The 71250-nt window shown below is 48.4% G+C and overlaps 1 protein-coding gene across 2 annotated transcripts; it reads right to left on the reverse strand.

Moving 5' to 3' along the window:
* Positions 1-15297: 15297 nt before the first annotated feature.
* On the reverse strand, positions 15298-48411 carry LOC115641454 (galectin-4-like). 2 transcript variants are annotated; one of them, XM_030544645.1, is made up of 10 exons: positions 48317-48411; positions 46511-46599; positions 41910-42108; positions 39216-39335; positions 37775-37822; positions 27044-27088; positions 25041-25070; positions 24355-24443; positions 23636-23801; positions 15298-15756 (listed from the first exon to the last, which is right to left on the reverse strand). In XM_030544645.1, exons 1-10 carry the CDS (start codon positions 48344-48346, stop codon positions 15613-15615), a joined length of 960 nt encoding a protein of 319 aa, XP_030400505.1. In that variant the 5' UTR covers positions 48347-48411; the 3' UTR covers positions 15298-15612. The 2 variants fall into 2 exon arrangements, with proteins under 2 accessions (XP_030400505.1, XP_030400506.1); XM_030544646.1 differs by lacking the exon at positions 27044-27088.
* Between the last annotated feature and the right edge of the window lie 22839 nt (positions 48412-71250).

Here is a 71250-nt window from a genome sequence, read left to right on the forward strand (position 1 = left end):
CGAAGAAGTCAGCAGACATTTGTCGCGGCTCTAAAGTATGAAAAAGGGGCCAGAGCCCACGTTTGAGGGATTATACCCCATAACATTCCACTGCTCTTGTTCACAAGCAGAAAACTTGGTTAAGACAGAGCTAAGGTTGCCTGTGGCTCATTCATGCCCTTCCAGAACACTCAGTCCAGCTACACTCAAACTTCTGAAAACCAGGAAATACAAAGTAAAGATCCAGCCCTAATTTAGATACCTTTTTTTGGTGAGATTACAAGTCTGATTGATAGACATAGCAGTGTTGATGTGGTACACTTAGACTTCTGTAAGGCATTTGACTGGGTACAACTGTGACATCCTGTACCTTGGGGGAGCGTCCTGTAACCCCATATTCCTCATTTACATATGATTGTGATCTTACATATAAAGCAGGCCTTATAAGGTATCGGGAAGAGGTTATGATCTGCTGAAAGTCATTTTTCTATCCGTATATGTAGATCATTAATGTGTATGAAGTTCTGAGATTGTGTTGTAAGGTTGTCACTAAAGCAGGCTGTAAGTTGGGGAATCAGCCAGATATTAGCTCCCCAGAGGCAACAGCAAGGAAAGTAACCAATGCACAGGCAGGGTGTCAAATAACCGTCAACAGCTATTGTCCAGCAAGGGAGCTTCAATACAATGACTCACCTGCATGCAGGGCTGGCGCTTCCATTTAGGCGACATAGGCGGTCACCTAGGGCGCCAGGATTTGGGAGGGCGGCATTTTGCGGCCCTTGGCTGCAATTCGGCGGCGGGGGGTCCTTCCGCGCTCCTGGACCCACCGCTGAAGTGCCCCGAAGACCGGGAGCGCGGAAGGACACCCCCCCCCTGCCGCCGACCGGGAGCGCAGAAGGACCCCCGCCTAGGGCGCCAAAAAACCTGGTGCCGCTCCTGCCTGCATGAGGCCACACCAGGGGAATTGCCCAATCTTGCCAGGAGACTCAGCAATGCCCCCAGACATGCCTGGACTTGTGCTCTACAAGCACATGAACGCGGGGCCCAGGCTGGGCCCTTCTCCTGCCCTCACCTACGCTGCAAGCAACCAAGACACTGCGAAGAAAAGACTCCAACAGAGGAGATTGGGCCAGGTTTAAGGAACAAACCCATATATTAAGAACTGCAATATCCAACAGGGTGAGAAAAATGCCTTAATCTAGATGTTGCCCAGTCTAATAGAATTGAGAATTTAGAAAAATATGCACTGTAATTATTGACAATACTGCTTAGAAGGTATAGCATACATTCAGGTGTGCACACCCTCGGTCACAAAAATACTGGGCAGTAAAGAGGGAACCAGGTGTGGTTAATATTGTTTTCACTGTTGGTATTTTATGAATTGAGAATGTTTATGATTAAAAGGTATACATACCTTCGGTCGTAGCAGGGCTGAGAAACAGACTGCTGGGGGTAATAATTGGAGGTGGGTATACCCCTGATTGTAGTATGGTCAGGCAGTAGGAGGAGGACTTAGAGATCCTCGCTCCAAACTGAAAAATCCTAGGTGCGTACGCCCTCAGCCGTAGCAAGACTGAGCACAAGAGGAGAATTTAGTGTTTCTCGCTCTGATCCCTAGGAGGGTTTTTTATGTTTGGTGTATAAACCCCCGGTCATAGAGGTGCCAGGCCATAAGGGGGAGGATTAGAGTCCTCACTCCTACCCATGTGTTGGGGAAAAATTGCATAGGTAAATACACCCTTAGTCATAGCAGGATTGAACCCAAAAGGTAGGGGGCTTAGCATTTCCCCTTCCTGCTCTGTCAGGCAGAGTTCTTTTTAGCAAGTAGAGACTTTTGTGTTTTGTAAGTCCCAGCACAAGCATGGGTACAGAAAAGTTATAAAGGTAAAAGATTCATAAAATGTTCCAGGGCCACCTGGCAGGGGGGAGGGGCAGGTGGGGCAATTTGCCCTGGGCCCCGCAGGATCCCCCACGAGCGTTTTTCGGGGCCCCTAGAGCAGGGTCCTTGACTTGGTCCGGGGGCCCTGGAAAACTCTTGCAGGGCCAGGGCCCCCGTAGCTCCTTCTGCTCCGAGTCTTCAGCGGCAGTTCGGTGGCGGGGGGTCCTTCCACTCCGGAACCCACCACCGAAGTGCCCCGAAGACCCGCGGCGGGGGGTCCTTCCTCCTCGGGACCCGCCACCTATGTGCCGGGTCATTGGTGGCAATCCGGCGGCGGGGGCCCCCCGCTGCCAAAGACCCCAGGCCCCCTGAATCCTCTGGGCGGCCCTGAAATGTTCAGGCGGTATTTTCTATGTGAGACACAACTCTGAAGAATATAGGAGTGAGGGCAAATAGTAGTAACACCTGTGTAGGAAATGTTTGAAAGGAAGCAATCCAAAGATGCTACTTTGTTCAAGAGATTACTCCTTTTCAACAGATCTTGCTCTGTTAAACCAAACACTGAAAAATATAGGAGTTCAGGCACTGTGGTATTTTTTTGTTTGTTTGTGAGTGATATCATGGTAATTTCACAGTTTTAAAAAATATGTTTAAGGAAAGGGACCAGAAGAGGTGGGGGATAGTTAAGGAGCCCACCCTCCTTGCTAAATTGGTAGTGGAACAAAGCCTGTGTCCATAAAAAGGGACAGTTCAGCGAGGAAAACAGGATTGGGCCCAGAAAAGCAGGCAGGCAACAGATTTAAAAAAATTGAAAAACAGATTGGAAGCCCTAACGGCATAGGGGCATGAGTAAGAAAAAAAGGAATTTCAAATCCCTGGAACAATACTTGGAATGGTGAAATCTGAGTTGATGCAGATGTCATTTTAGAAGATAAGCTAGTTTTTTTTTTTAAAGTAAGTTAACACTGCAGAGGCTGAAGGAAATTAAGCAATTAAATGTTGTAAAAATGTTTTTTTTTAAAGTATTTTAGAAAGAAAATTCTTGGTTTCTTTGCACCCATTCTGAAGGGAAAATGGGCTCTTTACCAAAGGAATGTCTGTAAATAAGCCAGGCAAAGAAACAATCTGATTTAAATCATTTGACTATAAACAATTTAATCCAATTTGCTAAAAGAACATAAGGGGTTTCTATTGGAACTTAACTGCTCCCAACTGTATAAAGGGAATGTAATCTGTGTACAGCTGTGTAGAAATAACAGGAGTACTTGTGGCACCTTAGAGACTAACACATTTATTTGAGCATAAGCTTTCGTGGGCCCACGAAAGCTGATGCTCAAATAAATGTGTTAGTCTCTAAGGTGCCACAAGAACTCCTGTTCTTTTTGCGGATACAGACTAACACGGCTGCTACTCTGGAACCTGCCATTATGTAAAAATGGAGCAGTGCAGAAGGAATGTTAAAAAAAAATGTGTATGTATCTATGTGTCCGTGTAAATATGTAAGGTTCTAAGTACCGATTGGTTTTGGTTTTAAATAATGCATTCAAAGTTGCAAAACCAGGAAACACTTTTTGCCAGACACAGGTAACTAGTGTTGTTTGGCTTTGATATTTAGCATTTAACGCTTAAGGTACCTTAATGCTTTATAAGTTCAATATCTTTTTAAAAGACCAAAGTCATGGCTGCAGCAGGGCAGTCAAAACCAGGAGAATGAAAAAAGATTCTGGATTTGTTTGTTGGTTAAAAAAATAACAAATAAGAGTTGTAGTAAAAGATAAAAAAAAAAAACACAGTGCCCCACACTGAGCCTTAAGATGGCTCTGAGTAATTAAACTGTCACTCTGATAAGCGTACATAAAAACTCTGTGAGCAGAAAAAAAAAAGTTACATCTTATGTAAAAATTCATATAAGTAATGTTATAAAAGTTCAACTATAAAAGAAATGTGCATTTTCCCCAGAATATGTATAATGTATATTGTAAAAGAGAGAAAAAAAATGCAAAATAAAAAAAAATTGCAAACTTGGTCTACTGTATAAAAAAGGGGAAACTGAGGCACAAAAGCAAACACTAACGAAAAAGGTTTTGGCACTAATTCAGAAAACGCGGTTCAAAGTAGCCTTAGGTAAGGTTTAATTGGTGCAGCCCCAAGTTACATATTGGGGTGTAATTACTGAACAAGAAGAAAGGCAAATAGTGCAAAGTGAGAGCCCTAGTAAAAACGCCGGCTCCTACTGGCGCTCACTCCCTGAAAGTACTGTTGGGAGGGTTTAATTTTCTCAGATCACACCTTTACAAGTATGCTAAAATAACACACCCCTTGTGGCGATTATTAGAAAAGAAGACCAAGTGGAATTAGGAAAAGAAGCAGGATGCTGCTTTAAGGCTCTTAAAACTCTCACAGCTCCGGCGCTGCGCTTCCCTGATGAATCACAGCCTTTTGTTATTCACCTAGCTGCCAACGAGACAGCCTTGGCTGCTACCCTATTACAAAATAATAAAAAGAGAAAACTAATTCCAGTAGCTTATAAATCTAGGAAGTTACAAGGAGCTGAGATAAATTTTAATCCCTGTAAACGCGAATGCCTGGCAGCCGTCTGGGCAGTGCAATCTTTTAAGCCACTCACAGGAATAGCTCCAATCACTATTCAAAGCACCCACACTCCAGTAAAATACATTTTGTCAGGAAAGCTGATGGGAGAGAAAGTCTCTAATACCCGAATGGCACAATGAACTCTCATTTTAATTAATAGAGGGGTAACCACAGAAAGTGTCTAAACCAGACATGCTAAGACACGCTTTAATTAAAAAAGAAAACCGACACGACTGTCCAGAGATCACTCTGGAGCAATGAATTGCTTTAGTACAAGCACCTCCACTGGAGAAATGGAATATAGTAGGGCAGGAGAAGCATATTTGGTTCACTGATGAAAGTGCAATGGTAATAAATGGAAAAAAGTATGTAAAATATGCAGCTATCAATTTAAATAAAAACGTTATTCAGGGCCAGCTGGACCATGGGTCAGCCCAACAGGCGGAATTACATGCAATTGATCAGGTTCTGAAACAATATGAGCATTCCCCACAACCAGTGTGTATTTACGCTGATAGCAACTTTTGCATAAAGGGAATTCAGGTCTGAATGCAGGACTGAAAAAAAAATAAGTGGAGGGCGGTGGATGCAGGAGTGTAGCCAGGGGGGTGCAGGGGAAGCAGCCGCTTCCCCTCAGCACATTTTCCAAAAGTGGTGCCTTAGTTAGGGGTTACCATGGCGCCAGTGGGCAGGACCCATGCTCCTCTCTGAAGCTTGGCCTGCCAGGCTGGCGCTGAACTCCTGCAGGCAAGGGGGGTGGAGGGGCTGGTCCCTGTGGCGGGGCGGGGCGGCACCGGGCACAGGAAGGTGAAAGCAGCAGGGCTAGCAATTCCCGGGTCAGCTCTGACTCCGCGTGCTGCTGGGGGCGGTGCCTGCCTTTGCGTGGCCTAGCCCGTGCTCCCCAGTCGGCCGGCCCACCCGGCGGCGCTGCTGGCCATGGCCACCTCCAGCGCGTCGCCCCGCGCACAGGCTCTTCTGCAGCAGTGTTTGGTCTCCTGGCTGCAGGTGATGCCCCCCTAGCCGGGCTCCGAGGCTGAGTGAGTGCAGGTAACGTGGGCAGCGGGCCGGCCCGCTTTGGCACTGCGTTTGCAAAGCCATCTGCAGCCCCAGGGGGTAGAGGCCGTGCCACCCCTTCCCTTGCTTTTCCCTCCAGCAGCCCCCACACCGCGCTGCCAGGCCTGTTCAGCCCTTGGCCCCACCGGCTCCTGCCCTCATGCAACCCGCCCCTGCCATGCAGGTGCAGGGGGGCGGCCTGGCCCGGCCCGGAGGGACTGGGGGAGTCGCAGCAAAGCCCCGCCTGGAGCTGGTGCTGGAGACGAGCCTGGATCTCAGCCCAGGCTCCAGCATCAGCCTGCAGCAGGGAGCGAAGACACCCCCCACCAGCTCAGCTCAGCCCAGCCCCACTCTTAAAGGGACAGAGACCCTACCATGGCCCGGCCCAGCCCAGGGCCGTGGGGGTGTCAGGGTGTGTGCAGGGGCACCCGGGTGCCTGCAGGGCCCTGGCAATAGATGGGTCTGGGGGGGATCAGGTGAATGCTGAGGAGGTGGGTTACATGGGGTATCCAGGGGGGTTGGTATATGGGACTATCAGGGTGCATGCAGGGGGCTTTGGGGCACAAGTGCCCCCAACACTGCAATGCACTGGTGTAGGTGGGGCGCTGCAGGGCTCTATTTAACATGCCCTGTGCTGAGTTCCCGTCGCTAGCATTGCTGGTGCAGGTCTTGGGACGGGGGCCGGCCGCAGCCTCCCAGCATTCCAGAGCACCCCGGGCTGCCGTCCAGCATTCTAGAACCCCACCGGGCTCTGGAACATTCAGCCTCCTCCCCCTCACCCCCCGCCTGGGGGGCCAGTGAGGGGGGTGCTTGGCACCGTAGCAGCGCAGAGGGAAGGCCAGTGCGGAGTGGACCCCATGAGGGCGGGGGCAGGGGGGTGCGGTGCAGCTGGAGGAGCCAGCCAAAGGGCAGGGGATGCAGAGTGGCCAGAGGAGGAGCCAAGGTAGGGCATGGCCAGAGGAGGAGCTGGGGGGGGTGCTTTTTTATGTGTGCTTCCCCTTCTCTTAGAACCTGGCTACGCCACTGGGCGGATGGTAAAGATATTGCACATCTAAATAAATAAAAGTGGATTTATCAGTGGGTAACAGAAAATCCTAACCAACTGAAAATCAAACATTAAAGCCCATAACAAGGAAGCAAGCGAGGAAGCTGTCTGGAACAGTCGGGTGAATAATGTAGCCCGGCAACACAGTATAGCAATTGTAACTAGAAGCCAAGCTAAAGGCACCCCTACTGAGGCCCCTGAACCAACGGATGATACTGTAAATCACAGAACTCCAGGAAAGGCAGAGAGGCAAGAACTAATTAATGTAGCCCATCAGTTCACGCATGAAAAAAGTAAAGGAAACCTTAAATAGGGTAAAACAAGTTGCAAAATAAAAAACCATGGAGGATAATGCTAAAACATGGGTAAGGAATTGCATGCGGTGTGCACAGAATAAAGCACGACCCCCTCACTGGCAAGCCATGATGCACCAATGAAGGCACGGGCCCTGGCATAGAGGCCAGATTAATTTTATTGACAAGTTGCCTAAAAGTAAAAAAGAATTTCAATACCCATTGGTAATAATTGATTCTTTTCCAGGCTGGGTAAAGGCATTTCCTACTAAAACCAACGGCACCAAGGTGACAGCTAAGAAGTTTTTAATAAGGTGGTGTGTAAATATGGTACCCCTGAAATAATAGATTCCAATAATAGGAGGGTCTTTGTGGGAAAAAAATTCACATGGATGTTGCAAGCCTTAGGAATCAAACAAAAGTTTCATATATCATACCGACCCCAATCCTCGGGTCAGATAAAACACATGAACCTCACCATTAAGGAAGCACTGCGGAAGGTAGTAAACCACCTGCGGAAGGTAGTAAAGCAAAAAAGTGACTAGACAAGCTACCTCTAATTTTAGCAGCTCTCCACAGCAGCAACAAATTAAAAATCAAAATTCAGCCATTCCAAATTATATTTGGACACTTCATGCGTCTTGTGATTGATCCTGTCCACCCAACACAAGATTGGGGGAAAGACCCCTGACGTAACACAGCATAAACATTTGCAGTGGCTTAAGCAGCTGCAAGAAGATAAGATGACTCTTCAATACAGGGTCAATCAAGCTATTAAACAAAGAAATAAAAAAAATCCAAGTACAAGAGCATATCAAAGTGGCCCAATGGAAAACAAGGGATCAAGTTATGTACCTTAAATTAAAAAAAAGACACCACTCCCTGAAATCAATCCCATAGTGGACAGCCTCAGCCCATTGGTATACTGTATTAAAAATGGGTAATGTTTCACAAATGAAACCCTCTGCATGATTAACAATGTCTTTAACTTTTTACAAAAAAGGACCCCTGGGATTCAAAACATAAGACGCTGGTCGACCACTACTACTTCCAAATCCATGAACCCTCAGTTTAAGTGTTGGCAGTCCTTGTTCTTGGGGGCCTGTATGTCCCAGATATTTAAGAGTATCTTGGGAAAGCCCACTGCCACCTCTCCCCTGGCCAAGAATAATCCCCCCTAACTAATTAATCGTAAATCCCCATCAGGGAACCAAAAATCCTCTTAAAATGGTACAATAAAAATACAAATCAAATCCTGAGGCCACTAGGAAATACCCATATTTATGCCTGGAATGGGGAAGTGGTCCTGAAGGTTCACCTTATGAACATCACAAAAACAGCTGAAATTAAAAAAATAAAACAGCCTTAGCCATGGAATGCACTGAAATGCAAATTCTGAGTTTAGCATCACTTGAAAATAAATTGTTCTGGGTAATATCAGGCAGTGTTAAAGTGCTGAAGCACCTTTTAAAACAACAAAAAAGATCTCTGTTTGATATATATAAACATGAATGGATACAGTACGTCTCCAGTAGGGCTAAGCCTAAATTGTTACCAAAAAAAATTATTGTCAGAATTGCCTATCAACAATCTGTGAAGGCAGAGCTGTAAAAAGTCAGCCCACTACCAAAATTAACCATGAAATCTTTCTGGTTACCTCGCATTATGGGTCTGTGGACACAGTGTTATAAATGTACATGTCAGCTGTACTGAATTGCCTTACCTGTAGGGTGACCAGATGTCCTGATTTTATAGGGACAGTCCCAATTTTTGGGTCTTATATACGCTTCTATTACCCCCCACCCCCTCTCCCGATTTTTCACACTTGCTGTCTGGTCCTGCAGGGATTGATTCTTGGCCCTATGCTATTTATGTTTTTATCTATGACCTGGAAGAAAACATACAATCGTCCCTGGTGAAGCTTGTAGATGACACAAAGACTGGGAGAGTGGTAACTAGTGAAGAGGACAGGTCACTGATACCAATTCTTTAAATCAGCTATGCACTGAGAAATGGAATGTCATATGCAATATCATCTCTTGCAGCTGTACCTCCAGCCACTCAGACACTAAACCAGCGGTTCTCAACCTATTTACCATTGTGGGCTGCAGGTTGAGAACCACTGTGCCAGACACACATTGGCCTGCCCAGCCCTGTGCTGCCAGCCTGCCCCTTCCCCTCAGGGACAGGTCCATGCCAGGCGCCACACCAACCCCCTGCCCTGTGGTCTCCGACTCCCTATGCCCAGTGCTCCCCTACCCAGAGACACCCCCCAGTCTCCTATGCCCAGTGCCCCTGCTAAGACTCCCCACAGACCCATATGCCCAGCATCCCCCTGCCCACAGACCTCCCACTGCCCATCGTGCCATACAGCTCTGCCCCCACACCTGCCCAGCACCTCCCACAAACCCTGCACTGCGTATCATGGCCCCCAAAGTTCCATTAAACCTCTCCACCAGGCCATTGGTTTGATGGTGGTAAGGGGTGGCAACCAAGTGATTCACCCCATGAGCTTCCCACAGATTTTTCATGGTCCTTGCCAGGAAAATTAGTTCCCAAATCTGTAAGGATGTCGGAGGGCCAACCTACCCTGGCAAAAATGTGTTCAAAGACCTGGCACACAGTTTTAGCCCTGGTGTTGCTTAGAGCTACTGCTTCCTGCCATCGGGTAGCAAAGTCCATGAAAGTCAGTATATACTGCTTTCCTCTGGGGGTCTTTTTTGGGAAAGGACCCAGAATATCCACAGCTACTCACTGAAATGGGACCTCAGTTATGGGGAGTGGCTGGAGAGAGGCCTTGACCTGGTCTTGGGGCTTTCCCACTTGTTGGCACACCTCACAAGACCAGACATAATTAGCAACGTCCTTGCCCATTCCCTCCCAATGGAAGGACTTCCCCAACCGGTCTTTGGTTCTATTCACCCCAGCATGGCCACTGGGATGATCATGAGGTAAGCTCAAGAGCTTTACCCAGTACTTAGTTGGAACTACCAACTGTCTTTGAGGACACCAGTCTTCCTGGTGTCCACCAGAAAGAGTCTCCTTGTATAAAAGTCCTTGTTCTACAACAAACCGGGATCGGTTAGAAGAGCTGAGAGGCGGTTGAGTGCTCCGTGCCGCCACCCAAGCTTTCTGAAGGCTGTCATCTGCTTCCTGCTCAGCCTGGAACAGTTCCCTTGAGGCTGGAGACATCAGTTCCCCCATAGACTGTGGACTTGGGCTTGGTCCCTCTGGAAGCGATGTAGGTGATGGGGTTGTTTTCGTTGATTGTGAACCGCTTTCCGCTGGTGCACTATGTGATATATCAGGCTCTGGCTGAGCCTCTTGGGTAGGGTTGTCCACTGGTTCTGCCAGTTCAGGCCCGCTGGTGCCCTCTGGCGTTGGAGTTGTAGATGGCTTTGTAAGCATTGGAGTCAGTGCTGGCAACGGTTCTGGTGCTGTTTGCTTTTTCAGTTCCGGTTCTGGGACTGGATGCACTATGGCTGTTGCAGTCGTTGGCAGGGGATCCAGTTCCACCACCTCTGTCTGGGTCTCTGGTAACACAGGCGTGGCCCTTGTGGACGGCTCAGGAACAGGGATGGGTGTGGAAGCTTGCTTAGCCTGGCTGCGTGTGACCATTCCCACCCTCTTGGCCAGCTTCACATGGTTGGCCAAGTCTTCTCCCAGTAGCATGGTGATGGGATAATTGTCATAGACTGCAAAAGTCCACATTCCTGACCAGCCCTTGTACTGAACAGGCAACTCAGCTGTAGGCAAGTTTACAGATTTTGACATGAATGGGTGAATTGTCACTTGGGCCTCTGGGTTGATGAGCTTGGGGTCCGCTAAGGATTGGTGGATAGCTGACACTTGTGCCCCTGTGTCTCTCCATGCGATAACCTTCTTTCCGCCCACTCTCAAGTTTTCCCTTCACTCCGAGGGTATTTGAGAGGCATCTGTGCCTGGGGATCTTTGGTGTGATTGTGGTGTAATGAACTGTAATGGGTTGGGGTTCTTGGGGCAGTGGGCCTTTATATGTCCCAGTTCATTACATTTAAAACATTGCCCAGCTGACTGGTCACTGGGTCGAGGTGGGTTGCTGGAGACTGGTGAGGTGGGACAATAGGGTGTCTGGGGCTTTCCTTGGGTTGTAGGTGGAGTCTTGGGTTGCCCCTGGTGATAGGGTTTATTTTCGATTTGCCCCCTCTGATATTCGCTCCCCTTGCTAGTAGTTTTTTTCTTTTCTGCCACTTCCACCCATCTGGCTCCAATGTCCCCCGCCTCGGTTACAGTTTTGGGCTTCCCATCTAGGATGTACCTTTCTATTTCCTCAGGAACACCCTCTAAGAACTGTTCCATTTGCATTAGGAAGGACAGCTATTCCAGAGGGTTAGCACTTACTCCTGATATCCAGGCATCCCAATTCTTTCCAATGTGGTAGGCGTGTCAGGTAAATGACACACCTGGTTTCCACCTTAGGGCTCTGAACCGCTGATGGGCATGCTCAGGTGTTAGCCCCATTCTGATTCTGGCCTTGGTGTGAAAAAGTTTATAATCATTCATGTGTTCCTTAGGCATTTCAGCCGCCACCTCTGCTAAGGGTCCACTGATCTGTGGCCTCAGCTCTATCATGTACTGGTCGGTAGAGATGCTGTACCCATGGCAGGCCCTTTCAAAATTTTCTAAGAAGGCCTCAGTATCATCACCTGCCTTGTAGGTGGGGAATTTTCTGGGATGGAAAACAGTACCTGGAGAAGGGTTGTTAGGGTTGGCTGGTACATCCTGCTTAGCCCTTGCTAATTCGAGGGCCTGCTTGTGGGCCTCCCTCTGGATCTCCATAGCCCTCCGGTGGACAGCCTCTTTGGCTTTCTCTTCTCTTTCTCTCTCTTTTTCTTTCTCCTCCATCTCTTTTTGTTTCATCTGCATCTCTTTTTGTTTCATCTCCATAGCTCTCTTGTGGGCCGCTTCTTCCCTGGCTATTTCTGCATTAATTTCTAATTGTTTTAGTTCCATCCATCTCTTATGTTCGTTGTCTTTCTCTGTTGCTTCCAGCCTAGCTAGTTCTAATTTGTTAGTTGCTCCACTGGTACTCATTTTCCTGCTTTCTTGTGCTGGCCACACCCCTCTGCAGTTCACTCAAGCTGGGATGCACTCAACTCAGGGCTGCTTGGTTAACAGAGACTTTCTAACTAGCTATACCCGAGAGGTAGAAAGAAAGAAAATAATTCAGCTTGTAAATTCCTTTTGCCGGCTGCTTGCTCACAGCTTGAAGCCTCCTCTTAACAAAGACCCTTGTTAAAAAAACTTAACACCTCTGCCTTCAGGCTGCTTTCTAAGCAGCTAGAAAGGAGAAAAAAAATCCTACTGGCTTTTAGTTCCTAAAAAATCCCTCACCACTGCTCACCATGTCAAGGTTCCTCCCCTACTCTGAACTTTAGGGTACAGATGTGTAGACCTGCATGGACACTTCTAAGCTTAATTACTAGCTTAGATCTGGTAACACTGCCACTATCCAGAAATTTCAGTGTCTGGAACACTTCCTGTCCCCCCAAAACCTTCCCCTCCCTGGGCACCCTTGAGAGGCTTTTTCACCAAGTTCCTGGTGAATACCCTTTGGATCTTAACACAAGGATAATTTAACCATCCCCTCTCCTTTCCCCCACCACTTCCTGGTGAGTCCAGATCCAATCCCCTTGGATCTTAAAACAAGGAAAAATCAATCAGGTTCTTAAAAAGAAAACTTTTAATTAAAGAAAGAAAGGTAAAAATTATCTCTATAAAATCAGGATGGAAAATACTTTACAAGGTAATCAGATTCATATAGCCCAGAGGAACCCCCTCTGGCCTTAGGTTCAAAGTTACAGCAAACAGAGGTAAAATCCTCTCAGCAAAAAGGAACATTTACAAGTTGAGAAAACAAACATAAGACTAACACGCTTTGAAACATGAAAGACTGATTCAGAAAGATTTCGAGAGTCTGGATTGACGTCTGGTCCCTCTTAATCCCAAGAGCGAACAACCCCCAAAACAAAGAGCACAAACAAAAGACTTTCCCCCACCAAGATTTGAAAGTATCTTGTCCCCTTATTGGTCCTCTGGTCAGGTGTCAGCCAGGTTTACTGAGCTCCTTAACCCGTTACAGGTAAAAGAGGCATTAATCCTTAACTATCTGTTTACGATAACCCCATTAGAAGCACACCCACTCGATGATTCCCCTATGATGAGACTTATCAGTTAGCCAGTTTTTAATCCATGGAATGTGTGCCATGTTAATTTTATTAGAGAGACAAGATGGGCGAGGTAATATCTTTCATTGGACCAATTTCTGCTGGTGAGAGACATGTTTTCAACTGTACACAGAGCTCTTCTTCAGGTTTGGGAAAAGTACTTAGTGTCACTGTCATGGACACACAGGATTCGTGCTCGCTCTCGGCTCCATACATTCGCTGGGAGGAACCCCCTTCAGTGCGACAGCCCTTCTTGGGGGTCCACTCTCTCCTGGGGGTTAAGCCTCTTTTACCTGTAACGGGTTAAGGAGCTCAGTAAACCTGGCTGACACCTGACCAGAGGACCAATAAGGGGACAAGATACTTTCAAATCTTGGTGGGGGAAAGTCTTTTGTTTGTGCTCTTTGTTTTGAGGGTTGTTCGCTCTTGGGATTAAGAGGGACCAGACGTCAATCCAGACTCTCGAAATCTTTCTGAATCAGTCTTTCATGTTTCAAAGCGTGTTAGTCTTATGTTTGTTTTCTCAACTTGTAAATGTTCCTTTTTGCTGAGAGGATTTTACCTCTGTTTGCTGTAACTTTGAACCTAAGGCCAGAGGGGGTTCCTCTGGGCTATATGAATCTGACTACCTTGTAAAGTATTTTCCATCCTGATTTTATAGAGATAATTTTTACCTTTCTTTCTTTAATTAAAAGTTTTCTTCTGGAACCTCTCTGAGCCTTCAGCACACCTGTCTCTCGCTTTGGGCCTCTCAGGGAGTCCATTCGCTCTGGACCCCAGGGCCTCCATGCCCACAGGGAATAATGCCACCCCAATCTCTAGCCTGCAGTGGCTCTCAGCATAAAGCAGAAGAGTTTATTGAGCATCTAAACCCAGCACAGGAAACTCTCTGGGCCCTCGGGCCTAGCAACCCTCAGCACAGTACATCTAGGTCTCTCCTGCATCCAGGGGGGCTCTGGCTGCTCTCTCTTCACAATCCAGCTGTCCCCTCCTTCCAGCTGACCATCCTATATCATCTCCCACAACAGCTCCTCCACTGTCCTTTGTCTTGGTCCCAGGTAAACAGATCGCCTGGGCCTCCTCTCCGCCGTCCTTTTTTTCCCTCTTGCTGGAAGTCAGGTCAGCAGGGTCCTCTCTCCTCAGCCCTTTGTCCTTCCAGTGGCCAGAACCAGCTTACTGCCAAGCTGGGGAGGGTCACCAGGTCACTAGGGTTCCCCATCTCCAGGCAGTTTTCTGGGGTCCTGACTGCCAGGCGAGGTCACACCTAGTCCCCTCAACAACAAACTCTCTCTCTCACCACCTCATTACACACGCAGCACACAGGGAAACTCAGATTCCCATAGTATTCATGCAAAACTCAAAGAAAATCCCCCACTTTGTCACAGTCACAGCTAAATACAAGATGGAACAGATTGTTCAGCATTAGTAGATAACACATATTTCAAAGGTGAAGTAGCCTGTTAGCACCTCCCCAGTCATTGGAGGGGAGTGGGGCTTGGTGGGGAGGAGGGTTGGGGTTTACGGATTGTTGTAATAAGTCAGAAATCCAGTGTCTCTATTAAGCCCATGATTTTTAGTGTCTAGCAAAGTTATGAATTTAAGGTTCCAGGCTCATCTTTTGAAAGTATTGTGCAGGTTTCCTTTGAGGCTGAGGACTGAGAGGTCAGCTACAGAGTGATCGCTTGGTGAACAGTGTTCACCCATGAGTGATATGGTGTTTTTGTCAGGCTTTCAAACAACCCCCCAGTCTCTCCAAACTCATCATCAGATAGGTTTGAATCAGGCCCTGGAACTCTAATCCAGTGGTTCTCAGCCAGGGGTGCACATACCCCTCGGGGTACGCAAAGGCTTTCCAGGGGGTACTCAGATCATCTAGATCAGTGTTTCTCAACCTGGAGGTCACGACATCCAGGAGAGGTTACTGGATGGTTTGGGGAGTTCGCAAGTTCAGGGCTGGCATTGGGGGTAGCAAGCAGGGCAACTGCCTGGAGCCCCATGCCATAGAGGCCCCCATAAAGTTACATGCTTTCGCCATGCCGCCTGGGGCTCAGCCTTCAGACAAGGCTCACGAGTGAAAAACAGGCTGAAGTATCACACTGAAATGTAAGTACAATATTTATATTCCAGTTGATTTATTTTATAATTATATGGTTAACATGAGGAAGTAAGCACTTTTTCAGTAATAGTGTGCTATGACATTTGTGTTTTTCTCTCTGATTTGTAAGCAAGTAGTTTTTAAGAGAGGTGAAACTTGTGATACACAAGACAAATCAAACTCCTGAAAGGGGTACAGTAGTCTGGAAAGATTGAGAACCACTGCTTTAATCTACAGTATCAGAAATGCATATAGACAAAGAAGAGACAATGAGAGAAGCCCTTCTCTCCCTCAACCCCCATAGTGAGACTTCAGCGTTTCTGTATGATGTGAGATTTGATGGCTGAGATCTCCGGGCTTGGCAGTGGAGCTGTTGAATGAAGATGATGAGAGGGCTCTGGAGTGGAGGATGAGACTGAGCCCAGTGGGTTTAGTCAAATAGTGAGAACTTAGTGGCCCAGGAGGGGCCATCAGTACTGCACATAGGAGAGTGTCACATCCCCCGCTATCTGTAGCTGGTCCACCTGGTTGGCAGGGATGCGATGGACATAGTCAAATACACGCAGCCCGTTCACTGAGATCTGGTAGCAGTTCCTCGTGTTCATTATCTCCATCTGGAGGAGAGAGAGAAGATTTACATTTGTGTGCCATGACACCCAAGGATACAAGAACACCTGTTACACTGATAACAAGGCCCAGGGGAGCCATCCCTTCATCCTGCAGCACATTAACCAAGAAGATAAAGGGCTAATTTAGCTACAACAAATCAGGAAAAAGATCTTGGAGTCATCGTGGATAGTTCTCTGAAGCCGTCCACGCAGTGTGCAAAAGCGGTCAAAAAAGCAAACAGCATGTTAGGAATCATTAAAAAGGGGATAGAGAATAAGATGGAGAATATATTATTGCCCTTATTTAAATCGATGGTATGCCCACATCTCGAACACTGCATACAGATGTGGTCGCCTCATCTCAAAAGAGATATACTGGTACTAGAAAAGGTTCAGAGAAGGGCAACTAAAATGATTAGGGGTTTGGAGAGGGTCCCATATGAGGAGAGATTAAAGAGGCTAGGACTTTTCAGCTTGGAAAAGAGGAGACTAAGAGGTGATATGATAGAAGTATATAAAATTATGAGTGATGTGAAGAAAGTGGATAAGGAAAAGTTATTTACTTTTTCCCATAATACAAGAACTAGGGGTCACCAAATGAAATTAATAGGCAGCAGGTTTAAAACAAATACAAGGAGGTTCTTCACGCAACGCACAGTCAACTTGTGGAACTCCTTGCCTGAGGAGGTTGTGAAGGCTGGGGCTATAACAGCATTTAAAAGAGAACTGGATAAATTCATGGAGGTTAAGTCCATTAATGGCTATTAGCCACGATGGGTAAGGAATGGTGTCCCTAGTCTCTGTTTGTTTGTCAGAGGGTGGAGATGGGTGGCAGGAGAGAGATCATTTGATCATTACTTGTTAGGTTCACTCCCTCTGGGGCACCTGGCATTGACCACTGTCAGTAGATAGGATACTGGGCTAGATGGACCTTTGGTCTGACCCACTCTGGCCATTCTTATGTTCTTATGAAGCCAAGAAAACCTTCTCCTGACCTGCATGTTTGATGCCAGGTGAATGCATGTCTCAAAACCACAAATGTAACAGTTTCTAACAGAGCTCCTGAAATGAAACAGCAGCTGGCTTATCTCCAAGATCACTCCTTGCTACATGATCACAGAGTGTTTATTTCAAGCTCTTTTGGTAGGGGACACAATATGCAACTCAACGGCCACTTCCTCACAAGTATCTTTAAAAGATTTGTTTCAGGGAGAAAGCTTACCTGCCTGGGAAAGGAGACCAACGGGGAGAGGAGATCAGAGTATATAAAATCACATTTTTAAAACCTACCTTAAAAGAACATTAAAGTTGCAAATTCAAGCACTCAAAAATTAGATAATGTTAGAGATTAATATTGCCCAGCAACCTTAATTCATGTGCCTTGTGTGTGTGAGCATCATGGTACCGTCTTTAATTACATAAAATCATAGCGATGTAGGACTGGAAGGGACCTCAATAGGTTATCTGGTCCAGTCCCCTGCACTGAGACAGGACTGAGTATTATCTAGACTAATGGTTCTCAACCCATGGCCCGCAGGCCACTTGCAGCCCAATCAGCATACAGCTGTGGCCCATGTGACATCCTCAGGGCCATACATGTAGTATATCTATTGTGTGGGTGCAGCCCACATAACACATAGAGAGCAGCATACGTGGCCCACAATGATAAATAGGTTGAGAACCACTGAACTAGACCTGGATAGGTGTTAGTCTCACTTGTTCTTAAAAACTTTTTGTTGACAGAGATTCCACATCCTCCCTAGGCAATTTACTCCAGTGTTTAACTACCCTGACAGTTAGGAAGTTTTTTCTAATGTTCAACCTAAATCTTCCTTGCTGCAGCTTAAGCCCATTGCTTCTTATCCTGTCATCAGAGGTCAAGGAGAACAATTTATCACCATTCTCTTTATGACAACTTTTTATGTACTTGAAGACTATTAGCATGTCCCCACTCAGTCTTCTCCAGACTAAACACACTCGTTTTTTTCAATCTTCCCTCCTAGGTCATGTTTTCTAGACCTTTAATAATTTTTGTTGTTCTTCTCTGGATTTTGTCCAATTGTCCACATCTTTCCTGAAATGTGGTGCCCAGAACTGGACACAATACTCCAGCTGAAGTTTTATCAGTGCTGTATGGAATAATTACTTCTCATGTCTTCCTTACAACAGTCCTGCTAATACATCCCGGAATTATATTTGCTTATTTATTTATTTATTTATTTTGCAACAGTGTTACATTGTTGACTCATATGTAGTTTGTGATTCATTATAACCCCTGGATCCTTTTCTGCAGTACTCCTTCTTAGGCCACTAGCGGGGGGGTTTGAACTAAGATACGCAACTTCAGCTGTGCTATTTGCGTAGCTGAAGTCAAAGTATCTTAGTTTGACTTACCTGGCCGTCCTCACATCAGTGAGTCAACTCGCGCAGCTCCCCCATCGACATTGCTTACTCCTCCTGCCAAGGTGGAGTACGGGCATCGATTAGCCGATCGATTTATCGTGTTCAGATGAGACACGATAAATCGATCCCCAATACATCGAACACTACCCGCCAATCCAGCAGGTAGTATAGACGTACCCTAAGATGTACCCATTCTGTATTTGTGCAAATGATTATTTCTTCCTAAGTGCAGTACTTTGCATTTGTCCTTATTGAATTTCATCCTATTTATTTCAGACCATTCATCCAAATTGTCAAGAGCATTTTGAATTCTAATTCTCTCCTCCAAAGCACTTGCAAACCCTCCCAGGTTGTTATCACCTGCAAACTTTATAAGTGTACTCTCTATGCCATTATCCAAATCATTTATGAAGATATTGAATAGAATCAGACCTAGGTCAGATCCTGTGGGACCCCACTTTATATGCCCTTCCAGCTTGATTGCGGACCACTGATCAGTATTCCCCGAGTACACTTTTCAAACCAGTTGTGCACCCACCTTATAATATGTTCATCTAGCCTATATTTCTCGTTTGTTGATAAGGCCATGTGAGACAATATCAAAAGCCTTACTAAAATCAAGATCTATCACATCCACCGCTTGCCCCCATTCTCAAGGCTTGTTACCCTGTCAAAGAAGGATGTTAGGTTGCTTTGTCATGCTTTGTTCTTGATGAATGCATGTTGACTGTTATTTATCCCCTTATTATCTTCTAGGTTCTTACAAATTGATGGTTTGATTATTTGCTCCATTATTTTTCTGGGTATGGAACTTAAGCTGACTGGTCTGTAATTCCCTGGGTTTTCCTTAGTCTCCTTTTTAGAGTTAAGTACTATATTTGCCCTTTTCCAGTTCTCTGCGATCTCTCCCATCCTCCACGAGTTTTCAAAGATAATGGCTAATGGCTCAGATCTCTTCAGCCAGTTCCTTAAGTATTCTATGAAGTATTTTGTCAGGCCCTGCTGACTTGAAGACATCTAGCTTGTCTAAGTAATTCTTAACTTGTTCTTTCCCTATTTTAGCCTCAGATTCTACTCCATTTACACTGATGTTCACTATGTTAGTTGTCCAATCACTGCTAACTTTTTTGTTAAATACTGAAACAAAAAAGGCATGTAATACTTCGGCCATTGCCGTGTTTTCTGTTATCTTTCTATCCTCATTGAGCAATAGGCCTACCCTGTCTGTGGTCTTCCTCTTGCTTCTTGTGTCTTTGTAAAATGTTTTCTTGTTACGCTTTATGTCCCTAGCTAGTTTAATCTAATTTTGTGCCTTGGCCTTTCCAGTTCTGCCCCAATATACTTGTGTTTGTTTTTGTTTGTTTATTTATATCCATCCTTTGTGATTTGACCTAGTTTATACTTTTTGTAGGACTCTTTTTTGAGTTTTAGGTCATTGAAGATCTCCTGGTTAAGCCAAGGTGGTCTCTTATCATATTTCCTATCTTTCCTATGCATTAGGATAGTTTGCTCTTGTGCCCTTGATAATGTCTCTTTAGAAAAGTGCCAACTCTTTTTTCCCTTAGAATTGCTCCCTGAGTTTGCTAAAGTCATAAGAACATAAGAATGGCCGTATCGGGTCAGACCAAAGTCCATCTAGCCCAGTATCTCTCTACCGACAGTGGCCAATGCCAGGTGCCCCAGAGTGAACCTAACAGGCAATGATCAAGTGATCTCTCTCCTGCCATCCATCTCCATCCTCTGATGAACAGAGGCTAGGGACACCATTCTTTACCCATCCTAGCTAATAGCCATTTATGGACTTAACTGGATAAATTCATGGTGGTTATCTTTTTGAAGTCCGTTATCTTTATTCTGCTTTTTTCCCTACTACCATTCCTTAGAATCATGAACTCTTTATCATTTTATGATCACTTTCACCTATCTGCCTTCCACCTTCAAACTCTCAACCAGTTCCTCCCTGTTTGTCAGGATCAAATCTAGAACAGCCTCTCCCCTAGTCACTTTCTCCATCTTCTGTAATAAAAAGTGCATTTCAAGAACTTGTTGGATTGCCTGTGCCCTGCTGTCTTATTTTCCCAACAAATGTCTGGTTAGTTGTGGTCTCCCATCACCACCAAGTCCTGTGCTTTGCATGATTTTGTTAGCTGTTTAAAAAAAGCCTCATCCACCTCATCTTCCTGGTTAGGTGGTCTATAGTAGGTCTGTACTGTGACTTCACCCTTGTTTTTTACCCCTTTTTATCCTTACCCTGCGACTTTCAACAGGTCTGTCTCTCGCTTCTCTCTCCACCTCAGTTAGAGTGTATACATCTTTGATATACAAGGCAATGCCTCCTCCCTTTTTTCCCTGCCTATCATTGCTGAACAAGCTGTCCTCTTCTATACCAATGTTCCAGTCATGTGAATTATCCCACCAAGTCTCTGGGATGCCAATTATGTTGCAATTGTGATTATTCACTAGTATTTCTAGTTCTTCCTGTTTATTCCCCATACTTCTTGCATTAGTATACAGACATCTAAGATGTTCATTTGATTTCTCCTCTATATTCCCTCTTCTCTCCATTGTCCCTGCTGTGATTATCTGTCTTGTAGTCCCCCCGCCCACCCCAATATTCTGACCTTTCACCCAAGTCTCTGTGTTTTGGACTTAAAAGTTGGCCTCACTAGGTTAGCCAGTCTGTATCGGAAGATACTCTTCCCCTTCCTTGACAGGGACCTTGAGAGGTCATCTAGTCCTGTCCCCTGCACACATGGCAGGACTATCTCTGACAGGTGTTTGTCCAACCTGCTCTTAAAAATCTTCAGTGTTGGAGATTCCACAACCTCCCTAGGTAATTTATTCCAGTGCTTAACCACCCTGACAGGAAGTTTTTCCTAATGTCCAACCTAAACCTTCCGTGCTGCAATTTAAGCCCATTGCTTCTTATCCCAGCCTCAGAGGTAAAGAAGAACAATTTTTCCTCCTCCTCCTTGTAACACCCTTTGATATACATGAAAACTGTTATGTCCCCTCTCAGTCGTCTCTTCTCCAGACTAAACAAACCCAATTTTTTCATTGTTCCCTCCTAGGTCATGTTTTTCTAGACCTTTAATCATTTTTGTTGCTTTTCTCTGGCCTTTCTCCAATTTGTCCACATCTTTCCTGAAATGTGGCACCCAGAACTGGACACAATACTCCAGCTGAGGCCTAATCTGCACGGAGTAGAGCGGAAGAATCACTATACTATGAATCACCCCTGCGTCTACTCTTTAATCCTCTGCATTAGGCAGGCTGCTTCCTCCTCCACTTCACTGCCGGGGCCCAGCAGGGGGAGCACTGAGAACACAGGTGAGACAGTCTCCTTGCTCTCCACTCTGGAACCTGACAGGACAGCCACCCCCAGGAGGAGCAATTGCAGGAAAAGCCCATGGCCCAACAGTCCTGGGCTGGAGCATGCTCTGTGCAGACAGTCTCTTCAGAGAATAACACTTGCAGCCTCTAACAAACCTGTACTGAGCAAGTGCAAAGTGCAGTTTGCATTGGTGTGTAACTTGGCCGTATGTGGGTGGAGTTTCGCAGGGACAGCAAAAGGCATGTCTCTGACAAGGGAGAGAAATATTTCCCCCTCCCCTGCCAAATTTCTAAAGCACAGGAGCTACAGCCACAAAGGGATTTAGGCACCTAACTCCCAGTTTAGGCATCTAAGTCCAAAATTTAGAGCCTCAAAACTCCTGCTCAGCTGCTGCCAAAGCCTGTAGGCCCCTGAATCCTCTGGGTGCCTCTGTTTCTCCTGGTAGTCTCCTAGGCACCTAAATCCTTGTGGGTGGATGTGCACACAGCTATCCAAGGCCTGACACCTGGCACCCGGCTAATGCCTAAACCCAATGGGATTCACAGACTATACAGTATCCGCCTATCTCACCTGCGGGGCCATATCTGAGGCCAAGATAAGAAGCTGCCTTAGTTCATATGTACTTGACTGGATCCCATGCAAAGAGGTGGCATTGCCCTTCCCCTTTAGGCCTAGGGTGACCAGATGTCCCTATTTTATAGGGATAGTCCTGATATTTGGGGGCTTTTTCTCCTATAGGCGTTTATTACCCCCCACCTCCTGTCCCGATTTTTCGCACTTGCTGTCTGGTCACCCTATATAGGCCAGGGGTTTAAGGAGATGTGCTCCAATGATTAGTTAAGTATTTTATACAGGGTGGAATAGCTTCAGCAGGAGTACTTGAATGTGACCTACCCTCGTCCAGTGGCTAGGAAGTAGGAGATTTGGGTTCAAATCAGACAAACTCTGTATCTCCCACATCCTGTGCAAGGGCCCTACTGGCCAGAGAATACAGAAGAGGGTGGTGTCAACACCCTAATTTTTTTCCCCTCAAGAAAAGAGCTGATCCAGCTTAGGTGCCTAACTCCAGGAGAGAGTCACAGCAGAAAATCCCGAGCACAGACAGACACCTAAATCCAGGTCAGAGGGAGACACTTACGTGTCTGGTTTAGGCAGCTCCCACTCAGCCTGCTGGCTTTGTGGATCCCAGCCATAGGCACCTAACTTTCCCCTTGTACTATAGGGGAACCTGAATGCCCAACCTGAGGCTGTGGATTCTGCTGGACGGCAGGGAACCTAAAAGCTGGGCTCAGCAATGCAGCACCGCAGTCCCCTTTGTGGGTTTTGCCAGCAAAGTGGTTGCAAGAATTCTTGAGCATGAGCAAAACGACCTTCTTCCTAGCTTCATTCTTGGAAATGGCTGAACTGTTACTACTGAAACTTACCAAACAATTCAGTCTGAAGCTGATACCCAACGTGGGAAATTTCACCCTGAATTCCAGGCTAAGTGACAAGCAACTGAAAACAGGGTCTTATAATGTAAAGTATCACACAACCTTAAAAATAAGTAGTGCTATAAGAATGAATGATCCAGAGCCAGAGCACAGGAGCTGATCCCTGTCTCTTAATACAAGAATAGGGGGGTGTTCCATGAAATTTAAGAAAATACTTTTTCACATTAGACATGGTTAGACTGTAGGGCTTACTGCCACAGGTTTTCATTGAGGCCAAGAAATTAGCAAGATTCCCCACACAACATATAAAAATCTGGCATTCTACTAGTTAATTCTAACATCAGTTTTGACAGGGATAGAACACCTCAAGCTCCAGGCTGAGCCAATCTCTAATTAGTAGAGACTTGCCCATTACAAAACAAACAACTGACCTTGACTGTTTCTGTGTCTGGACAACTCTAATATGGGTGAACCTTAAATTCTCTCACTCCGCCGGTGGCAAGGCCCCCAAAGAGGAAAGGAAGATGGGAAAATATTTTGTTGGTCACGATGCAGTCTCAGCATGAAATGTCTCTGAAGGATTTCATTCCACAGGGGCCTGTGGCTCTGTGGATTCCCACTGGGCCTGATTCCCTACTGCACAGCACCCCAGCTGCAGCATGAAGCTGAGAACATGTTCCAATGCGTGCCTCAAACAGCCGCCTTTGAGGCTCACCTGGAAAGCCTGGCCTGGCATGAAAGGCAGGGTGGAGAGGTGCCTCTCCTCTGAGCCCCATATGCCTTGCATTTGGGTGTTCCGAACCAGCGCTCTCTCCCTCAGCCGTGGGTTGATGTGCAGGGCGATGTTGCCGGTCATGCTGTTTTTCAGATCGATGTGAAAGCTATGAGGAGGGAGAAAGGGCTTGTTCAGAGCTTTTCATGACAAGGGCACAGGGAGAAATGTACCAGGATGGTGCACACTGGAGAGTGGGACAGACTTGTGTCCTGTAGCCAGGACCTTCGTCAACACCCCCGCCCCCACCCCTCTGGGCACTGGAGCCCACACAACTTTGACCAGGAGTTCCTATACCCAGCTCCTGGCAATTCCTATCCCAGCCCAGACTTTCTCATCTGCCTTGAGCATCTTGTGGCCAGACCACTTTGCTTGTGGAGAAGGAATCTTAGGAAGGGTGATTGCATCCAGCTGGGCCTGGTGCTTAGTGTTTGCATCACAAATGAAGACAAAGGGTTTTGTTTGTCACGTGCTGAGTGCAGCAACCCCTCTCTTCCCCCCCCCATTTCTAAAGCATTGTCGCTTGGTGAGTCTTCTGCCCACCCCACCCCATCCCAGGCTGTAACCTATCAGCTGTGTTTGTGTGATGGTGGGTGCAAACCAGCCCATGCACATCGGCCCAACGCCCCCATGTTCCCCTCCAGGCTGCATCAGAAACCCACCTGTTTGCATGGAAAGGCACGTTCCCCACAATGGTGATCTTGCGGGCCCGGGAGATAGTCCCTGGGATGGCTGCTTGGAATGGGACAACCTGAAAAGACAGCCCAAAATCTAACAGGCCACAGTCCTTCCCCACGGCACCGGGGAGGCTGTCATAACCCCAGGTTGGGGTTAAAGGCTGACAGGCCTGGGGAAGGGGATGGCGTGGCTCTGGGGGAGGGGGCACCTCCATTCCTGCCAGGCCTCGGAAGGCCAGCACCACTGGAGGGGGGTTGTCACTGGCTCTGTTAGTCAAGGATTGGTGGTGTCCTGACCAGTGGCTCAGCTAGGTGCAGTCCCTACACCACTGCCCTGGGGCAGACGCTGAGCAAGGAGCTGCCCCCACCCTGCGGCTGTGCTTCTGCTCCTGCCTTACATATGGAACAGCTGGCTCAGTCCACATGTGCTTGCCCAGGCCCAGTTCCCCTGGTGCCACTTCTGTGCGGGTCAGGTCAGCAGCACTTGCTGGGCAGCACAGTGGCCTTTAGTTCATATTGTCATGAGCAACTGAGATGGGGGCTGAGGCTCTGGACTAAGACAGGAGCGATTTGTGGGTGGGGGGACACGGCTTCTGCTCAGATAAGCCAGAAAATCCTGCCCCTGTCCCGGCTCTCACTAGTTCCTTCTCGCTGTTTGGCTGGGTACTCACAGGGTTGGCCACAGTCATAGGAAAGTTGTGCTGAGGAGAGAAGACACAAAGGCAGTCAGAACAGTCCCTCAGACATCACTGTGTAACACCCCCCAGTCTGTGCTGACTGGGGAGCGCTAGCACCTCTTTGGTGTGGGGTCTGTACCAGGCCTCCCCTGTTCTTTGACAGGCCGTTGGCAAGGGCACGGGGAGCAAACCTACCCGATCTGTGTTTCCTCCTACCTCTCTGCAGGGCGCAGGGAAAGTCATGCGGGTTTCCCCTTAAAATAAAGGCCTCAGAGCCCTTTTCTCCCCAGAAGGGAGTCAGTGTCTGCTTCTAAGGACTCATGAGCAGCCCTACAATAAAAAAACCAGCACTCTTGTCCTGAGCATCCCAGGCATTCCTGCTGCCAGTGGGCATGGGAGTTGGGGGAGGCAGACCAGTGACCCAGGAGGACCACTTCAGGCAGCTGAGAATGCCAGCTGCCATCTCCATGGAGCTGGCCATGGCTGGCTCCCAGAATGTGCCTCTGGGCCCTTGGGTGAACCCCAGCCCAGCTCTCAGCATTGTCACCATTCCCAGAAATGCTCTCAGTAGCATTCAGCTTGTGAATTTTACAGTTGGGCACACTTCTCTCCTATGCGCTCTGCATCCAACCTGCACACTAGGTCATCTCCTGAGCACAGCTTCCCCTGGGCCCTGAACTCACCTCTGACAGGAGCTCCCCCAGCCTTTTTAGCAGCTTTGACTAAGAACAACCCATAAAACCTGCCACCAATAATGCCTTGAAGGAGTCAAAAGGCAAGGAAACAAGTAGCAATTTACAGGCGCATTTGTGAGAGATCAAATCCAAAGGAGAAGATGGATAAAAAAGAAACTCGAGGAGATCCCAGCTTCTCCTGCTCCCCAGGGACTGCAGCTGCCTCCAGATCTGCTGGGAATCATGGTGCCTCCAGGACAGGGGCATCCCAGGCAGCCAACACACACTTCCCCCTGCCAGTGTGTGCCCCACCTCTGCCAGAGCAGGGCCATCTCTGCGGATAAGAGAGGCGTTCAGCATCTGTGGCCCATCTGAGTCTTTGACTCTCTGTCAAGGGACAGTGGTGACAGGGCACCTGCCACCAGCAACTGAACTGAGACCCATCAAACTCATTGCACTGCTGGGAGCTTTGGGAGGAGATGTTCTTCTTTCAAGAGGTTTGGAATGGAGCGAGATGTTAGACCGTGGGTTTGGCATGAACAATAAAAGGGAAAGAGCAGACCTGAAGGTCAAGGGGAGATGGAACGGATTCAATGGTATCTTGCTTTTGTTATTTGTAAAAGAGGCTCAGGACACCCCTCGGCTGTGGTAGAACCCCAGTGCCACTAGTGGCAATCTGTCTTCTGCCAGAGGAATGACGGACAGTGCAGCCTTCCAGCCACTTACTAACCAGATCATTATTTCCCTTGCCCCAGTTAGCTTCAATGTGCAACCTCTTAAAAATCCTGTTCTTCTCCCCTCCATGGAATTCTCCCTTTCACACACTGGCAGAGTGGGCAGACCGGCTACACGGCAGCTGGAGACGTAATTTCCAGCTTGGATAGATGCACACAGGCTAACTGTGCTCACGTTAGCTTGCTAAAATTAGCCAGGTAGCTGCAGCAATGCAGGGGTCAGCATGAGCTCACTACCCAAGTACAATCTTATCTGAGACCCCAGGTTACCCCATGACACCACCTGTGCCACCGTGGCTACACTGCTGTTTTTAGCCTGCACAGGTCTACCCAAACCAGAAAGTAGACCACCAGCAGCAGTGTAGGTGTCCCCTGAGACACACATTTGCTGGATTTGCTCCAGCCAGGCATTGCTTCCCCCCAGACACCCACTGAGAATGAGCGGGCATTGCTGGGTCTTTGGATAGCTGGCTCCCCCTAAGAGAACTCACTGCCCTCCCACTGACGTTCAAACTCCCCTGGAGAGAGCTGCTCTCTGTGTTTCACTAGAGAGCAGGGTATCAGGTTGCAGCTATGCTGTGCCCCATACCAAGGCAGCTGACACGTGTCCTGGGAAGTTCTTCATTTTCTTCCTCTGCAAAGACAGAAGACAGATTTCACAATTCAGTCTCTCAGGCTCTTCAGCTGGTTATTTTATTCCTATGCTCACCTTTATCTGCGTGTGGGCGCTCCATGAACACACTCGAGAGAACCTGGGACACTTATTTGTTCAGCTGTCTCTGCAGCCGTGAGGCTGATGCTTCCAGCTGTTTCTTCTCCAGAACCAAATTTCCATCTTTAATTTCTGAGATCCCACCACTCTTGATTTTGACCCAATAGAGTCAGAGGTTCTCAGCACCTCTCAGTTTGTGTTACTTTGCTCTTTCACAATGCTTTTTATCTTCCTCCGAGCATACTGCCTCCTGCACATCCATCTCCCGAGTAACAACTGGCGATAGATCGAAGGACATTTCCTTATCTTTCTTTTCCCTTCATTCCTTTATCCTATTCTGCTCCACCCAGTGTTCTTCCTGGTTGGATTCTGTAGTCTGTGCTATGCAGGAGATCAGACTAGATAATACTCCTAATGGTCCCTTATGGCCTTAAAAATTTGTGAAACTGTGAATCGTCTCAACTTTGCTCTGCAGAAATGCAGAGTCTGTCTTCCCTTCAGCTGTCCTCCCTCAGGGCTGAAATGGAATTCAGCCTAACCAGAATTTGATACAGGTTAAGTAAAATGTTCTTGGAAAACAAGAACTGGCCCAGATCTTTACACAAATAATGAACCATCCTGGAGGCTCCATTAATGAATATTCCCCTATGGACATGTCCCTAGTGTCACCTAAATCACTCCCTGCCTGATTCTCTTTGATATGTTTGGATCTATATAGCAGCTTATCTTGAATTTGACTATTGGGCCATCTAGTCTGACATCCTGCCCCTAGCCAGGGGCCAGTACATGTTGCTACGAAGCAAGGCAAAAATCCTCAGCTATGCACTTAGCCAAGTGGAAAATGCTCCACATGGACCATCCTGATACCTGCACATAATCAGATCAACCTAGGCTCTGAAACATGAGATGTACTTATCCCCAGCAGATGCAGTCAACATTGTTAGTAGAAGAAGGCAATAATGTCTAATGGTTAAAGCAGGGCTGGGCAGGGTAGAGGCATAGCACAGAGAAGTAGCTAGCTCCAGAAATGGTTCACATGTGAAATCCATGTAGCATGCAGCACTGTTTGAACCAATGGGGCTCCAGCCAAATGGAACCCCGAGCAATGTAGTACAGAAAGGAGACCAGACAGGCCATTTCTGAAATGACCAGTGCACTGTGGGATATGACTGGGAGGACTGAAGGAATATAGGTAATGCAAGATGGCACCTAATAGAAAAATAACTAGTTAGGTGAAACTAGTTATAATTAGCTGTGCTGTTGTCAGGCAAATTCAAGTTGTTTTTATGAGGTTAAAAGGAGTTGCTTTTGTGTTAGTTTAAACCACACAAAAATAGTTTAAGCTGGCTAAACCCACTAGAACTAAAACCTGCTAGTGAAGGCAGGGGGCTGGACTCAATGACCCTTCAGAGTCCCTTCCAGTTCTGTGAGATCGGTATATCTCCATATATTATATTAAGGCTTGTAACTGCTGCAAGAGGATGTGTCTGAGACAAGTAGAACTTTGACTGATGTAAGCAAGTGCAGCTAGCAGGTGGGCATAGAACATAAAGGGAGGATTTAGACAAGTTTTAGCATAGGTGCTGACTTCCTCTCTATCTGGGGGGTGTTCGCTCCCCGCCTCAGGCCCTCCCCCACTCCACCCCTTCCCCCAAGCCTCTATCCCCGCCTCATCTCTTCCCGCTTCCACTCCACCCCTGCCCTGCCTCTTCCCACCCCCTCCTCCAAGCACGCCCCATCCCCGCTCCACCCCCTCCCTCCCAGCGCCTCCTGCACGCTGCCTGTTCTGTGGAGTGCAGGAGGTGTTGGAAGGGAAGGGAGGAGTTGATTAGCGGGGCCAGTGGCAGATGGGAGGTGCTGAGGAGGAACGGGTAGCTGGCGGCCGGTGGGTGCTAAGCACCCACTAATTTTTTTCCGTGGGTGCTCCAGCCCTGGAGCACCAATGGAGTCGGCACCAGTGAGTTTTAGCTTAGAAGACCTGTAGAAAACCCAAGACCATGGGATGCCTGGATGATGTGGTGGTCCTCCTTCTAGCTCTACTGTAAGTAACAGGCCATTGTTTATAGTGTTAAGGAAGCATCATTGTATTTGGGGTTTCCAGTTACACTGAGTACAGGGTACAGGAAATATTTACATTGGGAGATAGTTACTTTTGCCGAATTGCTGACTTATAGTCTGAGTCTTAAAATAAAAATTAGATCCAAAAATTTCAAGAAGGATCATGAGCAATGACCATCTCTCTCCAGCATGGGATGGATGCACCCTGCCACTCAACCAATGGCATTAACACCAATAGACACTTATCCGATTTCACAGAGCAACTTGTATAGTCGGAGAAACATCACTTGGGGTACACTAGTGAGGGGACAAGAAGTGATTTTCCCGACAGGACACACCCTCTCTGCTGTAGAGCCTAACTAACCAAAACAGCTCAGGCTGTGTCTACGCTACGGACCTTACAGCTGCACTGCTGTAAGGTCTCCTGTGTAGCGGCTCTATGCGGGTGAGAGAAAGCTCTCCTGCCGGCACTTCTGTCAGTGAAACTTTTGTGGGTCAGGGCAGAGATGAAAGTAAGCCAGTCCGGTCCAGTACAGCGTACCAGTGAGAAAGTGGCTGCCAGAACACAGCTGACTGTGCTGGCAGAGCCGCTGATGGTGGGGAGGGAGCAAAAGGGAAGCTGCTCTGGGGCGCAGCCATTTAAAAGGGTCTGGGCTTCCAGCAGCGGCTGGGAGCCCCAGGACCCTTAAATCACCACCAGAGCCCTGGAGCTCCTGGCCACCGCTACCCCGGGGCTCCAAGTGGCAATTTAAAGGGCCTGAGGCTCCCAGCCACCACTGCCAGCGGTTGGAGCCCTGGGCCCTTTAAATTGCGGCTGGAGCCCCAGGTGGCGTGGGCCAGGTAGCGCTGAAGGGCTGGGTGCAGGAGTCTAGTCCCAGCACCGCCCCTTCTGCCTGAGGCCCCATCCCTTCTGGGATCCCAGAGCTGCCCCCGCCCCCTGCATCTTGCCCCGGACCCCAGCCACCCTGCAATACTGGTAAGACCTTTAAGTTGCTTTCATCCCTGGTCAGGTGTGTTTTTTCACACCCCTGACCCACAAAATTTTTACCGACAAAAGTGCTAGTGTAGACTGAGCCTTAGTATCCTCAACAAACACCACAAACTTGCTAGCAGCATCTTCCTCCAGCCATTGACTTGTTGATTTACCCAGAACAAGAACAGAAGTGGGCAAGAGCTCCAGGACGCTTATGGAAACAGCATATTTGAAGCTTATGCTAGAGAATATTTGCAAAAGCAAATTCTGTATCTGCATTTACAAGTGATCACAGCACAACCCTATTTCTAGGGGTTACATTCATCCAGCCAGGGAATAGAAACAAGAGCATGTGACTGATGAATCCTGAATACCAAATGAAACAAACAGCTCACAGAGGAGCTGCAGGCCAAGGATTACTCAGTGACTCATTTAATAAATTAGAGAAAAAAATCTCAAAAGGATCATTAACAAATAGGGACAAAATTCAGTGAATCAAGTCACATTCAGCCCAGCATGTATCCAGTGACACATTAACTGAAGGAGTGAGCATGTCGAATGTTTAAGTTGCATCCTTTTTCCAAAGTACTCATAAGCCATTGAAAGCTAGGGTCTACACTGGGGGGGAGTCGACCTAAGATACGCAATTTCAGCTACGCGAATAGCGTGGCTGAAGTCGGCGTATTTTAGGTAGATTTTCCTGGCCGTGAGGACGGTGGTGAGTCGACCGCTGCTGCCACTCCCCCGTTGACTCTACTTCCATCTCTTGCCCCGGTGGAGTTCCAGAGTCAATGGCAGAGCGAGTGGGGATCGATTTTATTGCATCTACACTAGACATGATAAATCGATCCCCGATAGATCGATCACTACCTGCCGATCCGGCAAGTAGTGTAGATATACCCGGAGTTATGTGTATGTCAACCAAAGCAGAAGCACCGAGTATTAAACAATCTGATCAAAACCCCTCTCTTCTCTCAAATGCTCCACTTTCATTCTCTTGGCTCTAATGCAGCCAATATTTCACTCATGTTCCAGGCATCACAGTGACAGGTCCTGTGTTTCTAATGGGAAAAAAAAGTGACTCCTCTCTGATCCCCCTCAGCCTTCCTTATTCACTAGCCGGATGCACCAAAGGACACATGTTCAATGCCTCTTCCATTTGCTGGACATTTTAGCCTCTCTCTCCCCTTTGAGGAGCAGCCGATCACTGGGACTGTGAAAGCTTCTCTCACATGACTAGGTGCAAATCCCAACAAGACTTTGCCCCTCAGTGAGTATCGAATTTCCTTCATCTCCTATCAGGTATTTTAGCCAAAGCCCATGGGAGTCACCAGGTCAGCTGGCTCATTTTTCCTAATGGACTTTTGTCATAAACATACAGCTAAGGGTAGCGTAAAATCCCTCCTTTACCTGTAAGGGGTTAACAAGCTCAAATAACCTGGTTGGCATCTGACCAAAAGGACCAATAAAGAAAGAAGATACTTTCAAATCTGCAGTGGGGAGGTTTTGTTTGTGCTCTTTGTTTTTGTCCCAAGAGGGAACGACAGAGAGAGACATAAGAACTTAACAGCCGTACTGGGTCAGACCAAAGCAGTGGCATAGCCAGATTCTAAGAGCAGGGGGAGCAAACATTAAAAAGGCGCCCTCCTGCCCTTGGATCCTCCTCTGGCTGCTCTGCCCCTCCCCCCTCGCCCTCATGGGGTCCACTCCACGCTGGCCTCCCCTCTGCGCTGCTATGGTGCCAAGCACCCACCTGGCCGGGCCCCCCAGGTGGGGCGTGAGGCAACACCCTCACGTGCCCCAGGCTGGGCCGGGCCAAGCCGTGGTGGGGTCCATGTCCCTTTAAGAGTGGGGCTGGGCTGAGCTGAGCCGGCAGGGGGTGGCTCCACTCCCTGCTGCAGGCTGATGCCGGAGCCTGGGCTGAGAGCCAGGCTCGTCTCCTGCACCAGCTCTGGGCAGGGCTTTGCTGCAGCTCCCCCAGTGCCCCTGGGCCGGGCCACCCCATGGTAGGGGCGGGTTGCATGAGGCAGGGCAGGACCCGGTGGGGCCAAGCTGAACAGGCCCAGCAGGGCGGTGCGGGGGCTGCTGGAGGGGGAAGTTGGGGAAGGGTGGCATGGCCTCAACCCCCTGGGGCTGCCTGCCCCGCGAAGGAGGCAGAGGGGCGCAAGTCACAGTAAAACCCCAGTCTCCCAGGAGAGGGGATCTGGGGCCAGCCAGGGGAGGCAGGAGCAGCCCTGGGAGGGCTGGGCATGTGCAGGGCAGAGCCCCGGGAGAGCCCCAGCCCTGCAGCAGGCAGTGCTGCAGAGGAGGAGCCCGCAGCCATTCCATGCTGCTCCCAGTACCAGCCCCGCTGCTGCAGTTGCTAGTGCTGCTGCTTCCTGTGACCGGTGCCACCCCACACCACCACAGGGACCAGCCCCTGCCCCCCCTTGCCTGCAGGAGTTCAGCGCCAGTAACCCTGGAAAATGTGCTGAGGAGAAGCAGCTGCTTCCCCTGCACCCCACTAGCTACGCTACTGGACCAAAGGTGCATCCAGCCCAGTATCCTGTCTACTGACAATGGCCAGTGCCAGGTGCCCCAGAGGGAGTGAACCTAACAAGTAATGATCAAGTGATCTCTCTCCTGCCACCCATCTCCACCCTCTGACAAACAAACAGAGGCTAGGGACACCATTCTTTACTCATCCTGGCTAATAGCCATTAATGGACTTAACCTCCATGAATTTATCCAGTTCTCTTTTAAACACTATTATAGTCCTAGCCTTCACAACCTCCTCAGGCAAGGAGTTCCACAAGTTGACTGCGCGCTGCATGAAGAGTCTCCTTGTATTTGTTTTAAACCTGCTGCCTATTAATTTCATTTGGTGGCCTCTAGTTCTTGTATTATGGGAACAAGTAAATAACTTTTCCTTATTTACTTTCTCCACGTCACTCATGATTTTATATACCTCTATCATATTCCCCCCTTAGTCTCCTCTTTTCCAAGGAGAAGAGTCCTAGCCTCTTTAATCTCTCCTCATATGGGACCCATTCCAAACCAACCCCTAATCATTTTAATTGCCCTTCTCTGAAGCTTTTTTAATACCAGTAGATCTTTTTTGAGAAGAGGAGACCACATCTGTACACAGTATTCAAGATATGGGTGTACCATGGATTTATATAAGGGCAATAAGATACTCTCCGTCTTATTCTCTATTCCCTTTTTAATGATTCCTAACATTCTGTTTGCATTTTTGAATACTGCTGCACACTGTGTGGACATCTTCAGAGAACTATCCATGATGACACCAAGATCTTTTTCCTGATTCATTGTAGCTAAATTAGCCCCCATCATATTGTGTGTATAGTTGAGGTTATTTTTTTACTTTACATTTATCCACATTAAATTTCATTTGCCATTTTGTTGCCCAATCACTTAGTTTTATGAGATCTTTTTGAAGTTCTTTACAGTCTGCTTTGGTCTTAACTATCTTGAGTAGTTTAGTATCATCTGCAGACTTTGCCACCTCACTGTTTACTCCTTTCTCCAGATCATTTATGAATAAGTTGAATAGGATTGGTCTGAGGACTGACCCTTGGGGAACACCACTAGTTACCTCTCTCCATTCTGAGAGTTTACCATTTATTCTTACCCTTTGTTCCCTGACTTTTAACCAGTTCTCAGTCCATGAAAGGACCTTCCCTCTTATCCCATGACAGCTTAATTTATGTAAGAGCCTTTGGTGAGGGACCTTGTCAAAGGCTTTCTGGAAATCTAAGTACACTATGTCCACTGGATCCCCCTTGTCCACGTTTGTTGACCCCTTCAAAGAACTGTAACAGATTATAAGACACGATTTCCCTTTACAGAAACCATGTTGACTTTCGCCCAACAATTTATGTTCTACTATGTGTCTGGCAATTTTATTCTTTACTATTGTTTCAACTAGTTTGCCCAATACTGATTTTAGACTTACCGGTCTGTAATTACTGGGATCACCTCTAGATCCCTTTTTAAATATTGGCGTTACATTAGCTATCTTCCAGTCATTGGGTACAGAAGCCGATTTAAAGGACAGGTTACAAACCATAGTTAATAGTTCAGCAACTTCACATTTGAGTTCTTTCAGGACTCTTGAGCGAATGCCATCTGGTCCCGGTGACTTGTTACTGTTAATCTTATCAGTTAATTCCAAAATCTTCTCTAGTGACACCTCAATCTGTGACAATTCCTCAGATTTGTCACCTACAAAAGCTGGCTCAGGTTTGGGTATCTCCCTAACAGCCTCAGCCAAGAAGACTAAAGCAAAGAATCCATTTAGTTTCTCTGCAATGACTTTGTCCTCTTTAAGCTCTCCTTTTTCTATCTCGATCATCCAGGGGCCCCACTGGTTGTTTAGCAGGCTTCCTGCTTCTGATATACTTAACACATTTTGTTATTACCTTTTGAGTTTTTGGCTATCCTTTCTTCAAACTCCTCTTTGGCTTTTCTTATTACATTTTTACACTTAATTTGGCAGTGTTTATGCTCCTTTCTATTTACCTAACTAGGATTTGACTTCCACTTTTTAAAAGATGCCTTTTTATCTATCACTGCTTCTTTTACATGGTTGTTAAGCCACGGTGGCTCTTTTTTAGTTCTTTTATTGTGTTTCTTAATTTGGGGTATACTTTTAAGTTGGGCCTTGTGGCCGAGGGGGTGCCGGGGCTCAACCCTCCCTGGGGAGGAGGGGAGCCACACCGGCCTCGTCTCATCGTCCGAGGGCCTCTATCTTCGGGACCTCAGTCCTCTCCGGCGGTTCGGGCCCTGTACACGGGGCCGAACAGCAACACAGTTCAATAACAGGGGGGCCAGCCCTTGGGTCGGGCAGGCCCCAACAAACCTAGTAGTCGATTATCGGCTCTGGCCCTTTGGGGCAAGGCAGAGCAGGGGCAAAGTCAAAAGGGACCCAGCCCTTGGTTCGGGCGGGGCACCAAACAGTTATCAGCTCTGGCCCTTTGGAGCAGGGCAGAGCAGTGGCAACGGGGTTACGGGTGGCAGGGGGAACACAGGCCCACCCACTCCTCTGCGTTCCAGCCTGGGGCCCTAATAGCAGGCTGACGCCGATAGTGGTGGTCAGTGGGGAAGGGGGTCCTGACCGAAACACACTGACATAGGCGCAGGGCCTTCTGCAGCCTGACTATGGTCAGCTGCCCGCCAGGCTACTTCCAGCCTCCCCCCTGGTTCCTACCTGGTCCATTGGGGTGTCCAGTACCATGGGCTCCTCCCAGTCCAGGCAGGGCGGTAGGTCCGGGAATACCTCCGGGATGGCGGACCAGGTCTGGTCTGGCGGCTCCTCGGGGCCGTAGTGGGGACGGGGCAGCTCCAGCAGCTCCCTCGGGCCTCAGTGGTTTCCCGGTGAGGAGGGTCAGCAGGCACATCTGCTCCTGCCGGCAGCCAGGCCCTGACTGAGGGCTGAGGCCCGGCTTTTATCCTTCCTGGTCGCTGCCTGACGCTTTGAGGGGCGGGACTTCCTCCCAGTGGTTCCGCCCTGGGGGGTGATTGACGGGGCTCAACTCTCCCTGGGGAGAAGGGGAGCCGCACCACCTCGCTACAGGCCTCTATTAAGGTGTCTTTGAAAAGCATCCATGCAGCTTGCAGGGATTTCACTTTAGTCACTGTACCTTTTAATTTCTGTTTAACTAACCCCCAGCTCCTACTGAAATGATACATCTAAAATTACAGAAATTGTAAGTAATAGCAAGGAAATGTGTTAGGTTATCTTTTGTTTTAGCTTGTGAATTTTCCCTATGCTAAGAGGGAGGTTTATTCCTGTTTTTGTAACTTTGAAGTTGAGCCTGGAGGGGAATCCTCTGTGTTTTAAATCTTTTTATTATCCTGTAAAATTACTTTCCATCCTGATTTTTACAGAGGTGCGTCTTTTACTTTTTTTCTTTATATTTAAGTTCTTCTTTTAAGAACCTGATTGGTTTTTAGTGTCCTGAAAACCCAAGGGTCTGGTCTGTGTTCACTTTGTTAATCTATTGGTTGGTATATTATTCTCAAGCCTCCCCAGGAAAGGGGTCAAAGAGGCTTGGGGGAATATTTTGGGGAAATAGGAACTCCAAGTGATCCTCTTCCTGAATCACTTGGTGGTGGCAGCAATACCGTCCATGGACAAGGAAAGGATTTGTGCCTTGGGGAAGTTTTTAACCTAAGCTGGTAGAAATAAGCTTAGGAGGTCTTTCATGTGGGGCCCCACATCTGTACCCCAGAGTTCAGAGTGGGGAGGGAACCCTGACAACTTTAGTATGCCAGAGACAGATTATTTTCCCTCATGGAAGGCAGGCTGGTTTCATGCCATTGATCATAGATATCCAAATCCCAGGTAGAACTGTTCTCTCCTTGTTCATCTGTTTCTATTTCTTCACAGGGCAGATCCACAGCTCTACAGGGTCTGCTACAGAATTGTGACATACAAAGAATATTAGCACCTCAGTCATTCTCCCTTGTACAAGGAGGAGACTCACAGCTCTGCAGTTCCTTTGCTTCTGTCTGAAGTACAGCAGCCCTAAAATTCCCAGCCACCAGGACCCAGATAGGAACATACCTGTAGGAATACAGGGACTGCCATGCCACAGCAGACCTAGTGGCAATCTAGTCTGTATCCATACACTACCAGTTAGTGGTTAGTTTATGCCCCAAAGCAGGAGGGTTTATATCTCATTTTTTTTTATTCTCTTTAATACAATGTTGGGGTGAAATTCTGGTTCCATTTAAGCCAATGGGATTTTTGCCACAGACTTCAATCCAACCAGAATTTAATCCTGAATGGTCTCATCATCCATATAAGTGTCCCATCTTTTTCTAAGTGTCCTGTGATATCATGTGGCAATGAGTTCCACAAGTCAAATCTTTGTATAAGAAGTATTATGAGATACGTCTGACAAAGTCTTAACAGTGAAGAAGACTAAAAGAATGTGACTGCATTAACTGTATAATTTTTATGCCCTCAGTCAGCTGAAATGAAACATCAAGTTTGTGTGGGATACAAGGAAATGTGAGACTGAGCTCAGTGGCATATAGCAGTAGGCAGGTGCAAATGAGTCGAAGAAGAGAGAGTTCCACGTTGGCAGCTGTCCAACCTCAGAAGCAGCCGCTCTTTATATGGTTACAGTGCCTGTAAATCCTGGGCAGTGTCTCTGCTCTTTCACACAGGCTCCTCTGATAGCTCCATCTGCTCCCAGTGATTTGCTAACTCGGATTTCACAAATTGCTCCCTAGTTTAAATCTGCTTGCCCTCTCTGTTGGCACATTCTGCAAGCCCATGACTGCTCAAGCCACAGGCCACCAGCTACTGCACCACCCAGGGCATTGAGAGTCTTCAGATCTGGGATTTGGAGCCATGCAGGCTTCTCTTCATGGCCTTCTCCACACAGAAGTCCTTGAAGCATGGTGTGTGTACCCTACACCTCTGCAGCCTCACCTGACTTCTGTATATATATGCCAGTATATTGTTACCCTACTGGGTCTCCCTCCCTATCCTGCCCTCTCCCAGCCCAGGGTCTTGTCAAAGTCTCTGTATGATCGATGTGTTTCATCTGTAGCAAAATACTCACGCTGGGAGGTGGAACCCTGAAGACTGGCTGGGCAAACACATTGGAGACCTGCAAGGACAGAGAGGCCAGGTAAGCACACCACCTGTGATCTGAGCTTCAGCAGCTAAAACTCCCCTGCCTGCATGACATCATCAGAATTAAACAGCCCCTTCGCTTCATGACAAAGCAGAAACTGAACCTCTTGCCCCACCAAGGCCCAGACGTGGGACAAAGCCCCAAAATGAGGGGCCCAGACAAATGATTCCTGCAGAGAACTGGACCTTCAGGTGTCTACCCTTCAGAAAGGATGTTGAGAAGCGAGGTCTTGGGGTGTCACTCTGGTGAGCTGTGTGGCTGCTCCATTCTGATAGGATGCAGGGGTCTCAGCAGCAAGACGCCTCCCATCCAGGTGACTGGGGCATTTGTAGAGCACCCAAAAGTGTGCTTAGTTCAGATATAAAGCAGGGCCCTGCCCTAAGGAGTCTGAAGCCTACACAGAGGCAGTGCCATGGGCGGAGGAAAACAAAACTCTGCTCACTTACTTTTCTGGCTTCTTTGATCTCGTAGCCCTTACCCAGGAGAGGAAGTCGTCTCAGCCCAACAGGACTCAGGCAGTGGGAGGCAAACCCTGTTTGAATGTCTCATATGCAAGGGGACAGTTGGACCCAGTCCACTACTCCCCTGGTGATGCAGCAGGGGGACATGTCAGGTACTGTGCAGGCTACCATGGCCAGAGACAACCATTTTGGCCCCTGATGTCTCCTAGAGCTTTTCCAGCTCACTTTTCTAGGATGATCTGAGCATCTGCTCTTTAGATACACATTTCCTCCTAAGTTAGAAGAACATGGGAATGGAAGACCTGTACTTACACTGCTGGAGTGAATTCTATAAGCAGGGGCTGCCTGCCCTTGCGGCTCGTAAACCCAAAGAAATACATTAAGGTAAACCATAGAATCATAGAAGATTAAGGTTAGAACAGACCTCAGGAGGTCATCGAGTCCAACCCCCTTCTCAAAGCAGCACCAACAACAACTAAATCATCCCAGCCAGGGCTTTGTCAAGCTAGGCCTTAAAAATCTCTAAGAATAGAGATTCCATCGCCTCCCTAGGTAACCCATTCCAGTGCTTCACCACCCTCCTAGTGAAATAGTGTTTCCTAATATCCAACCTAGACCTCCCCCACTGCAACTTGAGACCATTGCTCCTTGTTCTGTCATCTGCCATTGAGAACAGCTGAGCTCCGTCCTTTTTGGAACCCCCTTTCAGGTAGTTGAAGGCTGCTATCAAATGCCCCCTCACTCTTCTCTTCTGCAGACTGAATAATCCCAGTTCCCTCAGCCTCTTCTCATAAGTCTCATAAATCCAGGACAGCTGAGAGGTCTGTTAACACAACATCCCTTGCCACTGGGCTTCCGGCCTGAGCAGTGGAACTGGTGCTAACAAGGCCAGAGCAGATACTCACACTGGGGCTTGTGAAGTTGATGCAATTCACAGTCACGTCCCCTTTGATCTCTAGAATCTGGACAGTATGAAGGGGAAGGCGGTGTCTGTACTCCAGGAAGTGCTGACCATTCACAGAGACCTAGCGAAAGAGCAGAGGGAGGGATGGGTGAGGACTGTGCTAGGAGGAGTGAGAAGATGAGGGTGTCTGCAGTGGGGGGGAGCCTTTACTCTAGTTAAGATCACGTCAGGGCTGCAATATCACCAACCCCAGTGTTCACAAATTATGAGTCACTTCCCATCAAATCATGAGATTGTCTTAAATATAAAGAATTATGGATTCTGTCTATTTGCCTTCTGGGTTTCCGGTCTTTCAGGATCACAGCTTCAAACTTTTCTCCACAGCCATGGGAGGTGAAAATTTGCCTTTTTTTTTTTTTTTAATGAAAGCTGAGCCAACACTGAGCCAGATTCTGTTGCCAGTGACACCAGGGCAATCTGAGGTAACTCCACTGACTCAGAGCTTGACTCTGCTTTCCGCCACCTCCGTGTAAACTGGAAGTAACGCCAAGGAGGCTACAGAGATTACACTAGTGCAGAAGGAGAATGAGGCCATGGATTTAGGTTTTGTCTACTCAAGGAAATTGTACCAATTGAACTACAGTGGTTTAGAAACTGATTTAGATCAACCAGTGCAATCCCCAGTGTCAGTTCAAGAGTGCCTTGTCATGGAACTGCTGGTCCTTATTCCACAGTTCAGCCTGAATTGCATTTTGCACTTAAATCTGAGATTCAACCTCTTTGTTTTATATGAAAAATACAGCATGTCCTCCTCAAATGGACAGCACTCACTCACTGGGTACTGGATGGATTGTCTGAAGATTTACAAGTACATCCATTAATTAGTTTCTGAGTTAAAAATAATTAAAAACTGGATCCTTTAAGAAATTTAGCACCCAGTGTCAGTCTTTTTGATCTTGATAAGCTCCTGGATAGATGAAACTTCAAACTTTCCATATAGTTAACATTACTAGACCTCTTGTGCACAGGCTATATTTGAAGAAATTATGTTGTTACTTAACTAAGTGATTAATAATTTTTTTGTATTTCATTGTTATGGTTATATAGGCTGCAGACAGGCTCGGATCAACAACTCGGGTAAATCAAGTAGGGCCATTATGACATCAGCAGTAATTCTATCTATCTCCATGCTTCCTCGACAACTAATTTGCCTACAGCAATTCTGTTGGCACATGTCCCACGAGATTACTGGGCCCAGCTGTCACAAGTTCTCCTTTATGAAGGCTCTGGGCTGCTCTTAGCTTGAGAATCAGTGTGTGAAAGGCTCCCTATGGTGCTGCTGCCTCACCTCCTCTGCGCACTGAGGCCTGGTCTGCACTTAACGTTTAGCTGGACATAGCTTCGGCCCTCATGGGTGTGCAAAACCCATCCCTCAAGCACCAGAGCCCCAGCGCCACCCACCTGTTCCAGCAGAAGCCGTGGTGTAGCAGGGGGAACCCCAGCACCCAGCCCCCCGCTGTAGCGCTGGGACTGGAGGAGCTCTCACTCCCCGTGGCTGTGGCATGGGGACATAGCTTCTCCAGGAATGTCCCCCCGGCCCCACCTGCCGCCCCTGGGCAATTTAAAAGGGCTCGGGGCCCCCAACACCAGCAGCACAATGGAGCTAATGTGGCTTCCTGCCCACCCGCCCACTCTGCCTCCGGAAGTGGCCGACACATCCCTGCAGCCCCTGGGCGGGGGGGTGTCTGCGTGCTGCCTCCACCCCAAGCTGCAGCCAGTGGGAGTTGCGGGGGCAGTGCCTGTGGGCAGCGGCACGTGGAGACCCCTCCAGGTCCCAGCCTAGTAGCTGCTGCTATAGGGGGTTGCAGGTCGCTTCCGGGAGCTGCCCGAGGTAAGCGCTCTCGCAACCCAAACCCCAGCCCAGACCCCATACCCTCTGCACCCAAACTCCCTCCCAGACCTCACCCCCTGCACCCTCTCCTGCACCCCAGCCCCCTGCCCCAGACCAGACCCTGCACCCAAACTCCCTCCCAGAGCTCAACCCCCGCACCTCCTCCTGTACCCTAACCCCCTGCCCCAGCCCACACCCACACCATAACTCCCTCCCAGAGCCTACTCCCCACACCCCCTCCTGCACCCCAACTCTGTGCCCCAGCCCAACCCCCAACCCTAACTCCCTCCCAGAGCCTTAGGCACCACCAAAATTATACAAACCTGCCTCCCCTGCATGTACTGGCACCCCAGAAGCACGGACTGGTCTGTACTGGCCTCCCCTCAAGGCCACAGACTGGTACTCGCTGACGTGTCCTGTCCCAGCAAGGGGACCAGCTTCCCCTCCATCACCCCTGTGAAGCCAGTGTCCTTTGATGGGCCGTGGTGCAGTGCCTTGCAGCTGCCGGCCGCAGAGTATCCACCCCAGCTGCCGTGTGCTCACCTGCAGGGGCGGCTCCAGGCCCCAGCACGCCAAGCGTGTGCTTGGGGCAGCAAGCCGCGAAGGGCGCTCTGCCGGAGCCGTGAGGGCGGCAGGCAGGCTGCCCTGGGCGGCTTGCCTGCGGAGGGTCTGCTGGTCCTGCGGCTTCGGCGGACCTTCCGCAGGCGTGCCACGGGATGAGTGGATCCTTCGCAGGCAAGCCGCCGAAGGCAGCCTGCCTGCCATGCTTGGGGAGGCAGAATGCCTAGAGCTGCCCCTGCTCACCTGATAGCAGTGGCCCCTGACACTGATGATCACTTCGAAGTAGTTGCCTGGCTGGAAGGGCATGTGATAGGTCCTTTCCTCCGCCCCCCAGCGGCCGTTCTGCTCAGTGTTGCATACAACCATCAGGCGGCCGTTGTTGAAACGCGGATTAAAATGGAAGGCGATGTCCCCGTTCCCACACCGCAGGTTCACCCCAAAACTGAAACAGAATGAGATGATGTGACCTGGGCTGCCTGTGCCAGGAAGGGGAGTGACACTACACCCCCATGTTCTTCACAGTGATGTTGTTGGTGTCACTCTGGCATAACCCTAGGTAACTCGGAAAGGGGGTAGACCACAAGTGTCAATGAAGCCCTCCTGTTGTAGGCCTCAATGAACCATTGTTCCTCCATGTTAAACACTTTGCGTAACCTAGTGTAACCTAATGTACTAATAGCTGCAAAAATGTAGTGTTAGCAGTTAGTTTTCGGTTGTAACAGCCAGTTCTCTGTTGTAATACATTGAAGCTAGGCTAAAGCCCGCTCAAGGCTGTTTTAAGATACTGTATACATGTCTTAGCAGCAGAGAGGGGGGAGGAAGGGGGAAGACAAAAGATTGAATGAGAAAAGATACTGCAGCTGGATGGGAAAGGAGAGGGGAGTGAGAGATTAGCTAGTCAGCACGAAAAAGTTTTGTAGTAAACAACTGGGATGTAAAAGGAAGAAACTGCTTGTTTTAGGGGGGCAGGATTTGAGATTTTCTGCCTTGCACCTTATCTGAGCTCAAATAAACTTGGTTTGCTTCTCCACCCTGGTGTGTTTATTGGCGCGGCACACCAGGCAACGGACCCCCCTGCTGTTGCTTGGACTCAGGCAGTTATCTGCCGGCAACAATATTAGTATGATATGATTATGACATAATCATAATGTATTTTATGCAAGATAATCACAGAATATTAGGGTTGGAAGGGACCTCAGGAGATCATCTAGTCCAACCCCCTGGTTAAAGCAGGACTAATTTCCCAGACAGATTTTTACCCCAGTTCCCTAAATGGCCCCCTGTAAGATTGAACTTATAGCTCTGAGTTTAGCAGGCCAGTGCTCAAACCACTGAGCCATCCCTCCCCCGAGTTATGTGAGGTGTCATTGAAAAGGTTATGATCTGCTGAATATGATTCTCCTATTTGTGTATGTATCACTTTTGTATCTGAAGTGATGAATATTGACTATGTATCTGTATTTCAAATGTAGTTACACCTGGGTAACTCCCACTAGACAAGATGCTTTCAATGGAGATAGTGAGTGAGAAAGGGTCTATTCAGGGCAAGGAGACATTAGGGAAAAACAATAGGCCTTAGGGGAAGTTTTCTGCCACCTGGGGCGCCTTCCTGAGAACTACAGACCCTCAGTGTAATGGCTGCTATGACTCTGCAAGGGCATGTGATGAGACCACATGTCTCTAGACTCCATCTTGGAATGTCAGTGTTTTTCCATAGACTGGTCTGGGAACCAAGCTTTGGGAACAAAGGATTCCCTCCAAATGCAAAAGCTATATAAGGCAGGGAGTGACATCATCAGGTGTTCTTCACTCCCCACACAAGATTCCTGGAAACTCTTGAGGAACAAAGGCTGAACTGGGGGAAGTGCTGGACCCAGGCTAATGGGATTTTTTAGCCTGTGAATGAAACACTTGAGGATTTCGAGCTGTAAAGCAAGTGCAGCTTGCCCCTTAAGAATCTGCAGCCTGCTTGTGTCATCTCTTAGGGTGAGAATCTGCTAATTCATATCCAATCTATTTAGTATATTAAGTTTAGTTTGCTTTTTTATTTATTTATTTGCTAGGTTGTCTGCTTTGATCTGTTTGCTATCACTTAAAATCTATCTTTTGGCGTTAATACATTTATTTTTGCTTAATCTAAACCAGTATGTATAAATCATAACTCAGGGGCAAAAGGCTTTTGCATATTTCTCTCCACAGTGAGGAAGGAGAGAAATATGCAATGTTATGAGTTCCCTGTGCAGCACAAGATGATATAATTTGGGATTTATACTCTGGGGGTGGGGGGTGCCTAAGGAGCTGGGAGTAGCTTTCCCATGCAGGGGCTGGTCAGAGAGCCTGCATGTCACTGCAGCTGGGTGTGTCCTTACCTATGTGTATGATGGTGAAAGTGCAGGCTGGAAGGCTTTGTAGTGCCATGTAAAAGGAAGCCCAGGCTGGTGGGTTGGGGACTCAGTGGTACCCCAGTTCCAGGTGGCACCCTGGGGGCAACCCGTCACAGGGCGAATGGGGGCCTAACTGTGCCAGAAGGGGAGAATAGGCACTGACTGTGCTAGGGTGGCAGGGAGGGAGCATGGGGGCTTCCTATGCCAGGGGCCAGAGAAGGGGCTTCCAGAGCTGGGTGTGGGGATATGAGGGCTGCTCTTGACACACCAGATGTCCACACCAGAAAGGGGAAATGAGGGGCTGCCTGCACAAACAGTAAGGGACAGGGGGGCTGCCCAACATTGTGGGGAATGGGACTATGGTGGGACAGAGGGAGCATGGGGCTATAGGGATGGGGTAGAGAAGGAGCCATATGGGGCAGGTAGGCTTGGGATAGGGCTATGGGGCAATGCAAAGGGGCTTTCTTCAGGGAAGTGTGCAGAAGAAAGTGTCACGGGGCAGCCCCCCTTTGTGGGGGGAGCAACTGAGGGTGCAGAGGGCACCACATTGTGGATGGGGCAGGGTGGATGGGGCAGTAGGACAAGAACTGCCTCAGGTGAGGCGAGGGAGGAAGGATGGGAATCATGGGGCAGCCCTGCCCAGGGGGGAGGAGAAATAAGGCCTGTGGGGGAAAGGGGTATGGAGCCCATGGGGGCAGCCCTGCCTCAATGGGGGGAGGGGGCATGGGGCTCATGGGGGGGGCAAAGGAGGGCTAGTGTGTGTGAGTGTGTGTTTGTGCATGCGCATAGTAATTGTTCCAATGGTTAATTCCCATCACTATTAAAACTATTAAAAATTACTTCCTTATTTCTAGCCTGGATTTGTCTCACTTCACCTTGCAGCCACTGCACCTTGTTCTGCCCTTGTGAAATTAACGAGACTTTTGCCATCTATGCACCGTGATCAAGTCACATGTTTATTTAGTTTCTCTCAGAGAAAGCAAACTGAGCTCCTTTAGTCCTGCCCTGTGCGGCAGCTTGTCCTTGGATTGTTCTTGTCACTCTTTTCTGAACCTTCCCTTTCTGTCAACATTGGCACTGGTGAGAGGGATACCGGAAACGGTGCCTCATTCTGGTTGCCACATGGTAAAGAGGAAGGTGTAAATTGGAGAAAATGCAGAAAAGAGACACGAAAATGATTTAATGGCTGGAGAAAATGCCTAGCAAGAAGAGACTTAAGGAGCTCGATCTGTCTGATCACAAAGGATCAAAAGGTGACTTGGTGACAGTGCACAGGTGTAACCCACACCCCTCCTGGGTGTGGTGTTCTGTCACATCTAATGGCACCAAGACCACTTAGCGAGAGAGAGATTAATGAGTTTACTCTGCAGCCTTCGCTAACAGCCAGTGGGCTTTTGGCTCATGCAATGGAGGGTCATTCATTAAACTACAGAGGGCCCCGGTTCAGTCCTGCCCACTGACAACCAGGGTCTGTTTTGGCGTTGCACAAGCACCTTCACAACAAGAAAATACTGGCTACTAGAGGGCTCTTTGACCTAGTGGAGAAAGGCTGAACAAAAACCAGTGGATGGAAGCTGAAGCCAGACTAATGTAAAATTAGAAATTACAGTCAAATGGCTGAATAACCATTGGCACAAACTCCCGGGAAGTGATGGATTCTCATCTCTTGATGTCTTCAGACCATGACTGGCTGCCTTTCAGGAAGGTGCTTTAGCAAATGCAAATGATTGGGCTCAATGCAGGGGTAACTGGATGAAATGCGATGGCCTGTACTACACATGAGGTCAGACTAGATGTAATGGTCCCTTCTGGCCTTAAAGTCCTGAAACTGTGAGTCATCCAGTTTGAAGTGTGGACACCAAGCTGGTTCTGATACCCATTGAGGGTCTCATCACTGCCATATAGAGATGACAGCACCTCCTTACTTCCTCTTCCCCTGTTCGTACCTCCAAGGAACACCTTCACCTTCTCTGCCTCAGCATTGCTCTGGAAGCTGGGTTTCACAGTGACCCATAGTCCTTTGCAGAGAGCTGGGGCAGTGGGAGCAGAAACCATGGTGGAAGAGTGAGACCTGAGGAGTTTGTTGAGAGGCAGGTGATTCAAGGGAGGAGGTTTAGCATGGGGAATAGAGTCATGCCATGTGCAGCTAAGCAAGAGGGAAAGGAGCCAGGAAGAGAGAGGAGATAGGGGAAAGAGAAGGGCCAGTGGAGGGGATGAGCCATAACAGCAGCCAGGAGGAGCCTGGTGGAGAAGCCGTGCTGGTGGAGGACGATAGTAAAGACAGCTCAGAGTTAGTGGGGCGGTGAAGGAGGTGAGGGGGATTTGGTGAGTGAGGAGGGAGGGGTAGTGGAGAGCAGTTTTGTGCTGATAGCACAAGGGCATGGTTGAGCTGCGTCCAGATGGAGTGTTGGTGGGGGAAGTGGATGAGACACGGCACAGGATGGGGAAAATAGCACCAACCTTTTCACGAAGGTTTGGACTATTCCTTGGATTAACACCATCTTCCCTTCACTCAGGCCTCCAAAGATGGGTCCAGAAAAGGGGACACTCTGGAAGAAACCAGTTTTAAGGGCAGCAGAGGAATTGTACACTAGTCCCATGCCCCCAGCTGCACAAGCCCTGCACTGGCCATTGGGGGGTAGTAATTTTCACAGAGCCCTACGGCAGGCATTCTGCTGTGTCTCTCAGTATCGGGCCATTGTGGCTGGGGAGTCTATCTGTTGGGGCCTTAACTGGGTGACGAGAACATAGAATATCAGGGTTGGAAGGGACCTCAGGAAGTCATCTAATCCAACCCCCTGCTCAAAGCAGGACCAACACCAACTAAATCATCCCAGCCAGGACTTTGTCAAGCTAGGCCTTAAAAATCTCTAAGGATGGAGATCCCACCGCCTCCCTAGGTAACCCATTCCAGTGCTTCACCACCCTCCTAGTGAAATAGTGTTTCCTAATATCCAACCTAGACCTCCCCCACTGCAATTTGAGACCATTGCTGCTTGTTCTGTCATCTGCCACCACTGAGAACAGCTGAGCTCCATTTTCTTCAGAACCCACCTTCAGGTAGTTGAAGGCTGCTATCAAATCCCCCCTCACTCTTCTTTTCTGCAGACTAAATAATCCCAGTTCCCTCATCCTCTTCTCATAAATCATGTGCCCCCGGTCCCCTAATCATTTTTGTTGCCCTCTGCTTTACTCTCTCCAATTTGTCCACATCCCTTCTGTAGTGGGGGGGGGGGGACCAAAACTGAACACAATACTCCAGGCGTGGCCTCATCAGTGCCAAATAGAGGGAAATACTCACTTCCCTCAATCAGCTAGCAATGCTCCTACTAATACAGCCCAATATGCCGTTGGCCTTCTTGGCCACAAGGGCACACTGCTGACTCATATCCAGCTTCTCATCCACTGTAATCCCCAGGTCCTTTTCTGCAGAAATGCTGCTTAACCAGTTGGTCCCCAGCCTGTAGCAGTGCATGGGATTCTACTTTCCTAAGTGCAGGACTCTGCACTTGTCCTTGTTGAATATCATCAGATTTCTTTTGGCCCAATTCTTCAATTTGGTTAGGTCACTCTGGACCCTATTCCTGCCCTCCAGTGTATCTACCTCTCTCCCCAGCTTAGTGTCATCTGCGAACTTGCTGAGGGTGCAATCCATCCCATCATCCAGATCATTAATAAAGGTATTGTACAAAACCGGCCCCAGGACCAACCCCTGGGGCACTCAGCTCAATACCATTTGCCAACTAGACATTGAGCCATTGATCACGACCCCCTGAGCCCGACAATATCGCTAGCTTTCTATCCACCTGATAGAAATATGTCCCAATGTTATCTGGACCATCCTGATATTATGTCCAGATAATATGTCCAGATATTATCTGGACCATCCCGATATTAGGGCCTTTGTCAGGACCAGCGCTAGTGTTTTTAGCGCCCTAGGCGCACGGCCATTTTGCCGCCCCGCACGCTGGTCCCGCAGCTCCGGTGGACCTGCCGCAGTCGTGCCTGCGGGAGGTCCACTAGAGCCGCAAGAGCAGCAGACCGTCTGCAGGAATGCCTGCAGCAGCTCCACTGGAGCCGCGGGACCAGGGGACCCTCCGCAGGCATGACTGCGGCAGGTCCACCAGAGCCACCTGCCTCCCCCCCCGGCAAAATGCCGCCCCCCAATAACCCTGGCACCCTTGCTATCTGGTCACCCTAGCCCTGACAGATGTCTCCTGCAGAGAAGGCAGTGTGCATCTCCAGTTTCTGCCTAGCCTCACTCACCGGGTTCAGAATAGGCTGCTGGAAAGCCATGCTGACCTTGCCCAAAGCTGCTGTTTGTGGTAGCCCTAGGCGTCTCCCTATAACTCTTTAGTTTCGTTTTCTGAGCTGCAGGCACAGAATGTGGGTGGGTTGTCTCTCTCCTGCCAGCAGTGTGCTTTGATTAACCCATTAAGGTATGGTTCCCTGTGGCAGGGACACTGGCATTGCCGTCCCAGAGCCGCAGTCAGTGCCGATGATGTGAGGAGCTGGCCAGGAAGGGGAAGTAACATGCACCTGCCATGGGGTGAGAGTGCAGGAGCATTGGTGAGAGTGCACAGCACTCCCTACTTCGTGTCTCTGCCACCAGTTCCCCTTTCAAATGCAGTTGTTGTTAGTTTCCCCCAGGTTCTCAGCCATTTACTTGGCTGCTTTTGAGCTGGGTAAGAGACTTTCCCCTTTTAAAGACACCAGTGTCTTTTGTGCCTGTGGAATCCAGACCTAGCCAGCTAACTCTGACCCACGGACACAGCTCTGCGCTGTCTGGCCGGCGTGACTCCAGTGCGCAGGCACATGGCAGTGGTGTCTTGACACAACCCTGGCAGTAGCCTGGGGACCTTAGGGCCTGCTCACCTGGACAGGGCTTGTTTGGGGAATGAGATTGGAAGGAGGGAAAGGATTAATGCCTTTGGCCTGGCTTGCCTCTTCCTTTAGCCTGACGCTGGGGTTCAGTCTGGCTCTGGATGTGCACAGATTCTCTCCCGTGGCCATAATCTCCAGGATGTGTTTCAGGACTTTCTGAGACCGTCTCTGCAGCGGAGAAGTCTTGTGCGCTGACCCCATGGTCCCCTAGCTAGCAACAAACACATGATCTGTTGGGAGGTGTGCCCTTAGAAGCAAGTGACTAATGCAGGATGCAACAGAGTCACTCACTAAAAGTCAAGCACTTCCTAGGCAGGGTGGCCACTGACCCCAGCACAGGGGAAACTGGGAAGATCCCTGTGGAGCTGCCAATCTCTGTGCAGCCATCCCTGCTGCAGTCACTGGCCCCAGGACCTTACCCGCTGAGTCCATGCCACACTCTGCCCCAGCCTTCCAGCCTAGTCCACCCAGAGGCAGTGTCACTCCTCCCACCCGAGTACCCCACGCTGGCCCCTGCCAGCCTTGTGCAATGTATGGTTCCCCTAGTAACCTTGAACATTACGGGATGGGTTCTTCCAGAATGTCCTTCAGCTCAGCAATGCAACTAAGCATGCCCCAGGCCACTGAGATTGCCCAACTCTGCCCTGCCAATAGTACCTACTGGCTGCAATGTGCATACAGCTGCAGGGGCCACTGAATACAGGGAATGTTCTACTTCAGCCAGGACATGGGTTTGGGGAGGCGGGTCTCAGGAGGACAGGTCCTCGAAACCCGGGACTGTTGGGGAGTTCTGCAGTGGGTGCAAATGATCACACTGCTGCTCTGAGCAGATTGCTTGGGGCCAGGCTGTCCCCAGGTCATCTGCTACTGCCTATTCTCCACTAGTGCATTGCCAGGGGGCTCATGGCTCATCGCCATCTGAGCACCTATCAGCACAACAGCACTGCCAGCCCCAGCATCTGAACTTCAGTGGTCAGGCCCAAGGACCATCAGATGGGCTTAAAATCAGGAGATGTGATCTATAATTCATTAGGGTTCTGATTTCTGAGCCTTGGGCATCATGGTTTCAAGTTACCTCGGCAAACAGGAGAGCTAAAACTTTTACTCTTGGGAATGAAAGCTGAGATTCTCAGGCGTTAACGGGACTCCAGAAGCTGGGGCTCCTGGAAAAAATAAACATTGTCCTCCCAAATATCTCCACGTCCCCTAGGAGTTCTCCTCACCAGACTCCCACTCCCACCAAGTTCCCCTCTAACAGTCCCCCCCCCCCACCCAGGCTCTCCTCTCACGTCTCTCCTCCCTGCAAGTTTCCCTGTCTTGTCCCTTCTCCCCCTTCCCTATGGATTCTCATCCCCCCTTCTCCCCTTTCCTCTGACTTCTTCCCCAGACCCACACAGGTTCCCTCTCCAGGATTTTTCCGCCAGCCCGTAGCTGAGGACAGTACAGCACTGCACCTCACCTCTTGTGACCCCTCCAGTTCAGCCATGCAGCACCCTGGACAGCTGTCAATCTGTGATGTCATGTTCCTCAGGAAGCTATCACCTGGCCATCAGCTGCAGACATGGGCCAGGTATTATCTGTTCTGCTTGAGATCGTCTCCCAGGAGCCTGGGGCAGTGTGGGGCAGGGTCCCAAACTGGTTGCTCAGATTGGTTATTGTGAATAAATCCATCACCAGCCGTGCCCTAACCTCTCCTGTGTTACCGAGACCCAGCTGGATATGTGAGCTGGCCCTGCTCTGGATGGCAGGCTGCTGGTATAGCAAGCGCCCTAGCAGGGGAGGGACTGTGCTTTGACCTCAGGTGGAGGGAATGGTGGAGTCAGGTCAGTGTGTCCCCCTCCCTTGTGAGACCTGGGATAAAATGACTCTGGGGATCCCCTGATGTGCAGGGTGCTCCCCCACCCCCACTCCTCTAACTGAGCTGATTGAGCACTGGAGTTGCCAAGATGAGTTGTGTGGGGAAAGTGTGAGAGCTGTGCAGTTGATGATACTCATGTTGGCTTGGGGCCATCTGGCCCTGATATCAGCAGTACTATTCCAGGGCAGTGGTTCCCAATTGGGGTTCAGGAACACTTGAGGGTTCATGAAATGTATCAGCAGGTTCTCAGAAAAAAATTCTGTAATGGCGGACAGAGCCATCCCTAGGGACCCCAGGGGCTAGGACTGGCAGCCCGAGCCCTGTAGTGTGTGGTGGCCGGCAGTTCCAACCCTGTGACCAGAACTTCCTGACAGAAAAAGTTAGTGGGGGGGGGGATAGCTCAGTGTTTTGAGCGTTAGCCTGCTAAGTTCAGGGTTGTGAGTTCAATCCTTGGGGGGGGAGGCACTTAGGGATATGGGGCAAAAACCTCTTGGATGATTTAATTGGGGATTAGTCCTGCTTTAAGCAGGGGGTTGGACTAGATGATCGCCTGAGGTCCCTTCCCACCCTGATATTCTAGGAAGTTGAAATGTTGTAGTCATGCATTGTTTGCCTGGACTGCTCAAAACCCAAATACTTGTGGGAGGAACTCTTTATTTGAGTTGGCTTCTAGAATATCTTTATGCTGTTTCATGTCTGGCACTCCTTGATGAAACATGTAGGAGGCTTAATCAAAGTGATATGAGCTTGAAAGCTTGGAAGAGTGTTGCCATTTTTTATAATGTAATAAAATTAATAATGTAATAATAGTGTGTAATAAGCATGTCATAAATAAACAAATTTAGTTCCAAGATCACTGCTTCTATCATTTACACTCAGGTAAGGGAGAAAATCCCTGGAAATATTCATTTTTTAGGAGGGGCTTTGCAAGATTTGATATTTTCGTGAAAGGGGTTTATGAGTTGTTAAAGTTTGGGAACCACTTTTCCAGGGAGGTTCTGGCTTGGTTCATGCCCAGTGCTGGGTACAGAAGGCTTAGCAACCATGCATCTTTTCAGTGGTCACCCCTGGGAGCCCTGCAGTGGACAAAGTATCCAAATCTTACTCCATGCTTCAGATACCTCTTCCCCAGACAGTTCCCTCCTTCCTCCCCCCATCACCTTGTTACCTCTAGCACATAGCATGGCTGAGCAGGAGGCCGGGACACGAGGGGAAAGTGTCCTAGGGACCTCCCCAGTGTTGGATTAGAGAGAGATGGGGAGGGGGCGGAAAGAAGAGGTAATAAAGACACGTCTTTAATTGGAAGTAAACAAGAGCAAAGGATGCAGGAATTCCAGCTAAGTAACAGGAATTCCCAGATGCTGGCACACCCAAGCAGGCATCAGTAGTAGGAGGGAGGTATGGGGTGAGGTGTGCTACAATCCCATGACCTCCTATAGCTTGGGTTACCTTTGTCTTCAGGCCCCATCACAAGACTTTGGAGGAGACATGTGTCCTTCACGTGTCCCTTCTGCACTGTGAACCTGTTGGCAAGGGATCAAGAGCTACACACAGCAGATGTGCACCTCCGGGAGCGTGACATACCTCTCCTAAGCTGCCCACACCCATCTTCTACTGAACAACAACATACTCGGGCCCAGTGCCAGTGAGTGCTAAGTTGCTCGTGGGTGGCGTTGTTTGAATGGGCAGCCTATCGTGAATCTGATTCACAGCAGTGTTGATCCCTGGGCTGTGTCTGGGGTGCAGTTTAATACAGCCAAATGCAAATGTATAGAACTAGGAACAAAGAATGCAGGCCACACGTACAGAATAGGGGACTCTATCCTGGGAAGCAGCGATTCTGAGAAAAGATTTGGGGGTCGTGGTGTAGAATCAGCTGAACATGAGCTCCCAGTGCAATGCTGTGGCCAAAAGGGCTAATGTGATTCTTGGCTGAATAAACAGGGGACTCTCGAATAGGAGCAGAGAGGCGATTTTACCTCTGTATTTGGCACTGGTGCGACCGTTGCTGGGATCCTGTGTCCAGTTCTTCTGCCCACAATTCACAAGGGATGTTGATAAACTGAAGAGGGTTCAGAGAAGAGCAACAAAACTGATTAGAAAATCTGCCTTATGGTGATAGACTCAAGGTGTTCAACCTATTTAGTTTACCAAAGAGATGGGTAAGGGGTGACTTGATCACAGTCTGTAAGTACCTACCAGGGGAACAAATATTTAATAACAGGCTCTTCAATCTAGCAGAAAAAGGTCTAAAATTGTCCAGTGGCTGGAAGTTGAAGGAAGACAACTTCAGACTGGAAATAAAGTGTGAACATTTAATAGTGAGAATAATTAACCATTGCAACAATTCCCAGGGTTATGAAGGATTCTCCATTACAGGCAATTTTCAGCCAAGCTTGGATGTTTTTTCTAAAAAATCTGCCCTATGAATTAATTTGGGCAGCTCTCTGGCCTGTGCTATATAGGGCAGACTAGATTAACATAATGGTCCCTTCTGGCCTTGCAGTTTATGAATCTTCTCAGTTGGGAATGCTCTCAGGGTGAGCCCAGCAGTTTTTAGTTGGAAATCTAGCTTGGCATTTCTGACTGTGATGAGCTCTCCGTCTGCTCTGTGGCTGCACTAGCAGGGCCTGTGGCAGCCTGCTCACCCTGTGGGCACCGGCTGAGAGCAGGAAAGGCAAGCACCATTACCCTTCCACTCCAGATTCACCCACTCTCCCTCAGGAAGCATCTGGATGTGCACTGAATTAGCTCCACTCACCCACCTGAAGAACAGCCTCTCCAGGCTGCGGAAAGTTAGGGGGAGAGCTTGGATCTACTACTGGTGGGAATTGCTAGTGCACCCCTCTGCCCCCCATCCCCTCACCTAGCCTCAGTTTCATTCCACCTTAAAGCAGCAGTGATTAGGTTCTTGCTTCAGAAACCATCTTAAAGGCAACCTTCTCCCCCCGAAAAAAACGGAGGTATGTGTAACCCTTCTGCCATCAGAGTTGGCAGCAACAAGGGCCGGGTACAGTATCTAGGGGTTCCGTGTCAATAACACAATGCAAAAATGACTCGAGCCCCCACCCGGTGACCTGGGACAATTACCTACCACCCCCCAAGCATCTCTAAGAGGCAAAACTTCCCCTCGCAAGCACAGAGTCTGAGTGTAGCAAAAGCCTTTTAATAAAGGAGGGAAACATTGTGGCCTTATGATGGGGAAACACCACAAACAAGATTCATAACACAAAACATTGTGGTCTTATGTTGGGGAAACACCACAAACAGGATTCATAACACAAAACATTGTGGCCTTATGATGGGGAAACACCACAAACAAGATTCATAATACAAAACATTGTGGTCTTATGTTGGGGAAACACCACAAACAGGATTCATAACACAAACCATGAGCAAAAGACCCACCCCAAGGTAAGTTTGGCTTTGTCCTTTTCCCCTCAGAGTCTTAAGTCCACCAACCCAACAGTCACCCCCACCCAAAGCTTCTCTCCTTGGTCAGTGCAGCCCCCAGAGTTCAGAAGTTCATTTGCAGAGTTTACCTCCCAGCCTGGGTGGAAGTGGGGGGAGGTATGGGGGGGGCAGCGTACATGCTTCGCTGCTCAGGTCAGCAGCCGATTGCCAAGCCTCTCCATAGGGTTCTGCTGCAGTCTTCACTGCCAGCCGCTCTTCTCCACCAGCCATCCTGCTGGCCACTCCCCAATATGTCTTCAGCCCGCTCCTCCACACACACACACAAACACTTAACACAGCTCTCAGTAATTTCAGCTGTTAGTAGGGTGGCCACAGTGCTGGTGCACTCAGAACCACTTGCCCAAAGTAGGTCTAGCGCTTAGGCCTAGGAATCAGTGATCTCAGCTCTGCAGCACATAACAAGACTCCTAATGGAGTCAAAATTAGCTCTGTTATTACACAGTGGAGAAAGGAGGGGTCACCGTAATGTTTAGGGCCCTCAGAAGTGACCCACACTACCAGGTCCACATACCCATCCCCAGCCTCTCTCTCGCTGATGACGATGACAATATTGTTGCAGTTCTCATCTATGGCTACACATATGACTCCGCAATCTGAATCCTGATACACAGAGTCGGCCCCACTGAAGGCATGGGAGGTCTGAATCTATGATGTTTGATGATGCAGTTCTGTGGCGCCTTTCACATGCGGCCTGGAAATAATTTTGTTGATCCCACTCAAACTTGTCACATACTGATCTTGTCAGAGGCCGCCATTGAGTCCTGTTCTGAGCCATTTGCTCAAGTTCTTTGGGACTGATGCCAGCCTACTGGAGACTGCTTTTCAGATTATCTCTGAAGCACTTATATGGTCACCAGCTACAGATTTGTGTCAAATATTCTTCCAGTTCAGGAGAGGCTGGAGAGCAGGGGTGCCATGGGAAAGGCCACATCTCCTCCTGTATGTTTATTCAATTCGGGGGTCAGTTTTGCTAATGTTACTTAAACAGGCCACCAAAGTGAGCACTGTCCGGCTGTGGGTAACATCTTCAAAATCCCTTAAATGATTTAGGAGCCTATGGCCCATTTCCAAAAGTGACTTAAGAGCCTAAGGGTTTGTCTAGGTGGGAAAATGTAGCGACAGAACTATACCAGCATGATGAGAGCAGGGAAGTTGACTGGCCCAGGTATTTCAGAATAAGCTCTTCTGGAGTAGCTCCCATGTGGACACTAGTCAGCAGGAGTGGCCAACCTGAGCCTGAGAAAGGAACCAGAATTTACCAATGTGCATTGCCAAAGAGCCACAGTAATATGTCAGCAGCCCCCCTGTCATAAACAGATAGCTAAGGGTTAATGTCTCTTTCACCTGAAAAACCTGACCAGAAAACCAATCAGGAAACCGGATTTTTTCAACTTTGGGGGGAGGGAAGTGTGTGTCTGAGTCTTTTGTCTGTCTGCCTGCTTCTCTGAGCTTTGGAGAAGTACTTTCTACCTTCTAGTCTTCTGTTTCTAAAGTTAAGGACAAAGAGATCAGATAGTAAGTTATATGGTTTCTTTTCTTTGGTATTTGCATGAATGTAAGTGCTGAACTGCTTTGATTTGTATTCTTTTTGAATAAGGCTGTTTATTCAATATTCTTTTAAGCAATTGACCCTGTGTTGTATCATCTTAATACAGAGAGAACATGTGTATTTTTTCTTTCTTTTTTATATAAAGCGTTCTTTTAAGACCTGTTGGAGTTTTTCTTTACTTCAGGGAAATTGAGTCTGTACTCACCAGGGAATTGGTGGGAGGAAGAAATCAAGGGGAGAGCTGTGTGTTGGATTGCTAGCCTGATTTTGCATTTCCTCTGGGTGAAGAGGAAAGTGCTTTTGTTCCAGGATTGGGAACGGAGAGGGGGAATCACTCTGTGTAGTTTCACAGAGCTTGTGTCTGTGCATCTCTCCAGGAGCACCTGGAGGGGGGAAGGGAAATAGGATTATTTCCCTTTGTTGTGAGACTCAAGGGATTTGAGTCTTGGGGTCCCCAGGGAAGGTTTTTCAGGGGGACCAGAGTGCCCCAAAACACTCTAATTTTTTGGGTGGTGGCAGCAGGTACCAGGTCCAAGCTGGTAACTAAGCTTGGAGGTTTTCATGATAACCCCCATATTTTGGACGCTAAGGTCCAAATCTGGGAATAAGGTTATGTCATGAGTGGCAGCGGCGGGATATAGACAGAATCCAGAAGCCAGTAGGAATATTATATTTTTCTTTTCTCTGCTAAGGGCTTTTTAGCAGAGAGAAACAGTTTGGTTTTAAAAGGGAACCAGGGAGAATTTTTTTTTCTGCTCTCTCTAGCAGTTTGTGGTTTGCATGTTAAGCGAGAAGACTGTTGAGGGTCTTTTGTCATGCAATAGCCCTCCCATTAGGTGGCAAGTATCAGCACTTATATGCATGCAAATAAAGTGGTTTTTCTGGTTTCCCTTCATTGAACATTAGCTAGAGAGAGAAAGGGAAAAAAGCACTGTTGCTAGGCAGACTTCAGGAGGCAACAGAGAGCCTGCAGTTCAGAAGAGAAACACCGGAGGGCACCCCAACACAAGAAAACAGGAACCATGTCTACCAAGGCAAAAATGGAGACCGAAGACCAATTCAAAGAAGCTGAACACAGGCGACAGCTGGAAATGAAACAAAAAGACATGGAGATGAAAGAAAGAGAAGAACAGATCAGACAGGCAGCCTACCAAAGAGAACAGGCAGCCTACCAAAAAGAACAGGCAGCCAAGGAGAGGTCAGCATTCGTCACCCATGCGGGGGTGTATGAATTCAATGTCCTTCCTTTCGGCCTTCGAAATGCACCCGCCACCTTCCAGAGGCTGGTAGACGGTCTACTAGCTGGACTGGGAGAATTTGCAGTTGCCTACCTCGATGATGTGGCCATTTTTTCAGACTCCTGGCCCGAACACCTACTCCACCTGGAAAAGGTCTTTGAGCGCATCAGGCAGGCAGGACTAACTGTTAAGGCCAAAAAGTGTCAAATAGGCCAAAACAGAGTGACTTACCTGGGGCACCAGGTGGGTCGAGGAACCATAAACCCCCTACAGGCCAAAGTGGATGCTATCCAAAAGTGGCCTGTCCCACGGTCCAAGAAACAGGTCCAATCCTTCTTAGGCTTGGCCGGATACTACAGGCGATTTGTACCACACTACAGCCAAATCGCTGCCCCATTGACCGACCTAACCAAAAAGACCCAGCCAAATGCCGTTAAGTGGACTAATGAGTGTCAAAAAGCCTTTACCCAGCTTAAGGCAACGCTCATGTCGGACCCTGTGCTCAGGGCCCCGGACTTTGACAAGCCATTCCTAGTAACCACGGATGCATCTGAGCGTGGTATAGGAGCAGTACTCATGCAGGAAGCAACAGATCACAACTTCCATCCTGTCGTGTTTCTCAGCAAAAAACTGTCTGAGAGGGAAAGTCACTGGTCAGTCAGTGAAAAGGAATGCTATGCCATTGTGTACGCCCTGGAAAAGCTACGCCCATATGTTTGGGGACGGCGGTTCAAACTACAAACTGACCATGCTGCACTAAAGTGGCTTCATACTGCCAAGGGGAACAACAAGAAACTTCTTCGTTGGAGTTTAGCTCTCCAAGATTTTGATTTTGAAATTCAACACATCACAGGAGCTTCTAACAAAGTTGCTGATGCACTCTCCCGTGAGAGTTTCCCAGAATCCAGTAGTTAAAAAGTGTTCTTAAAATGTAAAAGTCTGTTAGTTATATACTTAGTAGTATATGTAAAGGTGCATGTGTTGTATTAATCTGTTTATTTTCAAGTTCTAGAAGGAAATTGCCGCCAGTGAGCTTCCCCACTGTCTGCAATTTGGGGGGCGTGTCATAAACAGATAGCTAAGGGTTAATGTCTCTTTCACCTGAAAAACCTGACCAGAAAACCAATCAGGAAACCGGATTTTTTCAACTTTGGGGGGAGGGAAGTGTGTGTCTGAGTCTTTTGTCTGTCTGCCTGCTTCTCTGAGCTTTGGAGAAGTACTTTCTACCTTCTAGTCTTCTGTTTCTAAAGTTAAGGACAAAGAGATCAGATAGTAAGTTATATGGTTTCTTTTCTTTGGTATTTGCATGAATGTAAGTGCTGAACTGCTTTGATTTGTATTCTTTTTGAATAAGGCTGTTTATTCAATATTCTTTTAAGCAATTGACCCTGTGTTGTATCATCTTAATACAGAGAGAACATGTGTATTTTTTCTTTCTTTTTTATATAAAGCGTTCTTTTAAGACCTGTTGGAGTTTTTCTTTACTTCAGGGAAATTGAGTCTGTACTCACCAGGGAATTGGTGGGAGGAAGAAATCAAGGGGAGAGCTGTGTGTTGGATTGCTAGCCTGATTTTGCATTTCCTCTGGGTGAAGAGGAAAGTGCTTTTGTTCCAGGATTGGGAACGGAGAGGGGGAATCACTCTGTGTAGTTTCACAGAGCTTGTGTCTGTGCATCTCTCCAGGAGCACCTGGAGGGGGGAAGGGAAATAGGATTATTTCCCTTTGTTGTGAGACTCAAGGGATTTGAGTCTTGGGGTCCCCAGGGAAGGTTTTTCAGGGGGACCAGAGTGCCCCAAAACACTCTAATTTTTTGGGTGGTGGCAGCAGGTACCAGGTCCAAGCTGGTAACTAAGCTTGGAGGTTTTCATGATAACCCCCATATTTTGGACGCTAAGGTCCAAATCTGGGAATAAGGTTATAACACCCCCATCAGTTCCCATCACCCGTTCCCAGCGTCTCCCACCCACCAGCAGCCCCGCCAATCAGCACCTCCCCACACTTCCCGATCAGCTGTTTCGTGGCGCTCGGGAGGGAGGGGGAGGAGTGAGGGCACAGTAGGCTCAGGGAAGGGATCAGGAAAAGGTGGAGTGGGGACAGGGTCTGTGGAAGAGCCAGGGGTTGAGCAGTGAGCACTCCCCAACACACTGGAAAATTGGCTCCTGTAGCTCTAGCCCCGGAATCGGTGCCTATACAAGGAGCCACATATTAACTTCTGAAGAGCCACATGTGGCTCCAGACCCACAGGTTGGCCACCCTGCTAGTTGGGAATAAAAGTGTTTTTATTCTGGAATAACTAGTGCACTTCCAAAGAGGCATGGAGGGAGACTGGGGGACCCTAGCATGAGTAGAGAGGAGGAAGAGAAGTTTACACCGAGTCCCTCTGCAGGAGCCTAGCACAGTGGGGTCCTGGTCCATGACTTGGACTCCTAGGTGCTAACATAATACACCTAATAAATAATGATAACAAGAGGAGAATGGGGACACCGGTATGGGGGGATGGGCAGCACACAGAACCCCTGGCAGGAGTTTGGACATGTGAGCCCCTGGAATGGAGCCAAAAAGAGGAATGGGGGCCCTGGAGAGTAAGGGGGGAATGAGGGGACACAGGGAGCCCCTGTCCCCAGAGACGGAGAAGGAGGGCCCAATGGAGGGTGTAAGAATGGGGGATGATAGTATGGGAGAAGGATATGGGGGACAAATAGAGCCCGTGGCGTGGTGGGGAAGGGAAGAAGGGGGGACCCTAGGATGGGGGATGAGGAATGGGGACACACAGAGCCCCTGGTATGGTGGGGAGGTGGAGACCCTGGGATAGGGATGAATGATTGGGGCACCCAGAGCCTCTGCCATGCTGGGGATGGGGATGAGGGATGGGGGCACACAGAGCCCCTGGCATGGTGGGGAGGTGGAGACCCTGGGATGGGGATGAATGATTGGGGCACCCAGAGCCTCTGCCATGCTGGGGATGGGGATGAGGGATGGGGGCACACAGAGCCCATGGCATGGTGGGGAAGTGGAGACCCTGGAATGGGGATGAGAGATGGGGACACACAGAGCTCCTGCCATAAGAGTGGGGCCTGGGGGGCTCAGGGAGTCCCTAGAATGAGAGGTGCTGGAACTAGAAGTGTAGGGGATGCGGCACCCCCTGGCTTGAAGTGGTTTCCCTTATATTCCGGGGTTACAGTTTGGTTCAATGGCTCTCAGAACCAGGGCCACCGGGGGGGAGGGAAAGAGGGGCAATTTGCCCCAGGCCCTGGGCCCCACAAGGGCCCCCACGAGAGTTTTTCAGGGCCCCTGGAGCAGGGTCCTTCACTCCCTCCGGGGGCCCCAGAAAACTCTTGTGGGGCCCAGGCCCCCAGAGCTGCTTCCGTTCTGGGTCGTCTTTGGCAATTTGGCAGTGGGGGGGAGGGGTTTCCTTCCACTCAGGGACCCGCCGCCGAAGTGCCTCAAAGACCCGCGGCGAGGGTCCTTCCGGCACTTCGGTGGCAGGCCCTGGGGTGGATCTTCCGCGGCAATTCAGTGGTGGGGGGGGTCCTTCCGCCCCGGGACCCACTGCCAAAGTGCAGGGTCTTTGGCGGCAATTTGGCAGCGGGGGCCCCCCGCCGCCAAAGACCCCAGCCCCCCTGAATCCTCTGGGAAGCCCTGCTCAGAACCCCCACTATAAAAAGTAGTTCCAGCCCCACTGCCTAGAAGAAAGGCAAATGGGAGGTTGACACATATGGAGCTTCTGGCAAGGAAAGGGTGGAATGCAACAAGCCCTGGTGAGTGCAGTGCATTTGGCCTACAGATGTACCAATGTGTGCAGCCCTCTGGTACTGACATAACTGTTGCACTATAATTATATAGGTCTGCCACTAAATTTAGTGTAGACAGGCCCTAAGTCTCACTGGAAGTCAATGGGATTTAGGCTCCTCAGTCACATAAGCAGTTTTGAAATTATTATCCAGCATCATGTGAGCACCCTTCCCTCCTCTCTTCATTCCAGGGACTCCCTGTTACAGAGGCCACAGAGCAGGTCCTCCTCAATCTTTCCATGCCTGTCCCTGTGCACTTGATACACTGCAGCACAGGGAGGCTGGCTCGCCACTTTGAAACATGCAAGGGGAGGGTTTTTAGCATCATCCTCACATAGTATAAATTGATGCTTTCAGAACAGCGGAGGTAGTTCATGTCCCTGTCTTTGGATGCTGCTGTTGCCCTCCTTTCCTGTACAGTTAGGCAGAATTCAATGCTAAAATGCACTTGTCTCTACAGCCTCGGTCCTGCACCCACTGAAACCAGTGGCAAAATTCCCATTGACGACTAAGGGGAGGGATTGGGGTTGCCAACCTGGTAATATTTAAAAACTGGACACTCTGAAAACACTAGACACTCCCCCCGATACCCTGCCCCTGCCCTGCCTCTGTCCCTGAGGCTTTGCCCCTGTCCACCCCCTTTCCCCCTCCATCGCTCATGGCTTTTCTCCTTCCACCCCCACTCCTGGGTCAGGAGGGACTTGCCTGCTGGGAGCTGCAGCCCCCCGACGCAGGTAGGAGGCAGTCCTGGCTGAGTAGAGACTGGAACAGCTGATGACCCAGCGCCTTCCCTGCCTGCAGTAACCAAATTTTGAGTGCCTGGTCTGTAGATCTGTCAGGTCCCCTTTTCGACTGGACTTTCAGGTCAAAAACTGGGCACTTGGCCACCACAGGATCAGGCTTTCAAGTCTGTAATTGTTTCCTCTGTGCCTATGATTTTTTAAATTCTGCAGTTAGAGATCGTCGGTCTGCTATGCACTAGACCAGAGAACAAGGTCATAGGGCTCATTCACAGGTTTAGGGAATTGTCTCTCCGTCAACCACGAGAATGACAATTACGTTTAAGAGGTTTGTTTTCTCAGAACTTGCAGGACCAGTCATCTCAAATAGCTAGGTGTAGCCCTAGAGAAGCTGACTTCCTGAGAGCAGATCCAGAACATAAACAAAGCTGTCAGGAACAATCAGAGAGCATTAAAGATAACAATGCTTAGGAGGCAAGCTTGTCCTCCCTTTTAGCAATCAAGGATGTTCTAGGCCCTGTCCACCTGGGCAAAAATGTTGGTCTTTTCAGTGGTGTTAACTCTGCTGAGTGAGCTGAACTCAACTGAAACACCCCCTTTAGGACCTCATCTTCACTAGGAAAATGATGTGTTTTAAAACTCAGGTATTTTAAAACCCAGGTGGCACTGGCCAGGGCTGGTTGAACCTCTGTCTCTCTTTGGTCTCTCACAGTGCACTTACCCCCCAGATTATCTCTCGGGAGAAATCACGGGCATCTCCCACTCTCAGACCAGGCTACAGTGCCCTGTCAACCATGTTTACTCAGCAGGTCTGTGTGGATTCAGTGCCAGCGATCCTCCCTTTGGGAGCTTGTGACCAGTGGAGCATACAGTGACTGGATGTCTTTCTCAAACCAAAGTACTGTTTAATCTTAACAATAGGGACAAAGCATAACATAAGAGAAAAAAGGTTTTAAAACAACAAAAGCTCTACACATCCATCTTTCTTACCTAAAGCCCTGATGGGGGCCCACTAGGTCTAATTTCCCTTGGGTCCTAATTTGTTAGGCTCTGGGTTCTCAGCCCCCAAAACCCACATCTCTCCTTGAGAGGGGAGTCTCTTTAAACCTCCATGAGCCTTTTGTTTCCTCCTTCCACCCCCACTTTACAGCAACTGATTCATTCCCGGGGACAGCTGCCTGGCAAGCCTAGCTGGTGGTGCCCCAGAGCATCAAAGCAAATGACTCTTGCATTTTCTCCCCATTGCATTGTCTGAAGTGACAATCAGATCCACTGCCCCTTTCCTGGATGCAATTCCTGATAACCCCATGAGTCATCCCTGTAAACTCAATACATACGGGTGCATGGAGTGGAGCATACAGTAGGGAGGTATAAATACACAGCATATGAAAAGATGGGAGTTGCCTTACCAAGTGCGGGGTCAGTGCTAAAAAGGCAATTCAATTAAGGTGGAAGTGGGCTATTCTCAACAGCTGACAAGAAGGGGTAGAAATCACTTTTGCAGTGCTAATGAGGCCAATGTAAACAAGGTAGCCCATTTCAAACAGTTGACAAAAAGATGTGAGTATCAGTAGGGTGAAATTAGTTTTTGTAGTGACTCATCCACTCCCAGGGTATGTCCACACTACCCGCCAGATTGGCAGGTAGTGATCGATCCCCGAATGCGCTCCCATCGACTCCAGAACTCCACCAGGGTGAGAGGCGGAAGCAGAGTCGATGGGGGAGCCGCGGCCGTCGATCCCAAGCCATGAGGATAGGACGTAAGTCAAAATAAGATACATCAACTTCAGCTAAGCTATTTCTGTAGCTGAAGTTGCATATCTTACATCGACCTCCACCCCCCCCCCCCGCCAATGTAGACCAGGCCCCAGTCTTTATTCAGGCCTAATTTGATGGTGTCCAGTTTGCAAATTAATTCTAGTTCTGCAGTTTCTCATTGGAGTCTGTTTTTGAAGTTTTTTGTTGAAGAATTGCCACTTTTAAGTCTGTAATTGAGTGTCCAGGGAGATTGAAGTGTTCTCCTATAGTTTTTGAATGTTATAATTCCTGATGTTAGATTTGTGTCCATTTATTCTTTTGCACAGAGACTGTCCAGTCTGGCCAATGTACGTGGCAGAGGGGCATTGCTGGCCCATGATGGCATATATCACATTTGTAGATGTGCAAGTCAATAAGCCCCTGATAGTGTGGCTGATGTGGATAGGTCCTATGGTACTGTCCCTTGAATAGATATGCAGACAGAGTTGGCACCAGGGTTTGGTTCCTGGGTTGGTGTTTTTGTTGTGTGGTGTGTAGTTGCTCGTGAGTATTTGCTTCAGGTTGGGGAGCTGTCTGTAACTGAGGACTGGCCTGCCTCCCAAGGTCTGTGAGAGTGAGGAATCATCCTTCAGGATACGTTGTAGATCATTGATGGTGTGCTGGAGAGGTTTTAGTTGGGAGCTGTAGGTGATGGCTAGTGGCATTCTGTTACTTTCTTTAGTGATTTTCCAGAAAACACCATCCTAACCACTATGGATGTAGAAGCTCTCTACACCAATGTTCCACAAAAAAATGGACTACAAGCCATCAGGAATAGAATCCCTGATAATGTCACGGCAAATCTGGTGGCTGAACTTTGTGACGTTGTCCTCACCCACAACTATTTCAGATTTGGGGACAATTTATACCTTCAAGTCAGCGGCACTGCTATGAGTACCCACATGGCCCCACAGTATGAGAATATTTTTATGGCTGACTTAGAACAACACTTCCTCAGCTCTTGTCCTCTAACAGCCCTACTCTACTTGTGATGACATCTTCATCATTTGGACCCATGGGAAGGAGGCCTTTGAGGTATTCCACCAGGATTTCAACAATTTCCACCCCACCATCAATCTCAGCCTGGATCAGTCCACATAAGAGATCCACTTCCTAGACACTACAGTGCTAATAAGCAATGGTCATATAAACACCATCCCATACCGGAAACCTATTGACCACTATACTTACCTACATGCCTCCAGATTTCATCCAGACCACATCACACAATTCATTGTCTACAGCCAAGCTCTAAGATACAACCGCATTTGCTCCAATCCCTCAGGCAGAGACAAACACATACAGGATCTCTATCAAGCTTTCTTAAAACTACTGAACCCACCAGGTGAAGTGAAGAAACAGATTGACAGAGCCAGAAGGGTACCCAGAAGTCACAAGACAGGACCAACAAAGGAAGTAACAGAACGCCACTTGCCGTCACCTCCAGCCCCCAATTTAGCCCATGAAAACTTAAGCCCAAATAAATTTGTTAGTCTCTAAGGTGCCACAAGGACTTCTCATTGTTTTTGCTGATACAGACTAACACGGCTACCACTCTGAAACCTGTCAATACATATAGGCAGTAACCTCGCAATGGCCAGACCAGCACATCATTTTTATAAATCATTACAGGCAGTCAGGAGTGCTGGAACAATTTGTATAGTGGGGATGCTGAAAGCCATTGAACCAGACTGTAAACTCTGTGTACAGTGAAGTCCAATTCACGCCAGGAGGTCCTGCAGCATATGCAGGCAATCCAAATCCACACCATGACAACTTGTATTTTAACTAGTGTTAGCAGGCAGAGGTCAACTCCAGGGTTGGCCCTTCACTTCTTTCTTCCTAGAGAAGACAAGGCCAGACCTGCAATGAAATGACTAAAGATGTGAATTCAAATTGATTTAAGTTATTTCGATTGCATGTAGACAAGCCCTCAGAAAAAGTTTTAATTAACACACTGTCACCACTTCGCACACCTAGTGTAGACAGAGTCGTCTGTACAAATGTGTTAAGGGACCTAAGACCAGCTCACATGTTTTTAAATGCCGCTCTCTTTGTCTATGCCTGGTGCTTAGTGGAGTTGAGCAATGCGTTCCTTGTGTAGCTGTCCATCAATCCCATGATGACAAGGTGTTCGTTAACACCTTTTCTAACACCTCATTTTCCCAGCAGAGGCAGCACCAATGGGGGCAGTGTCCAGCCTTGTCCTGGAGGAAATCAGCTTTGATTTGACTGAATTATTGTCTTATGCAAATCACATGTAGAGCATGCAGAATAGATGCTTTTGCTGAATTTGTAATGTGCACTGTGGAAAGGCTGTGCTGTGCTTGTGTCCCTGCTAAGGAGCTGATCCTGCAAACGCCTGCTACCGTCTGTTGTGCTCACCAACGTGAGTAGTCCCAGTGAAGTTAGCGGAGCTATTCACAGTAGAAAGCACTATGCCCTAAAGGCTAGGTCCACAAAGGGATTCAGGTCTTGTCTTAGTGGGAATTAATTCAGATTCATATACGATGTGAATTTAAAGAGGAATAGCTAAGGCTACTAGGATGATCCGAGGAATGGAAAACCTGTCTTATGAAAGGAGACTCAATGAGCTCGGCTTGTTTAGCCTGACCACAAGAAGGCTGAGGGGAGATATGATTTCTCTCTATAAATATATCAGAGGGATAAATATCATGGAGAGAGAGGAATTGTTTAAGCTCAGTACCAATGTGGACACAAGAACAAACAGATATAAACTGGACATTAGGACGTTTAGACTTCAAATTAGAGGAGTGAAGTTCTGGAACAGCCTTCCAAGGGGAGTAGTGGGGGCAAAAGACATATCTGGCTTTAAGACTAAGCTTGATAAGTTTATGGAAGGGATGGTATGATGGGATAGCTTAATTTTGGCATTTGATCTTTGATTATTAGCAGGTAAATATGCCCAATGGTCTGTGATGGGATGTTAGATGGGGTGGGATCTGAGTTACTACAGAGAATTCTTTCCAGGGTGCTGGCTGGTGTGTCTTGCCCACATGCTCAGGGGTTAACTGATCACCATATTTGGGCTCGGGAAGGAATTTTCCTCCAGGGAAGATTGGCAGAGGCCCTGGAGGTTTTTCGCCTTCCTCTGCAGCATGGGGTACGGGTCACTTGTTGGAGGATTCTGTGCATCTTGAGGTCTTTAAACCATGATTTGAGAACTTCAATAACTCAGACATAGGTTAGGGGTTCGTTACAGGAGTGGATGGGTGAGATTTTGTGGCCTGCGTTGTGCAGGAGGTCAGACTAGATGATCATAATGGTCCCTTCTGACCTTAAAGTCTATGAGTCTATTCCTGATAAAATCTTGATGTGGATGTTCTTATTCCAACATAAGAGTGCTTTCCTACAAATTAGTTTAATCCACTTCCACTTCTTATGCTGAAATAAGAACGTCCACAGAGGAGGAGTTAATCAGGAAACAGCTATTCTGGAATAATTCTTCACGTAGGCAAGTCCTCCTGCCTAGTGGAATCTTCAGCTCTGAGTTTGGCACAAAGGCTTGAGCCACTAAGGTATTTGGGCACCTAAATCCAACATTTAGGCTTACCGCCGACATTCTCAAGACCACCACTCAGCTGCCACCCAACCCTGCAGATGCCTGAGATTCCCTTAGGCAAAGCAGCCTAAATCCTGTTGTCTCCTCCCAGCTAACAAGCTCCACAGCGCCCTAGTTCATGCCTACACCCAAAGGGTTCTCGTACGAGGCGTTGTTCCACATCTCTCTCCAGTGGGGCCTGATCCAGGAGATGTTGTCAGAGCATACCTACTGGACTGAGTCTCACAAGTCGGGAACTTTTGGGGTGCAGGAGAGGGGCTGCGTAAAAAGCCTGGTGATTGAGGCACTCAGTTGGGATGTGGGAGACTCACAATCAAATCTCTGTTCCAATGAATATTTATTTATACAAAGCTCCCACAGATGAGATGGAGCGAGGGCCTGGGGGTTAGAGGACTAATCTGTGATTAGATTGTCATTTCCCAGGTGAGTGCCTTAATCCCTGGGCTATTGGGTATTCTAAGGACAAGCACATACACAAGCCAAAGTCTGAAAAATTCCTGGCCTGCTCCCCCTTGGTTGTCTTTTGTGTGGGCCCTCATCCAGGAGCCATTCTCAGAGCTCACCTACCAGACTGGGACCCAAGGAAGATAAGTGTGAGAATGGCTTGTTTGATAATCCCACAGGGGCTTTGGCTTGTGCTACGGCTTCAAGCAGCTTGTTGGCAGTGCAGTCATGTCAGGGCTTGAGAGGTTCAGTGTCTGCCCACCAGTGAGAACTCAGGCACCTTCGGGGTTAGGCAGCAACTGAGCAGTGATTTTGGTAAGACAGAGTCTGTCTGGGCAAAAATCACACTGGGTAAAAAAGCAACTAGAGCTTCCCCTGAGATAGTGCTTGGGGTGTGCTATAGACCGCCAGGATCTGATTTGGATATGGATAGAGACCTCTTTAATGTCTTTAATGAAGTAAACACAAAGGGGAAATGTGTGATTATGGGAGACTTCAACTTCCCGGATATAGACTGGAGGACGAGTGCTTGCAAGAATAATAGGGGTCAGATTTTTCTGGATGTGATAGCGGATGGATTTCTTCATCAAGTAGTTGAAGTACCTACGAGAGGGGATGCCATTTTAGATTTGGTTTTGGTGAGTAGTGAGGACCTCGTAGAAGAAATGATGGTAGGGGACAGCCTTGGTTTGAGTGATCATGAGCTGATTCAGTTCAAACTAGATGGAAGGATAAACGAATGTAGATCTGGGATTAGGGTTTTCGACTTCTCGAGGGCTAACTTTAAAGAGTTAAGGAAATTAGTTAGGGAAGTGGATTGGACGGAGGAACTTGTGGATTTAAATGCGGAGGAGGCCTGGAATTACTTTAAGTCGCAGCTGCGGAAATTGTCGGAAGCCTGCATCCCAAGAAAGGGGAAAAAAACCATGGGCAGGAGTCGTAGGCCAAGCTGGATGAGCAAGCAACTCAGAGAGGGGATTAGGAAAAAGCAGAAAGCTTACAGGGAGTGGAAGAAAGGCGGGATTAGCAAGGGAAGCTACCTTGGTGAGGTCAGAACATGTAGGGATAAAGTGAGGAAGGCTAAAAGCCGCATTGAACTGGACCTTGCAAAGGGAATCAAAACCAATAGTAAAAGGTTCTACAGCCACATAAATAAGAAGAAAACAAAGAAAGAAGAAGTGGGGCCGCTATACACTGAGGATGGAGTGGAGGTTAAGAATAACCTAGGCATGGCCCAATATCTAAATAAGTACTTTGCCTCAGTTTTTAATAAGACTAGTGAGGAGTTTAGCGATGATGGAGGGATGATAAACGGGAATGTGGATATGGAAGTGGATATTACCGCAACTGAGGTAGAGGCCAAACTTGAACAGCTTAATGGGACAAAATCGGAGGGCCTGGACAATCTCCATCCGAGGATATTAAAGGAACTGGCGCGTGAAATTGCGAGCCCGTTAGCGAGAATTTTTAAGCAATCGAAAAACTCGGGGGTTGTGCCGTACGACTGGAGAATTACTAACGTAGTTCCTATTTTTAAGAAAGGGAATAAAAGTGATCCAGGTAATTATAGGCCTGTTAGCTTGACGTCTGTAGTATGTAAGGTCTTGGAAAAAATTTTAAGGGAGAAAGTAGTTAAGGACATAGAGGTCAATGGTAATTAGGACGAATTGCAACATGGATTTACTAAAGGTAGATCGTGCCAAACCAATCTGATCTCCTTCTTTGAGAAGGTGATGGATTACTTAGATAAAGGAAATGCGGTAGATATAATTTACCTCGATTTCAGTAAGGCGTTTGACACGGTTCCCCATGGGGAACTGTTAGTTAAATTGGAAAAGATGGGGATGAATATGAAAGTTGTAAGGTGGATAAGGAACTGGTTAAAGGGGAGACTCCAGCGGGTCGTATTGAAGGGTGAACTGTCAGGCTGGAAGGAGGTTACTAGTGGAGTCCCTCAAGGATTGGTTTTGGGACCGATCTTATTTAACCTTTTTATTACTGACCTTGGCACAAAGAGCGGGAATGTGCTAATAAAGTTTGCGGATGACATAAAGCTGGGGGGTATTGCTAACATGGAGAAGGACAGGGATACTATTCAGGAAGATCTGGACCACCTTGTAAACTGGAGTAATAGTAATAGGATGAAATACAATAGTGAAAAGTGCAAGGTCATGCACTTAGGGATTAATAATAAGAATTTTAGATATACGTTGGGGACGCATCAGTTGGAAGTGACAGAGGAGGAGAAGGACCTTGGGTTATTGGTTGATTGCAGGATGACTATGAGCCGCCAATGTGATACGGCTGTTAAAAAAGCAAATGCGATTTTAGGATGCATCAGGCGAGGTATTTCTAGCAAGGATAAGGAGGTGTTAGTACCGTTATATAAGGCGCTGGTGAGACCCCATCTGGAATACTGTGTGCAGTTCTGGTGTCCCATGTTCAAGAAGGATGAATTCAAACTGGAACAGGTCCAGAGACGGGCTACTAGGATGATCCGAGGAATGGAAAACCTGCCTTATGAAAGGAGACTCAAAGAGCTTGGCTTGTTTAGCCTGGCCAAAAGAAGGCTGCGGGGGGATATGCTTGCTCTATATAAATATATCAGGGGGGTTAACGTTAGGGAGGGAGAGGAATTATTTAAGTTTAGTACTAATGTAGGCACGAGGACGAATGGGTACAAACTGGATATTAGGAAGTTTAGACTTGAAATTAGATGAAGGTTTCTAACCATTAGGGGAGTGAAGTTCTGGAACAGCCTTCCGAGGGAAGTAGTGGGGGCAAAAGACTTATCTGGCTTTAAGACAAAGCTTGATAAGTACATGGAGGGGATGTTATGATAGGATAGTTTAATTTGGGCAATTGATCTTGGATTATCACCAGATAAGTCTGCTCAATGGTCTGCGGGGAGATGTTGGATGGGATGGGAACTGAGTTACAGCAGAGAATTCCTTCTTGGGTGCTGGCTGGTGAGTCTTGCCCACATGCTCAGGGTTTGGCTGATCGCCATATTTGGGGTCGGGAAGGAATTTTCCTCCAGGGCGGATTGGCAAGGGCCCTGGAGGTTTCTCGCCTTCCCCTGCAGCGTGGGGCACGGGTCGCTTGCTGGTGGATTCTCTGCAGCTTGAGGTCTTCAAACCAATTTTGAGGATTTCAATAACTCAGTCCTGGGTTAGGGGTTGTTATAAAAGTGGATGGGTAGGGTTCTGTGGCCTGCCTTGTGCAGGAGGTCAGACTAGATGATCATATTGGTCCCTTCTGACCTATGAGTCTATGAGTCAGTAGCAGAGGTGTCATCTTTCTGAGTTGCTAGGGGGTGCTTGACTCCTGCTCTGCCCCCCGCTCTGCCCCCACTCTGCCTCTTCCTACCCCGTTCTGACCCCATCCATCCCAACACCTCCTGCCTACCATTGAACAGCTGATCTGTGGCAGTCAGGAGGCACTGCGGGGGAGAGGGAGGAGCTGATGGGGGGGCTTCTGGTGGGAGCTGAGCACCCACTGTTTTTTTTCCATGAGTGCTCCAGCCCCTAGAGAGACAGTTAGGTGGCAAAGTTCCTTCGTGCATCTGGCCACAATGGTTTCACACCTTGCAGTCTGTCTGTTTCGCTGGCACTGTGGCACTATCTCAGCGTTGTGTGAGCACACTCAGATCTGTTCTTCTCTTTGGCCCCTGTGGACACAGGAATTATTTGGTGTTGTCAGGTGCTGTTAGCATAGGAATGGGTTCTGCATGTTGTTTTGTAGGCGCTGAATGTTGCAGTCATTCTGGGATCACTGGCTGAGCAAACTCTCTGTCCTGAGCCTCACTCATGAGGATGGCAGTCCCATTGTTTCACTGGCA

The sequence above is a fragment of the Gopherus evgoodei genome, unplaced genomic scaffold, assembly GCF_007399415.2.
Source record: "Gopherus evgoodei ecotype Sinaloan lineage unplaced genomic scaffold, rGopEvg1_v1.p scaffold_34_arrow_ctg1, whole genome shotgun sequence".
Lineage (NCBI taxonomy): Eukaryota > Metazoa > Chordata > Testudines > Testudinidae > Gopherus > Gopherus evgoodei.

What these genes read in the sequence shown, in the direction of transcription:
- LOC115641454 (XM_030544645.1), bottom strand. Translation starts at nt 48,346, where the DNA reads ATGGCTTTCCAGCAGCCTATTCTGAACCCG. An exon ending in TCAACTTCACAAGCCCCAGT is followed by an intron (nt 37,823 to 39,215) that starts GTGAGTATCTGC and finishes CTGTCCTTGCAG; the next exon opens with GTCTCCAATGTGTTTGCCCA. An exon ending in TCAGGGTTCCACCTCCCAGC is followed by an intron (nt 27,089 to 37,774) that starts GTGAGTATTTTG and finishes CTGTCTTTGCAG; the next exon opens with AGGAAGAAAATGAAGAACTT.